The sequence below is a fragment of the Chinchilla lanigera genome, unplaced genomic scaffold, assembly GCF_000276665.1.
Source record: "Chinchilla lanigera isolate Chin_1 unplaced genomic scaffold, ChiLan1.0 scaffold00012, whole genome shotgun sequence".
In the NCBI taxonomy this organism is placed as follows: domain Eukaryota; kingdom Metazoa; phylum Chordata; class Mammalia; order Rodentia; family Chinchillidae; genus Chinchilla; species Chinchilla lanigera.
In genome coordinates, this window is record NW_004955413.1 from 15,512,927 (window position 1) to 15,575,641 (window position 62,715).

Sequence of the window (62,715 nt, forward strand, 5' to 3'; positions counted from 1 at the left end):
TATCTGTTGGGAAGATACAGAAAAAAGATGCTTAAGAAAAGGCAAAAAGGTATAGTATTTAAGATGAGAAATTTTGAATATTTTGATCACTATTAGTATGTAATTTCTTAATAAGTAAAACAATTAATGTAATATTTAGAAAATACCATTTAAAAAAACTTCACTAAACAAACTTTTTGTTGGATAGGGATTAGTTAAAAATTGTTTGATAGAGGCTAACTTGGGCACTGAGCACCCCCCCCCCCCACCGCCATGTTTGCTGATGCACACCTATAATCCTAGCATTTAGGGAAGCTGAGGCAGGAGGATTATAAATTCGGGTCCCACTGGCTCTTTAGTGAGACTCTGTCTCAAAATAATTGTAAGAAAGAAGAGGGCAAATAGCTCAGTGGTTGAGCACCATTGGGTCCAATTCCAAGTTACCCACCCCCCTGCAAGAAAAACTCCCCAAACCTTGGGTGTAGTGCTGCATGCTTGTAATCCCAGCTACTTGAGAGGCTGAGATAGGAAGATCAAATGTTCAAGGCCAGCCCGGTTAATTTAGCAACGTACTGTGACTCGCTCCGCCTCCCTAAAAAAGCTGTGGATGTGTAGTGCTCCCTGGGGTCTAGTCCCAGTACAGTGGGGAAACAGTGAAGGCCAGAAAGTACTTACTTGGGTTTTGGTAAAATCAAAGACTGACTGTACTGGGGTATTGAGCCCCTGGGGCTTTACACATACTAGGTAAACACATTAGTACTGAGTTTGCACTCCCAGTCCCTGGCTTTTTTTTTTTTTTAGAAGGGAAAACAGTGCAAATTTTTTTTTTTTTTTTTTTTTTTTTTCCTGAGATGAAAAGAAATAGAATGAAGTAGCAATTCTCTCTTCAAATTAGTAGAAGAAAAGATTTGAGGTCAACAAGTGATTTGTAGAACTGTGAAGACAATGCTTTGATTCTGAATTCTTTATGGCTGGAAGGTGTTACTTTCTTGTGCGTCTGAGCACTGTGAGATTGGACGTGATCAACGGGGAGATGCTTGTTGGGTTTGCTTTCTGTAGGCCCTACTGTTGGGCCGTGGGCAGTTCTTTTGTGCCAGAAATTGCTTAAATTATCCCATGTCTGGTTTCCAGGTACTGTTGTTTCTGCCTTGGTTTGCACCTTATTGCCAACTAAATAATTTCAAAGTTTTGCAATATTGCTGTTTTCTAAGAGAGTATATGGTTAGTATGCTTTATCCGTATAGGGCAGGATGTCATGGTAATCTTAACTAAGTATTTCTTAGATCATATTCATGTTAGTGAATTTCTAGGAATAACACAGCCTTTTTTCTTCTTTTGTAGCATAAGCAGTACTATAATGGATGTAGACAGCACAATTTCCAGTGGGCGTTCAACTCCAGCCATGATGAATGGACAAGGAAGCACTACTTCTTCAAGCAAAAATATTGCCTATAATTGTTGTTGGGACCAGTGCCAGGCTTGCTTCAACTCTAGCCCAGATCTGGCAGATCACATCCGTTCCATACATGTAGATGGTCAGCGAGGAGGGGTTGGTTTTGTCATTTCTTTTTTTCATTCCCTGTTTTCATTAATTTATTTATAATTGCTAGTTAGGCCTTTTCCCCCTCTGAAAGTAATTTGGAATTATTTTTACATAGGCTTATATAGGTTTCTCAGATGATTTTTTTCCTTTTAATTTATTCTGTACCTATTTGATAGAATTAAGCAAAAATAGGATCTGTTGTGTTCGTTTTTTTGTTTGCTTTTAGATTTGTTATTTTGAAGAAATTACCTCTTTAAAAATATAAGTGAATATAGTATATTCCAAGGTTGTAATGTTTTGAATTAAAAACGTACAGCATAGATGTCCTGGACACACCTTGTCACAGAGTCTTGGATTTTCCCAAATCACTAAAACACTTAAGAGACTGCTGGTACCAGTTTTAGTATGTACAGCACTACTAAATGACAGCCTGAGCTCACTAATTGTGAGAGAGCATTGATCATCTTTCCCAGGTCTTGTCAGAGCTCATATAGATAAAAAGTTCTGACTCGTCAGTATTGACCTGTACCCTTTAATTTTATTAGTTCATGTAATTTCATGTAATGGGTAGTGAATAAAGAGCTCAGCAAATTAGGTGAGTCAAAGTGTAATGGGCCAAGATATTAATTTATAATTATTTTCAACTTCATGTAGGTTTGTCTTGAATAGTTACCACAGTTAGTACAGTTTCCAGCCATTGTTACTGTATGTACAGATAATTTATCAGACTGTGCGCCATCAGCCGGCCATCCGTTAGAGTACACTGATGCTAAAATGGTTAAAATCATCACAGTGTCACTGAGTGGGTAACTGAACTGCTTCCAAGACGGTATTGATATTTTAGATTATAGTATCGATCTTCTGTAAACATACAACTGGGGCTGAGGATATAGCATGCGTGAGGCTCTGGGTTTGAGCCCTAGCAGTGCAAAATAAGGCAAAAACACACAACTGTGTAAGTAAGCATCTTGAACATTTTCATTGGTGGTATCAGCTTTAAAATTTTTTCTTAAATACTCTTGTCTGTCTTGCTTACCCAAACTTGAGACATAAACATTTGTGTTCTTAATGAATTCATTATGTCTGAGTCACCAGTTTTTATTTTTGAGACAAGATCAGGCTGACCTTGAACTCACAGTATAGCCCAGGCTCACCTCAAACTCACAGTGATCCTCTTGCCTCATCCTCCCGAGCCCTGAGATGGCAGGTGTGCAGCACCACGCCTGGCCACACGGTCAGATGTTGTACTTCCATATGGACTGTGCTCATTTTAGTACATTTTCCACCACAACCCCCTGCCCCCGCCCCCGGGCTGTTTCATAGCGACTGTCTCCGCAAGTTGGTTTTCTGGCTGCTGCAGATCTGGCTTTTGTGAGCCAGTGCTCAGCATCTCTTGGTATATAACTTCTGAATCATGACATACGCTTTTTTTCACTTGACTTAGCAACTTTCTTGTCACTTGGCTTAATTACTAAATATAGGATCATGAGTATGTAGAAAGATCATTGGGTGTCTCGAAGTAGGTGTGGGAGAATTTCACATTTCTAAGTCTTGGCTCTTACAAATTGAGTTGGCACACAGCCTGAGGAGAACGTTTTTAGTGTTTGCACATTTATAGGGAAAAATGCAGTTATAGACTGTTTTCTCTCAATTAGACTTACCATGTAATCACTGCAGTTAACGGACCTTAGTGACGTTACAGGGCCAGTCATGAAATCCTGGTATTTTTGTTGTAAGGTTAAGTTGTGTGTGTGTACATGAATGCGTGCACAATTATGTGTTGGGAGTGTATTGGGGATTGAATCCAGGGTACGCTGAGCTATACCTCACTGTTCTAGCTTGAGACAAGGTCCCACGAAGTTGTTCAGGCTGGCCTTAAACCTCTTGTAGAGTAGCTGGGATTACAAGCGTGGGCCACTATGCCTGGCTCCTAAGTCTAATCTTTTTGAAATGAAAATCCATTGTCATTTTTTGAGACCTCATTAAAAAATACTGCCTTACTGTAGATGGTAAGATTCTCTATCTAGCTGGGCATGGTGGTGCACACCTGTAATTCCAGCACTCTGGGAGGCTGAGGCAGGAGGATCACCAAGAGTTTGAGGCTAGTGTAGGCTATATACTGAGTTCAAGGCCAGCCTGGACTGTATACTGAGACCCTGTCTCAAATTTTAAGGACTGATGTTTTTTTGGTCAAAGAAAGGAGTCTTGACCTTTAAAAGATGGTAATTGCTAAACTGCTGTATCAGTATAGTGGCTCAAAGAAATGGAGAAAATGCGCATCAGTTTTTTTCTATGTACCAGTCCCTGGTAGATAGGCTATATTTATTTTTTGCTTTTGTTTTTTTGAGACAGGTCTTTTTATGTGTAGTTCAGCCAGGCTTTGAACTCATATAGCCCCAGCTGGTCTTAAACTCATGATGCACCTGATGCAGCTGCCCTAGTTCTGGGATTATAGGTATGTGTCACCATGCCCTACTTCTTAAAATTTTTAGTTTTTTTTTTTTTTTTTTTTTGCATGGTGCTAGGGATTGAACGTAGGACCTTGCACATAGTAGGCAAGTGATCTACCATTAAGCTACATCCTCAGCCCCCCAAATTTTTACTTTTGAGACAAAGTCTTTCTGAATTGCCCAGACTGAGCTTAAATTTATGACCTTCCTGCTTCAGCGTCCCAGAGTACTGGGATTATAGGTGTGTGCACCACACCTGCCTAGTTCTAAGAACATACACATTGTGCATCCATATTTATTGCCTATCCCCAGAACTTTTTTTTTCCCCCTTTCCCCAGTACCGGGAATCGAACTCACAACCTCGCGCTTGCCAAGCAGGTGCTGTGCCACTGAGCTAAATCCCCAGCTCCCCCAGAACTTTGTAATCACCACCTCAAGCTGGAGTCTGTACCCATTAAACAAATTCATTGTCTTCTCCCACCTGCCCTGCTGACCACTCTTCTACTTTATTTCTCTATGAACCTGATTCTTCTACTAACCTTGTGTAAGTAAAAAACTTCCGAACTTGAAGGTCTAATTATTGTAAGATCTTTTTTCCTCTTTCTATCCTAAGTACTAAAACTGTCAACACAGAACAGAAAGCAGATGAAAAAATTTGTAACCTTAGAAGATCTTATGTTTCTAATTATTAAAAGGTGACCACTCTATTGGAGCAGCAAGTTAGCAAGATCTAAGTACTATATTCCTGTTTATCTCTCCATTGTAATCCTTACCCTGGGAAAAACAAAGCCATCGTTCAGTAGCTTAGGATTCCCTTCCTGGCAGCTGTTTATGTTGCTGTATCCATATGGATTTGTTTTGTATTTTTTTTTGTTTGTTTGTTTGTTTTGTATTTGGAGGCTGAAGTCAAGTGCAGTTTAGAATTTCCTGACCTTGTCTAGGTCAGAGGTGGGTGGATATTAGTGTCTACTTTAAAAATTAATCTTTTAAGCATCAACTTATGAATGCACTTTAAAAATTTTTTTTGAGACCGTTTTCTACAATTAAAAAGCATGAATAACTCGAGGCAGGATGATAACAAGTTTCTGCCCAGCCTAGGCATATTTGTGACTTTCGGACATGCTGTCTCAGAAGGAGGGGGCTGAAGGTGTGGCACAGGATAAAAGCCTTGGGTTCAGCCCCGACACTGTGCTCACCAGTGAGTGAATGCTGAGTGAACGCTTGAGCGCAGCCGGAGTGTGGTAGGGTGGGCCTGTAATCCTGTGTGTAGGGTGGAGGGCACCCTGCTGGGTTGTGCGTTCGCTGCTAGCCTGGCCAACCTAGCAGGAACTAGTCAGTCCCTAGTAACACCAAATAAAACAATGCAAAAATCAGCCTTTGGCGTTAAGTATAATAGAATCTTATTTTTGGTGCTGACCTTCCATGTATTGCTGGGCTCCCAAATCTGGACTCTGAGCTGTGTTAGTAATCAAATATCACATCACAGCATTTTCTTAATATATGTCTAAGCCATGGTATGTAGGGAACTTAATTGTTTTTTTTAACATTTAAACATTTCTTAGTAGTAGTACCTGTTTGCAGTGCACAGTGGTGACATTCATCATGGGGAGTTGGTACAGTGACTTAACACTTCTTACCACGTTCACGTGGGGCTGTGAGCCCTGTCTCAGTGCCAGGTGGCTCTGATGGGAGCGTGTTAACGTTCCCACTGGCTTGAAACGGTGCTGCTCCATGCATGACTGTCCGTCTGGCAGCTTGTACCACTGGTGGTATGAACGGATCTAATCACATTAATTGATCTTTTTGCTAATAATTAATAAAAAGTTGCCTGATGAAACAGTCATGTATGGACCAGTAGTGGTTCAAGCTGGCAGGAAGGAATGCGTCCTTTTTTTTTTTTTAACCTCTCCTCCACCCTTCTGCTCCTCCCTCGCTCCAACTCTTGGTCCCCTTCACTTTTTTTTTTTCCTTTTTTTTGAGGTAGGGTCTCACTGCATAGTTCAGGGCTGGCCTTGAATGCCCATATGTAGCCCAGGCTGACCTCCAAACTGCAGTGCTCCAGCTGCAGCTTCCCATTGCTGGGATTACAGGTGTGCACCTGCATGTCCGGCTGCCTTCACATTTGGAAAAGATCCATTTCCCTCTTCTGTGATCTGATTTCTGTTTTGGTCTTTAAATTACTTAAAAAGAAACCATGGATATTTCAGCCTGTGTATGGGAATTTAAAGGACTCATATGATTCACTGTAAGGCCCATTAATATCTTGTTCCTGTTTTTCTTTTTTCTTTTTTTTTTTTTGGTACCTGAGACAGGGTTTCACCATGGAGTTCAGGCCGGTCTTGAACTCACTTTGTGGCCTTGAACTTGATCCTCCTGCCTCAGCCTTGCCAGTGCTGGGGTTATAGGCTTGTGCCACCACTTCTAGTCATTATATCTTGTTTTTATTTTAATTATTTCTCACATTAAAAACAATTGCGAGGCTAGGTGTGGTGGAGCACACTATAATCCCAGTACTTGGGAGGCTGAGGCAGAAAGAATTTTAGTTGGAAGATCGTATGAACTCTGTAGAAAGACTCTGTCTCAAAAAAAAACAAAGAAACAAGGGGAAGGAGAAATACTACTTTAAAAACCTCCAGAACCAATTCTTTTTTCTTGTGCTATTGAGCTTAAAAAGAATCCTTTACAATGAGCTACATTTTCAGCTTTTTTTTTTTTTTTTTCCTTTTTTTTTGCGGAAACAGCGTCTTACAAATGACACAAATGCCCTGGTGGGCTGAAACTTGTGGTCTTCCTATCTCAACTTGGTTTGGGTTTTTTAAAGACAGGGTCTTGCTATGTAGCTCAGGGTGGTCTTGAACTCACTGTGTAGTCCAGGCTGGCCTCAGCTTGAGTTTTAATTGTACAAAGCAGGCTCATAAATTTTTTAAAAGTACATTTATAGTTTGATGCTTTAACTTTTGTGGGGGAGTGCAGGTTCTCAGTATATAGTGCAGGCTGGCTTTGAACTCACAGTGAGCCTACTCCCTCAGCCTCCGGAGTGCTGGGATTATAGCTGTGCGCCACTATGCCCAGTTTAAATGATTAATTTTTAGTGTGGACTCCAGTATTCACCCACCTTTGATACATGACAAGGTCTAACAAATTATTCTCAAGCTGAATTAAAAACAGTCATTTGATGGCAAGTGTGTGGGAAAGATGTGTGTGCGTTTGTGTTAACGATGGCTGTCAGTGTGCTTTCTGTTTGAAAGCCACTGCAAGTTAGCGTCAATGGATTTAAAATGCTGAGTCTTTTTGTTTTTGTTTTTGTTTTTTTTGAGACAGTTTCACTCTCAGGCTGGCCTTGTACTTACTATGTAGCCCAGACTTGCCTTGAACTTGTGATCCTCCTGTCTCAGCTTCCTAAGTGCTAGGATTACAGATGTGCACCAACCTGCTTGGCATATGCTGAGTTTAAAAACAGACAGGCATGCCTTCCTGAAGGCAGACAGATGACCCCAATAAAAACAAACCCGACAACTACCAGAAAGAAATCAGTTTTCTTGTGGTAGGTTTTGTGTTTGTTAAGTTTACTTTTGTATGTGTTCGTTGATACGGTATTTTTTTGGCTCCTATTGTGTACTTGTGAAGCAAGTGCTCTTTGGCTCTCACCTGCCTCCCTAGCCTGTTCGTTTTGACCTTACATGACCTGCCTGGGATAGCCTAACACAGTAGGAAAGTGTGTGTATCTTTTGTAAGAAATGAGGAATAACTTTATTATAATTAGAATGATTTATTTATTTCTTTGAGGCAGGGCTTCATTGTGGAGCCCAGGCTGGCTTTGAACTCACTGTGTACCCAAGCCAGCCTCCTTCTCACACTCCTGGTACAGCATCCATGCCATCACACTCAGCTCTTACTAAATATTTGTGTTGTGATGTATTGTTTTTGTTGTTGCTGTGCTGGGGATCAAACCCAGGACACTGTGCTTGCTGGCCGGATGCCATGGCCCACCCTGCTGCTGCTTCTCTGCTCTCTGTGCTGGGGGTTGAGCGCATGCTAGCAAGTGCTCTACTAACTGAGTTGCAAGCTAGCCAAGTGTTTCAGCTGGAGAAACTGAAAATGTTAATGGTACCGGGAATCAAACTCAGGACCTTGTGCTTGCCAGGCAGGTGCTTGTGCCGCTGAGCCATATACCCAGCCCCACAGAAATTGAAACTGTGGGGGGAAAAAAACAAACTGAATTGTCTTTCTTCCTTCTTTTTTGGGGGGACAGGGTCTTGCTCCCTATTTCAGGCTGGGTTTAAACTTACTGTGTAATCCAGGCTGGCCTCAAACCCGTGATCCTCCTGTCTCAGCCGCCTGAGTTCTGGGATTACAAGTGTGTGTCACCACACACTGCTGAAAATGTTAATGTTTGAATATTGTATTCAGCAGCGTAGCATTTTGAAAGACCAAACTGTGGCAGTAATTGGATCTAAAAGAAACATTGGAATTTTCTTTTGTATGTTTACATTTTGTAAAACAATGAGCTGGTTGATTTTTCCTTAGGAATAGTAGAGCTTTGAGAATACTATGAAATCCTCCAAATTTGATAGTATTCTCTTTATGTAAAATCCTTTTGTCATTTTATTGCCCAAAGAATCTAATTACTCAGTATAATTAGACCTTTATTTATTTTGGCGTGTAAATTAATAATGCTTATCTGCTCTGCATTTAGAACGGAAGAATTTCATTATAGGTACTTATATTTTTCTCAGATTATGTTGCATTCTTTTGGAGTGCGTTTTTGGTTTATTTACAGAAAAATGGGACGTACGCCTTCATGCATGAGGTCTGCATTTCAGTGAGCAGCAGGCACATTTAGTTGCACCCTCCTGCAGGCTTAGAGGGATCGGCAGACCTACCTTCAAGTCAGTGCTTCGTGCGCTTCGCGTTTCTCCGGGATGCTAGTAGTGAGGCCGTGTAGATCCCGGGTTTGTGAGCAGCCACCTTCTCGTGTGCGTGTTCTGGAGATCTCCCTGCTGGAGATTCCTGCGTGCACAGCTGGCCATCCCTGCAGAATTCGTGAGTCGTTTCTTAGTGTGCTCAGCAGGACGTCAGACCCTGTATCTGCGGCTCAGGTCATTGCAGAGCTGAAGGTTCTTTGATAGTTCAGAAATATTTTCTGGTGGTTGTGTGGCTTTTGTTTTTGTTGTGTTTTTCATGGGTAGTCTGGGAGAAAACTCTGGTGCAGTTTTTTTGAGATGTACTCCAGTGTTTAATGTAAAAGCTCTTTTTATGTTGAGTAGTTTTTCTGGGAGAGCATATTATCTTACATTTCTGTAGTGGTTTTGGAGTTACCAAGTAGGTACTCATAGCATTTTTTTGATGAAAGGGAGATAGAAACTTAGAGTAGTTGGCCTTCCAGGATGAAATATCTGTGAATGAAAGAGCTAATAGAATTGAAGTAATTTTCTTTTTATTTGTTACCCTAATGTAACCTAAATATCTCTGTATCATGAGACACTCGACCATGGACCTTTGTGTCTTAATATTCTAATTAAAATAACCAGACCTTAATTCATTCTAAACGAGTGAAGCATGACAGATTATAGTCCCTGTGTTTTCAGATTATATTCTTTAACCACATTCCTTCCATACATTTGGATTGAACCTGAATCCTATGGTATTTGGTTTTCAGTGTAATATTTTTACTTCAGTTCAAGTTTAACAGTACGAAAGATGAGTGAATGGGGTCTTGCCCTGCTCCTGCTACATCATACATCCAGGTTAATTTTTACTGTGGGAATATTTTTTAAATACAGGATATATAAGTGTTTTTTCTGCATCTGAAAAGTTCTTGGTGATATCTGGGTGTGGTGGTACACTCCTGTAATCCCAGCACATGGGAGGCTGAGGCAGGAAGGCCATGTGTCCCAGGCCAGCCTGGGCTCCATTTCTTAGTGACACTCTGGCCTTGCTCTTCCAGAATCTCAGGTTTGACAAAAGTCCTTTTGTCAGATAATGGTCTTTTTATCAAAGGATCGGAAGGGTTTAGTGAGTCTCGTGGTTTTAATGTTTTTGTGTATCCAGACTATTTCTGTGGACTTAAGACTTAGTAATCTTCTGGAAATGTAGCCCCCCCAAATATTTCACCCAGATTGTAACTAAACACAGTTAAATGTAGTCTCTTTATGCTTACTTTATTTTCCATAAAATGGTTACAGGTTTCCACTTGATGGAAGGTATTGCTTTAATAATGTTTCTAGACATTATTTCATCTGGAGTCTGGGCTGTATCTGCTCACTGGTGAAGTCTGGGGCTGATGGCCTTAGAGGGCCAGCCTTCGCCGCTGTGGTCATCTCTGCTCCTAGGGGGAGTCAGAAGGCGGAGATCGTTGTTCCTTGCCTGTGCAGTGACCGCTCGGGTGTTTGAGATAGAGGTGGTGTCCATCTGGAAGCAGCTGAGTCCCTCCCGCTCCCCGTCTCGTCCTCGTCTTCCCCTGCCTTGCCTGGTCCTCTTCCTCCTCCCCATCTCTCCTCCCTGTCTCCCTTCCCTCCTCTTCCTCTCTTTTGACACTGTCTCACTGTGCTGGCCTCAGGCTCAGCCCTCCTGCCTTAGAGACTAGACTTTCAGAGTCCCCCCTATTTTCTTTTTGGTTTGAGAGAAATGAGAGCAGAGATCACGCAAGTGGTACAATAGTAGAATTCTTCACTATTGTAGAAATCATGTGCAATCCTGTCTCCAAATACGTATTTTAAGGCATTTCTTTTGTTTATGTGGATGACTGGTGAGAGAATTTTAAACCAGCTCCTACTTTGTGTTTATTACTTGAATTGAAAATTTAAAATTAACTGAATCTGTTATTTTTTGAATCAAGAAATAGTTAGGTGTAGTATCATCTACATGTCATTATCAGACTACTGAATTAATCAACACAGCCTGTAATGTTTGTTTCTTTTCCTAGATTTAGTTTTAAATGTAGCAGTAACACAATTAAACAGCGTGTCAGATGTCAGTAGTGGTCTTACCCAGACCTATGATGAAATATTTTTGTTTTCAGGTAAAAATTGACCTTATCCATTCATGCATAGGTTTTTTTTCCCCCCACAGCCTTAAAATTTTTTATTTCAGACTGGAATGTTTTAAAATACATTTTTTTCCCCCCCGCTTTCTGATCATGCTGAGGTTTGAGCTCAGGAACATCAGAATTGATAGGCAAGGGCATGGTGGCGCACCCCTGTAATCCCAGCACTTGGGAGGCTGCAACAGGAGGATCGCCATGAGTTCGAGACCAGCCTGGGCTACAAAGCGAGCTCAAGGCCAGCCTGAACTGCATGGCGAGACCCTGTCTCAAAAAGGCAAAGAAAAAAGAAAAAAAAGAAAAAAATTGATAGGCAGGGACTCTGAACCACATTGCGGCTCTTAATGTCTGTTTCTTCAGTTTGTGTGTATCTTCCTGGGCTCGGTACGTAATACCCTGTAGTACTCCTATCGCAGACAGATGATTCTCTCTGTAGTTGTTCTTAGCATCCGAAAACGCAGCCTACAAGTATTTCTTTCACGGAGGTGGTTGCAGTGGTTAGGAAGCAGTTTTCAGTGTTAAGTTGGAGGGTCATATCACCAGTGAGGAAATTGATGATCTCACCAATAGGAAAATTATAAAGAGTACAGTGTTAGTGTTGGTTCTTTCCAAATTTATAATTTGCCAGGTGTGGTGATGCATGCCTACAATCCCAGCACTAGGGCCGAGGTGGGAAGATCGGTGCGAGTTCGAGGCCAGTCTGAACTACATATAGTAAGACCCTGTTTGAAACAAAACGAATATAGAAAAACAATAATACTCAGTACTCTGATCCTAAGCATGTAGCTCTGTTATAATAGGAGGGCTTGTGCCTTTTGCTTTGCTACTATATTAATTCAATACCTTGTACTAAGAGTTGCTCCATGATTAAAAAATTTGGAAATAATTCTTGTTGGAAGAAGTGGTATAAGAATAGATAATATTAGCTTGAATTATATGAGAAGTCATGAATAGAAAAATCATAATTGATTTAATTTTTACTCATCTCTTTCAAGTTGAAAACAATCAGTGTCTGTTAGTTTAACATTGTTGACCTTCTTTTTTCATTTTGTTAAGAATACCCCACATTGCCAGGTGTGATGGCGCACGTCTGTAATCCCAACACTTGGGAGGCTGAGGCAGGAGGATTGTTGCGAGTTCAAGACCAGCCTGGGTGCAAAGTGAACTCAAGGCCAGTCTGAACTGCATAGTGAGACCCTGTCTCAAAAAGACAAAAAAAAAAGAATACCCCAAATTGTAACATTTCTGCTTGAGAACCACCACAGGTACAGACAATGTGGTAACACGTTGATTTGGGTCACAAAAGCCAATCTACTGGTGATGAAGGGTTACACAAAACATTAGGTCCCAGGGTGTTGGTCTAGACTGTAGGAAAAAAGAACTATTTGTCTTTTCAAACAGCAAAGAGTCCACTGGGCATGATGGTGCAAGCCTGTAATCCCAGCACTCGAGAGGCTGCAGCAGGAGGATCGCCATGAGTTTGAGACCAACCCGGGCTATGTAGTGAGTTCAAAGCCAGCCTGTGTAACATAGCAAGACCCTGCCTCAAAAACAAAACAACAAAAAAAACCCCCAAATAACAAAGAGTAAAAGACGTGTTATCTTTCATATCTACCCTTCACAAGACGGAGAGTAAGGAGTAAAAACACCGTTACTAAACAGATACTTGATGGGGTTCAAATAACGCACAGTAAACCTTTCTCAGGATCTAAGACTTACAAATATATATGAATTTGTTGCTTTCTGCCCCTCCAAAAGAGAAAAAAAAAAAAATCAGAGTGCCAGGTAAGGTAGCTCCGCAGAGTAAACCGGAACTGTGTACCATTAAATCCAAGTCTCCATGTGGCTGTGATCTGCTTGTGTTGTACACAGCAGCGTTGCTACAGTGCACGGGATGGTGTTGACCATTTAAAATTTTCATTGTTTCTTTATGCCTTCCTACTTTATTGAAATTTACTGTTAGTAGATTTCCCTTACGTCATAAATAAAATTGTCCATAATGGCCTGTTGTCCTAGTTCCTAGAGATGCAGTGTTAATGTTGCATGTGTATTTCCTTCCCATTGGCTGGGCCCTTCACGACTGCAGTGCCAGCTGGTGATTCAGAGAGAGGGCAGCAGCCTCAGGGGAGTAGAGTTAAACCTGTTGCTCATTACTGGGTGTGTGGCCCACGCCTGTGATCCTAGCACTGAGCCGAGGCAGGAGGATTGCTGGAGTTTGAGGCCAGGCTGAATTACACAGCAAGACCTGTCCCCCAAAATAAGAAAAACGAAAGAGAAAATGTGCCTCATAGGGGAAAGTTTAGAATGCTGAATGTGTTAAAACATTGATTGGTGCGTACATATATTACATGGCGTTTTATTAGTTGAAGACTTAGAGCATATTTATTTGGACCTAGCAGGAATGGAACTGTGTTGAGATCAGTGATGGAAATGATGGCTCTTCTTTTAACAGGTGTTTGTTTGCTTGTGGAAAGGCTGTAAAGTGTATAACACTCCCTCCACCAGCCAGAGTTGGTTACAGAGGCACATGCTGACGCACAGTGGGGACAAACCTTTCAAGGTAGGTGTTCGGGGGGCTTGTTCTCAAAGCTCCACTTAGGAGAACTTGTTGGTTTTGTCTTTCTAAAGATTTCTAAAAGAACTATTCTGACACTGCTCTGTAGGTGCTTGCACTTCAGAAATAGATGGAGGTGATTTAATCCATTTTTTTTTCAGCTTGGTGAACAGAAACAAGTGTGCTGTTAAGTGAGGGTCTTCAGACCTGGAGGTGGGCAGATTGTGACTTGAAGGCACGGCTGTCCGTTTCCTGCTGAAGCTTGTGGCCTGGTTATGCCTCCTCACTGTCAGGTTTCAGCATTATTAGCTGACATCACAGCATTCTATGAAATGAAGAAATTGTAGAACATTGAGAGATTTGATTTCACTCAGTTTAGGGGTCATGCTGCCGAGCTTGGTTATAAATCATTTTGTGGAATAGATGTGTTCTGGGAATAAAGAGCACGTTTCTGTAAAAATCGTGTTTTCCATCTACATTAAAAATTAAACACAATATTTTGGTTTCTGATTGTGGAAGGCATGCACAGATTAAAAGTTTGTATTTGAAGTTTAATAGTTGCTAAAGCCGTAATACCTACTGGAATGTAAGTGCTGCGCCAGAAGCTTCCCTTGGGTTTCATGGGAGAATGAGGTAATTCTTGTGGAGTTGCTTTTGGAGCTCACTTAATGTTTTTGAAAGGGCAACTGTAGCAAGTTCAGAAAATGACAGCAGTCTGCAGCGCAGGGCGGTGGGGCCGAGGCTGTCTTCGGGTTAGAGCCCTCGCGCTTTCTCCTTCCTGCACCCGGCTTCCCACCCGCACAACTACTGCTGTTGGTTCCTCTGCTTTTTCTCTGCAGTGAGAGGTGCATGCAGTGAACTGTACTCGGTGTTTTTTTTAATAAAATACGTTTTAAGGGACTTTTCCCCCTTTCTTTTTGGAGATGACGTGTTGCCATGTTCCCCAGACTGGGCTTGAACATGTGGTTGTTCTCTACAGTCGGCCAAATGCTGCGTTGCAGACGGCGCCACCGCTCCCTAGAACAGAGTGAAACACGTAGATATCTCACAAAGGTGACAGTGTCTGTGACCCTCTGCCGAGTTTCTCCCATTATGAGCATCTGACATTGTGGGGCTGGGACCTTGGTTTTGCTTTGTTTTGTTCCATTGGTGTTTCTGAGGCAGTCTTGCTATGTGCTCCATGCCAGCCTTGAACTTGCTGTGTCGCCCACACTGGCTTCAAGTCTGTGGTCTTCCTGCCTCAGTCTCTGCCTGGGCTTCCCACTGAGCTGTGTAGAATCTCTCCTCCCTGCTCGCTTTTAAAAATATTTTGAGACAGGGATCTCACTGAGCTGCACAGGCTGGGCTCGAACTACTGATCATCCTGCTTCAGCCTCCCAAATGCTGGGATTACAGGCATTTGCCACCACTCCTGCCTGCAGGCTGGTCTTGAATTTGCCCTGATTCTCTTGTCTCAGCCTTCTGAGTGCTGGGATTCCAGGCGTGCAGGACTGCACCTGGCAGAGGAATTACCTCCTCAGCTTCCTACCTCAGATGGAGCTGCAGGGCCGGGGCTGTAGCTCAGTGGGAGCAGGCTTACGTAGCGCCTGTGAGGGCCTGGACTTGATACGCTGTGCTACACACACAAACAAGGCACCCACACACGGCCGGTAATACTGCCGACCTGGAGAGTTGTCCTGCACTGTGTGTTCAATAAATACACTATTTTTGGTACCATAAAAGAGTAATTTACATTCTGGTGTGTATTTCCATAATTTATAAGGCAGCCTACTATGGCTAGTTCATTATGATGTTTAGACTGACTTCAAACCCTGTTCAAATGGTTTTTTTCCCCAGCCCCTCTTAGAAGCAGAAGATTCCCATGGAGAAGGAAAGAAGGTTTTTTTTTTTTTTTTTGCTGCTGAGCGTTAAACCCAGGGTCTTTGCTCTGAGCTTCAGCCTAAGCCCTTTCTCTTGAGGCAGGGTCTCATTAATTGTCTAGACTGTGTTTGGCTCACACTTGTACTGCTTCCTCATCTCAGCAGTGCTAGGATTACAGGTGTGTGCCACTTTGTCCAGCAGGAATCTTACCTTTAAAGAAAAATATGTGCTGGGGTGGTGACACACGCCTGTAGTCCCAGTACTTGGCAGGCTGAGGCAGGGGGATCACTGGGCGCTCGAGGCCAGCCTGATCTACCTAGCAAGACCTTCTCTCAGAAAAATAAAAGGGTTTTCTTCCTTTTTTTCTTTTACTCTTTTGGTAGTCCTGGGAATTTGACCCAGGTCTTGCCCATGAGTTCTAACCACTGGTCCGTATCTCTAGCCCTTTTAAAATTTATAGTGAGTATCTGATTACAGATGTCTACCACTGCACCTGGCTCCAAAAAAGATTCTAGGGACTGGGGATTTTGCTCAGTGGCACAGCGCCTGCCTGGCAAGCACAGTGTCCTGAGTTCGATTCCTGGTACCGGAAGAAAAACAAAGAAACAAACAATCAAAAACATTCTAAAGCGGGGCATGCTGGTGCGTAATACCTCTAACTCCAGCATTTGGGGAGGCTGAGAAATAAGTATGGGTAGTAACTTAGCAGCCTCGCAGTATCCTATCTCAAAATAAAGAGCACTTTTTTTTTTTTTAAATTTTAAAGAGTAAAAGAGGGATAACACAATAATGGGGGGGGGCTTACCAAATTACAGAGTGGTAGGAAATTATCAGTGGCTATTGTTTTACATATTGTTATCTACAAGACACTTTCTCAGGAAAACAAATAGATAATAGTGAGTTACAAAAGTGGTAAGAGATTATCAATGGTTGTTGTACTATACTTTGGTATCTTCAAAGTGGCTTCTAAAGAAAATAAATAGAGCTATACATGAGTGACCTATTGAATAATCATTAACTATTCTCAATGGTTGTTGTAGGAAACACATAATGATAGACATGCATCCATTTATGAAACAGGATAGGAACAATATAAACATTATAGAGTTATGGGTAGATTTGTAGGAAAATACCAATGGCTGCTGTAATACGTGGTGGTATCTTCAAAGTGGTTTCTCAGGAAGACAGAGATACGCAAGAAGGATCTAACAAGTAGTTACAGCCTAAGGGTTGTCTAAAATAGCATATTACCTCCTCACCAGTGACTCCTGTCACTGAGGTATGATGGTTGGAAGGAAGGCCAGGATTGAAAAGAAGGACCGAGAGACTTGCATCTGTGTCTGGCAACAGGCTGTTTTCTTGTTCCTCCATAGTCATGATTACCCAGGGCCCCTCCATGGAGATGACGGTCTGGCCAGAGGGAGAAGGCACAGTATGCCCCGGGCCCTCTCACTCCTGTTGGACTAACTGGTAGGGTGGGGCTGAGCTCCGCTTCCGAGGGCAGACTGATCTCCAGTGGTCACCAGTAAAGAGCCCTTTTAACAAGTGGCTGGTGGCTTAGCTCAGTGGGAAGGTCCCGAGTGCTTTAGTACTGTTTTTAAAAAAACCAAAAATCAGTAAACAGAAATAACAAGAAAGTTCTAAGGGAAATGTGTTAATGTATTGTTTTGTGAATCACAGAAATTGCTATTAATTTCAGTATTTTAATTGATTAGTATGTTGTGCATATTACTGGGGTTTAGTATTGTCCATATTACTGGGGTTTAGTAAGCAGTAAAGGTGTACACAAGAAGTGATGAGGTGATGTTTGAATTGACCTTTTATTTTGGACACTACGTAAAGTGTCTAAAAAGTACATGTACATGTTTAGGAATTTAATGATTTACTTTATATGAAGATTGAAAGAATATACTGAAAAAATATTTTCACTAAAGCAAGATTTTCTAATATCTCTTTCCTGCCCTCCATACTTTCCCCCCCATCTTACTCTGATTTCTGTCATTTTCCCTTAGTTGTGTGAACTGCGTCAGGCTTTTTTTTACTCGGTAAATTATTAGTTATTAGATGAATCCAGGTAGGTCTGTGCACAGTCTCTTTCTGTGTTGCTATGCAGTGTTCCATAGTGAGGGTAAGCCACAGTTGGTCTTTTTGTTGGTGGTGGTTTGCATTGCTTCCAGGCTTTGGCTGCGATTAATCACAGTGAACGTCCCCCAGTCTGTCCTGGCAGTGCTCCTGTGTGTTTGTCCTTGGCTGTATGACAACACGTCATTGTATTAGCAGCCCTTTTAATTTTGGCCATTGTGGCTGATGAGCAGTGATGTCTCACTGTGGATATGATTTTTATTTCTCCGATGAGTAATATTGAATTCAATTCTGTGATTTTCTTTTTGTGCTTTTTTTGAGGCAAGGTCCTGCTGTGTAGTCCAGGCTGACCTTGAATTCACTATCTAGCCCAGGCTGGTCTTGAACTTGCAGTGATCCTTCTACCTCAGTTGAGTACTTTATTTTTTTTAGTTGAGTACATGTTTATGTGCTATAGTTACCTGAATATTCTTCTTTAAGGAAAAGGCCTATTTAAATCTGGCTTTTTTTTTTTGGTCTTTTTAAGACAGAGTCTCTCTATGCAGTTCAGGCTGACCTTGAGCTCACTTTGTAGCCCAGGCTGGTCTTGAATTTTCAAGGATCCTCCTGCCTCAGCCTCTTGAGTGCTGGGATTACAGGAGTGCGCCACCATGCCTGGCTCTATTCTGGCTGTTTTTTAATTGGATTTTTAAAAAAATTATTGAGTCATAGAAATTCTTCATCTGTTTTAAGTGTAACTCCCTTGTCGGACACTGTCTTTGGTTATCCTTTCTCTCTTTTCTAATAGTGCTTTATCTTGTGGAGTGTTATATGTGTGTACACACACACACACACACACACACACACACACACTTGCAGTGCAATGCACACACAGTGCAATTTAACATTTACACGGTCATGCAATCAGTATTTCTGTCCAACCACAGAAAGTACATGTGCTTTCAAGAGAGAAAAGAAAGCATAAAAAAAGGGAGTACACTATTTAGGGAGTAGAATGTAGTTTCTTATATGTGATACTTTATGGTGGCAATTTTATTTATTTATTTATTTATTTTGGTTATTCTCCGGTACCAGGAACCGAACTCATGACCTTGCGCTTGCCAGGCAGGCGCTTTTGCCGCTGAGCTAAATCCCCAGCCCCTATGGTGGCAATTTTAAATACCTGTCTTTGTGATACTAGGGATTGAACCCAGGACCAGGTGTGCTAGATAAGCACTCTGCCACAGAGCTGCATCCCAGCACTTTGTGTTTTGAGACAGGGTCTTGCTGAGTTGCCTGATGTGGCGTCTAGTTTGAAATCTTTCTGCCTCAGCCTGCCAGGTAGCTCAGACGGAATTGTCTTCCCCCAGGTCCTGCTGAGGTCCAGTATTTCTGACTAGGGAGCTTGAGCCGTCTAGAATTGTGTAGTGAGTCAAGTGATGTGGGGGAAGTACTTCAAAGAATCCACAACTAGAATCTCATCTCACTAAAAAGCTTTTTGCACATCAAAAGAAATAATCAACAGTGAAAACAAAGCCTACAGAATGGGAAGAAATTTTAGCCAACTGTCCCTCAAAGAACTTCTGTCTAGAACATATAAAGAATTTAAAAAAAATCAGGCCCCTGAGATTCAAAGACCCAATCCAAAAATAGGCATCTGAGATGAATACACACTTCTCAGATGAAGAAATATAAATGGTAAATAAATATATGAAAAAATGTTCAGTATCATTGGTCATTTGAGAAATGCCAATTAAAACAATACTGAGATTCCATTTCACCTCAGAAAAAATGGCTATCATCAAAAAAATCAACCAGTAACAAATGCTGGCGGGGCTGTGGGGGAAAAAGGAACCCTTCTCCACTGTTGGTGGGAGTGTAGACTGGTGCAAGTACTGTGGAAATGAATGTGGAGGTTCCTCAAAAAAACTAGGATTGGAGGTCCCATTTGAACCAACTATTCCCCTCCTGGGTATTTTTCCAGAAGAACTGAAAACATCGTACCACAGTGATACATGTTTATAGCAGCTCAGTTTGTCATAGCTAAATCTTAGAAACAATCCAAATGCCCATCAATCGAGGAGTGGATAAAAAAGATGTAGTATTTTTATACAGTGGAATTCTACTCAGCTATAAAGAAAGATAAACTCGAGGATTTTATAGGTCAGTGGATGCAAGCAGAGACCATACTCATAAGTGAAATAAATCAGACTCCTGTGTAAACATTGTATTGTCTTCCTACTATAAGAAACTGAATAAGTAAGATCCAGAGTGCACAGTAGATATTGTGAAAGGGAAAGGAACTATTCAAACGAAAGAACAACTGAGATGAGGGAAGGAAAAAAAAAAAACATAGACAAGATACCTGAGATAACTATAGTACTAATTTCTGTTAGTTCCTTGAAAGGAACAGTTAGTGCTTATGTTCGATCAGTTTTGCATGCCTATATCTTGTAAGCAACTACTTTGAAGATAACAGTATGCAGTATAATAACTATTGTTAATTTCCTAGTAACTTGTTAAAAAAAATTCCTACTGTGTTAATTTTTTTTTTTTTTATGCTGGGAATGGAACTCACGACCTTCTGCTTGCCAGGCAGGCGCTGTGCTGCTGAGCTGTATCTCCGGCCCTATTGTGTTAAATTCTGTATCATTGTTTTTATTGTTTTTTCTTCTTCCTCTTTAAAAAAATGAATTGGGAATAAAGACGATGATGGTCAGTAGTCAGGGCTGGATGGCGTTCCTTGTACCTTGCATGTTACGTTACCTATTCTGACTGAACTAACCCTTACATTCTTCGAGTTAATAATTGTTGCTTTCATTTTGAAGATGTGGAAACTGAGACAGGAAAAGTTCTTGTTATTTTTTTTAATAGTCATTGACAGCCAGTAACAAGTTCAGGCTTTCAGAGGAGTACTGTGTGTGGGTCTGTGTCCTTGACTGCTTACTGTATTGTGCCTCTCAGTAACTTACACTGCAGGACACTTCCAGTGCAGTAAGTGTATTGTGTTTTGTCCTTGATTTACTATCTGTTCTTACGTTGGTTAGGCTCCTACTGTGATTCATCTGAGAACTTTTTCTTGTGTTTCTTTGCTGTTAGGTTTATGATACACCTGGAGCTTTCCTGAAAGCATTGTTTTCCTCCTATCTTAGAAAATTGTATAGTTGCTGCGTTGTTGGGTGCTTTGTGTATGAGATAAATGATAAAGTCTTGCTGAGGAAGTCTGAAAAATGTGCATGGTCTTTACTGAAAACACCTGAGGTTGAAGGAAGGGGGAAGGAAGGTGTTGGGTGGTGTGGCGGGCCTCGTGCCTCGGAGTTGAGCCGGGAGCCTTTTCCTTAACCTCTGGCCGGCTCTTGCTGTTCTTCCTCCACCCTGTCACATAGATGTAGCTGTGTTGTAAAAGTAACACTTACTAAAAATTGATATTAAAATCATAAGAAAAGTAGCTATAATCTGTCTATGGAGAGCTGTTGTTCAGTATTGTATGCCTTAGTTACTGACATGAGTTTATATACCTTAAAGAAATGTGTGGGATCATTTTGCACATATGTGTAGTCTAGTTCATTTCTATCTTGGATGTCATTTCATGTTGTTTATTTACCAATTTATGTTGTTTATTTGCCTGATTTACCACATACAGTTTTCATGGTACCTTGGCTTGCCCCATCTTTCCAGGAGTTAAGGAGAAGTTTCCCGGCTCAGCTCTGAGGCCCGCCGCACCACTAGTTGACGCTAGCACTACTGTTTTTGAAGAGTATATAGCGTTTACTGTGTGTGTATTATGTCCCTCAGCTGAGGCTGCCTTAGTAGCGAGTCAGCTCAGGTTCCAGTTGTGCGTTTTTGTGTCATGTCAAGGCGCCAGTGACAGTTGGTGCCATTGCAGATGAGATCACTTGGCTCGGGTTGGCTGCGTGGCTCGGGTTGGCTGCGTGGCTCGGGTTGGCTGCGTGGCTCGGGTTGGCTGCGGACTCCCTGCTTGAATCTGCTGTCGGTGTGGCCCATGGTGTCCGGCAGTTCGGACTCACGTAGCTGCTGTCCCTATCAGAGCAGTGCTGGTGCCCGCTGCTGGCTCCTGCCTCAGAGTCACGAGCGCCTGCCTAGCATGAGTGGGGCCCTAGCACACAGGAAAAGGCAGAACTATTACTGTTGCTAAGATGATTACAAGTTTTTTGGGGGAGGGGTTTTTGATGACTTTTTTGGCAGTGGGGAGGAGAGAAGCTCTTGCCAAGCAGTCCATCAGGGTTGGCTTTCCATCCATTTCCATGTAGCCCATGCTGGCCTCAAAACTCGCAACAACTCTCCTGCCTCAGCTTCCCGAGTGCTGGGATTACCGGTGTGCACTGCCACGGCTGGCTGTTGCTGTTTGTTGAGACAAGGTCTTGCTTATGTGATGTGCGTTGGCCTTGAACCCACTGTGTACCCAAGATGGACTTGAATTCACAGTCCTCCCCCTGCCTCAGACTCCTGAGTGCCAGGATTCTAGGTGTGCACCACACCAACCAGGCAGACTCTTTTAGATTTAAGAAGTTTGTTTGTCCGTGTAGCTGATTACAGGTGTATGTCGCCATGTCTGGCAGATGTGACTGAGTTTTGGCAAAAGCAGTAAGGGATGGTCTTTTTCAGTGATCTCACAGAGGAACAGGGTCTTCTAAAAGGCCCAGGGCTGGCCTCTAACCTGTGATCTTCTTGCCTCAGTGTCCCAAGTAGCTGGGGTTACAGGTGATTTTGGCTTTTATTAGTTACTTGGGGTTAAGCTTTTTCACACTGACTGGAATTAACCCTTGCAAGGTTAGAAAAATTTTACTTTTGTAATGTGTATAGTATGTTTGGGCTGGCACTGTAACTCAGAGGTAAAGTGCTTGCCTGGATTTAATTACCAGCACAGAACAAACAAAGAATCCAAATAATAATACAAGACTGTGTGAGCCTGTTCCGTAGATGGATGTGTAGCTCAGTGCGCCCTGATTTAATCCCAGTGCTGCAAACAGACTGCAGAAAAAAATCCCAGCCAGTTACTGTCGTGTGGTACATTTTTTGACCTTCCTGCTCTGTTTCATTGACGGACGCCTGTCCTTTGGTGACTGCCGCACTGTCCTCATTACTGTGTCTGTAAGTCAGTACTATGAGTCCCACGGGCCTGGTGTTCTTTGGCATCATGTTGTTATAGGTCTGTTGCAAAATAATGCACTTCAGAATTAAACATTATGTAAGTTTTACTTGAGTAAGTACTGCGACAAATTAAATGAAGTAAAATTTAAAAATTCAGTTTCTCAGTTATCCTGGCCATAAAGTGTTAAACGGCAGTACTTGGGTAGGCTTCTGTAGCAGACAGTATGGTTTTCCCGCAGCATGGTAATCTACAGAAGGCGGCAGCCTTAGAAAGCATTGTTCTAGCCGGCACGGTCGTTCTTGCCCGTGTCCCCAGCACTCTGGCAGACTGAGGCAGGAGGGTTTCAAGTTCAAGTCCAGGCATCTCAGTTTAGCACCTCAGTGAGGCAGTCTCAAAATAAAAGAGAAGGTTGCCAGTGGAGCTCAGTGCGGAGGTCCTGGGTTCAGTCCCCTCTATAGACAAATGGAAATACAGGTTGAACTACATGGGACTAATGTGCCAGGTATGTTGGGTGTTGAATACCACACCTGACGTACTTGGATTTTGGCTTCTAAGTCACAAGCTGAATTACTAATACAAAAGTCAATACCTGTGGATTTTGCTGCTTGGGGATCATTTTGGGAAATGTTTTGATTGTGCAGAGTCATCTATTAGAGATGTACACCACTGACTAGAAATCAGGTATTGGACAGTAGCTGATTTCTGTAGTGTTTTCATGGTACCTGAATGTTCTACATTTGCTGTTGGAATAGTGGGTCATCCAGATTGAGTACTTGACCACACCCCCTTGTGTGCAGTAGTCGGGACTGAACCCAGGCCTCTTGCCTGTCTGAACTATATCTCTAGCCTTTTCATTTTCTTGTTTTGATACAGGGTCTCACTAAAAGTACCCAGGCTGGGCCTGAACTTGTGCTCCTCCTGCCTTGGTCTTCAGAGGAGCCTGGATTCACAGGTGTGCACCACTGGCCTTAGCTAACCGTTTGAGGTCTTCAGCCTTGGAAGTACAAATGGTTAATGAGACAGTGTTTAATGGAATTTATAGCAGGCTGCAGAAAACCAGCGCTGGGGCTGAGCGTGGTGGTGCACACCTGTAACCCTAGCACCCTTGGAGGTTGAAGCAGGACAGGACAATCATAAGTTCAAGTCCCACCTGTGCAGTTTAGCAAGCCCCTGTCTTAAAGCACAAAATAAAAAGTGCTGGGGATACACCTCAGTGTGCAGGGGCCCGGGGCAGTTCAGTCCCCATGCCGCGCACACGGCCAGTACTGAGCACATCTTCTATAGTAGTTTAACAAATTCATGAGAAAATCCTTCCTTCTTACCTATTGAAATAGTGTAGAAGGATGGGGAGGCTGCTAAAGGTTTTGAAATAGCAATATGTATTTCTTAGGGTAAAAATATTTGTAAAATCTAGGAAGCCAAGTGGTAGGATATTTTTTTTTGTGGCGGGGGTTCTGTTTGAGACAGGGTCTTGCTATGCAGTTCAGGCTGGCCTTGAGCTCACTTTGTAGCCCAGGCTACTCTCAAACTTGTAGCAGTTCCCCTGCCTCAGTTTCCCGAGTGCTGGGATTACAGGCGTGTTCCACCATACCCTGCCAAGTAATAGGTTGTCAAAACTGTACTGCTCTGATTACAGGAGTGCTTAATTGAAAACCCAATCTTTCTGGTAAGAAAGTCCCCCTATTTTTGTCCTTGTATATAGTGGAAAAAGTAGTTAACTGGTGAGTAATGAAACTTGAGTTTTATTTTCCAGTTGTACCACTGGCAAACGTGTTACTTTGGACAACTCAATTTATTTATAAAGTGAACTGCTTTTCTGAAAGAAGTCCCTCAACATTTACTGTACAGAATTGGTTCTGTTGCACTACTGATTTTATGTTTGAAAGTACTGAATACTCACCCGAGTCCTGCTTGCGCCTTACCCCTGACGCCCTTTTGCTCTCTCCCTCACTGTCATGTAGTGTGTTGTTGGTGGCTGCAACGCCAGCTTTGCATCTCAGGGAGGGCTAGCCCGCCACGTACCCACGCACTTCAGTCAGCAGAACTCCTCAAAGGTTTCGAGCCAGCCAAAGGCCAAAGAAGAATCTCCTTCGAAAGCTGGGATGAACAAAAGGAGGAAGTTAAAGAACAAAAGACGACGCTCATTACGTAAGTGTTGCATTTGGAAAATCTGAATTAGGTTTTTATGTCTTGGCTTTCAGGCAAATCCAGTTTTTACTGTTCTTCAATTTGGCTTATCTGTTTGCATTCAAAGTCATCAACAGGTACTTGTCACTGTGAACACTCATTGATGTGTTTATAGAAGCTAAGGGAGTTGTATGTGATCTTAAACTCTGTAGAATTAGATTTGAGGGGCTACCAAAGTTCTAAGCCAAGGAAATTTGAAACACAGCAGTGTTGGCGTTTGTCGGAATATTTTGGGAAATCTGAGCATGTTAAAGGGAAATTTCAAGTGAAAGTTAAATAACTGATGGACTAAAGTGTAACATACACGTGTGATAAAGGGTTTTAATGGAGCCTGAGAATCAGTAGCCACAGTCACTTGTAACACATAGTACATGGGTCTGGGCCTGTTTACTAGGTCATGAGGTACAGTCTTGATGTTTAGGACAGAGAATAACTAGACAGTAGAGCTTGCAAATATTGGGAGCAGGAATTAACTTTTTAACCTCATAGCCTAGCATTTACCTGGTTCTCTGTGTCATCCACTAATACTGTATACCCTCAGGAAAGGAACGTGAATGAAGTTAGCAGGAAAGAGTCTTCTCTAAAGGTCAGCTGGAAAGAAATGGATCACACCTGCCTTAGTTACTGTTCTCCTTGCTGAGACGAAATGCCCAACACCAAACTTAAAGGAGGAAAGGCCAATTTATTTGCATTAGATTTGCCAGGCATGGTGGCGCACGCCTGTAATCCCAGCACTCAGGAGGCTGAGGCAGGAGGATTGTTGAGAGTTCGAGACCAGCCTGGGCTACAAAGTGAGCTCAAGGCCAGCCTGAACTGCATAGCGAGACCCTGTCTCAAAAAGACCAAAAACAAAATAAGACATTAGGTTTTATTGGTACATTTTAGATACACATAATGACCACATTCATCATAGAGAATTTGTACTTGTACGTGATTCAACTTGTTTCTGTTTTTTCCCCATTCTCCTACCCTCCCTTCGGCCCTTTCTCCTCTACCCACTTACAAAGCTTTGTTTCCGTGTTTTCCTTCTTTTCCCATTTTGATTTTACTTTTCCCTTCTAAAGGAGGAAAGATTATTGCAGCTCAGTTTGTGGAGGTTTCAGTCTGTAGTTGGCTGCTCCAAGGCAGGGAGGCAGGGCAGAGGGGCCTGGCAAGGAGAAAGAGCTCGTGGCAGGCAGAAGGCAGCAAAGGAGTGAAGTAGCAAAGAAGCCAAGCAGCAAGCTACAGGGAACAAGAAGTGACCCTGTCTTTTTTCATATGTGCAGGCGTCCTAATCTTAGGGCAAGTAGCACTTACACGCAGGGCGGGGCAGCCTTCATCCTAGTATTGCACTGTGATTCAACGCCAGATCACACCTGTTTTTGTTTTTTTGTGTTTGTTTTGAGACAAGGACTTAATACTAAGCTCACTGTATAGCCCAAACTAGCCTCGAACTCATGGCGATCCTCCTGCCTCAGCCTTCTGTGTGCTGGGATTATGGGATTATAGGTGTGCAGCCCCATGCCCAGCTCCACCATCATATATGATCCAGCACCACACACCCTAGATCCAGCCACCCTCCAAAAGCCCCACCTATGACTGCGTGAGGCTTTGGGGGGACGATGTAGATAAACGCCGTAACAGCACCATAACCTCTTCTCTTGGGATTTGATTGGAGTGTAGATGAGAATCCGGATGCTAATCCAGGGTACAAAGCTGGTCTCATTTATGTTTTAGATACCGCAGAGCTAGTGTGGACAAATGAACAAACTGCAAGTGAAAAATAAACTTTCCTGAAATGTCACATTTCTTAGGATGGACAGAAAGACATGTTTCCTTTTCATCCCAGTTGGCTGTTGAGTGAGGTTTAGAATCTATTTCCCTTTTGACCTTGTTTATAAAAGCTAATGTGGGGGCTGGGGATTTAGCTCAGCGGCAAAAGCGCCTGCCTGTCAAGCGCAAGGTGGTGAGTTCGGTTCCTGGTACCAGAGAAAAACCAAAAAAAAAAAGCTAATGTGCTGGTCATTTTACAGGAGTGTCAGTTTGAGTAGCTTGCACTTGTACATAGGAAGGTTGCTCAGTGTGTATTACAGGACTGAAAACCAATGGCAGAGCTCTCACCTCTGTCGTTGAAGCTATTAGAGCTTTGGCTTCAGTGTATGCGCAGTAATTTAGCTTGGCTTATCTGTTCACGTTCACTTGGCAGTGCTGACACGACTCGAGAACATAGGTGCAGGTCAATACCCAGTTCTTACTTAGAAGGGGAGTCTGTGCCTGCTGATGTATGTGTTCCTTCAGCCGCGGTGTCTCTCCGGTGCTCACTGAAGCAGTGACAGGGTGGGGTGTCAGGGCAGAGGGATGTGGGTGAGACCCCATGAGCGTAGCTGTTCCGCTGAGGGGTAGAGTACTCCCTCAGCGTCAGGCAGTCCAAGCCTTCCTGTGGGGAGCCACTGTTGGAGTAGTCTGGTAGCTGCAAACCACATGGCTTCGTATCACTTACCTGTTGCAGGGTACCTGAACATTGCTTGCTGGATATGGTGGCACACTCCTGTAACCCCAGCTGCTTAGGGGACCAGGGCACAAGGACAGCAAGTTTGAGGCCAACTTGGGCGACTTAGTGTGACCTTGTCTCAAAAATAAAGTGGCAAGGGCTGGGGCTGTAGTGTAGCTCAGCACCGCCTGTGTTCTGTTCCCAGTGCTGGGGAAAAAACCGTTTTGCTAGTCCCTTATGTAATTCAAGGTCATTTTTACTGAATTAGGGAAAAGTACATTATAAAGGAACTATCACATAAGTAATGTTGTGTTTGATAGTATTTAAACAATTTATTGTAGTTTTTTTTGATGTAGGGTCCTGCTGTATTGCCCAGGCTGGCCTTGAATTCAGCACCCTCTTACCTCCTCCTGAGTAACTAGGGTTACTGGCATGTGTGAATAGTATAGAATGCTTTTTCCTTATATTCCCAAGAATTTAACCATGAGCTGAAAATACTTAATGCATCTCTTAAGCATATTCTTTTACATAACCACATCACTATTTTTATACATAAAAATAGGAAAGGTGTCTCTTTTGTGATTTTAAGTTTTTGGTTTTGTATTTTATCAGTGGACACACAGCCTTTTTTTTTGGTACTAGGAATTGAACTCAGGACCTTGCACTTTCCAGGCTGGTGCTCTGCCCCTGAGCTATATCCCCAGCCCAACACAACAGACTTAACATAATGTAATATGTACATTGTACACAGGTGATACCAGCACATTATAAAGTAACTCCAGAAAATAGTTTAAAAAGGATGAAATGAAAAACAACCCTCCCCCCCATGCTTTGGAGACAGGGTCTTGCAATGTAGTTCAAGCTAGCCTTAAACTCACTATATAACCCCTACTGTTAGTCCCTACTGGCCTCACAGTGACTTTCTTGCCTCAGCCTCCCGAGTACTGGGATTGGAGGTGTGTGCCACCTCATCTGGCGGCTTTTTTTACCCTTAGGGGGAGCACAGTACATACCTGCTTTGGATAGTACTACTGTCTAATTTTTGTGTACACACTGGGGATTGAATATAGGGCACCGACCCTGTTGAATACGTACTCAGCCACTGAGACACAGAGACGTGTGCGATAGACAGACAGACAGACAGACAGACACACACACACACACACACACACACACACACACACACACGCTCTTCTTACAGTGGAGATTAATTACCCAACTAAGTTTGGATGCATAGACTCCAAGGTTAAATAACTTTTTTGGTGGGTGATACTGGGGATTGAACCCAGGACCTTTGCACAGCTACCTAACCCTGCTCCTCCCACCTTGGTGTCCCCTCCCCAGTACCTGGAATCGAACTCACGACCTTGCACTTGTCAGGCAGGCCCTGTGCCGCTGAACTAAATCCCCAGCCCCCCATCTTAGTGTTTTTTGTTTTGTTTTAAGTTTGAGTCAGGCTCTTGTCGAGTTGCCCTGGCTGGGGTCCAATTTGAGATCTTCGTGCCTCAGCCTCCCAGACGGTGGGGACTACAAGTGTGCGCAGCTTGCAGGCTCTTTTCCTTACTGTGAAATTAAACGACTCCCTGCAGCCACAGAAGAGAAGTTTGTTTCTCAGAACTGGGCAAAAGTATCAGTGTCCCCCTCCAAATTTCAAGTAATTTTTTTTTTTTTTTTGCCTTTTTGACACAGGGTCTCACCATGCAGTTCAGGCTGGCCTTGAGCTCACTTTGTAGCCCAGGCTGCTCTCGAACTCGCAGTCATCCTCCTGGTGCCGGGATTACAGGCATATGCCACCATGCCCGGCTAATTTTTCTTTCTGATTGCCTATTATGATTGCATTCTTAGGTTACAGATCGTGCTGGTTCCTTACTGGATAGTGCTTCGCTTGTTTGTCTTAAGGAAAATCCCAGTGACAAAGAGTTGTTTTGGTGTTTTCTTTTGAACATTAGCAAGTGAAGTTTTCCCTCACAAAAGCTTGGTGTATCAGGTGGGTGTCCTGACAACTCCACAAAGAGCCTTGGTAACATGTATGTAAAGCAGCGTCCATATAATTGGGAATATACTACCAGCACATCAAGCCCCCACCCCTTTGTTGTTGTTGTTAACAAAACTGAATTAGTGCCACAAATGTAAAATAACCCTGTGTTTATATAAAATCAGAAGATTAGACAAAGGTAAGAATAGCAGAATTTATAATAATAATTTAGGGGGATGAAGATAGAAATTAAAAGAAAACGTCATTGCCTATGTGATCACATAGTATTTCCTACTTTTTTTTTTTTTTTGTCTTTTTGAGACAGGGTCTTGCTGTGCAGTTGAGGCTGGCCTTGAGCTCACTTTGTAGCCCAGGCTGCTCTCGAACTCACAACGATCCTCCTGCCTCAGCCTCCTGAGTGCTGGGATTACAGGCGTGCGCCACCATGCCCGGCAGTATTTCCTACAGAATGTGAAAGTTTATTTTAAAACATCTTTCATGCATTTGTTGATGTAAACTGCTTTGAGATTTGCAAGACATTTTCACAAGCAGTTGTTTTAGTTAACTACAGAGCTATTCTATTTCCTTTTACAAATAGAAAAGGCTGCTAACATAGGTTAAACTGGTACACCTGGCCATATAGCTGCTAATTGGTGAAGCTGAATTTTGGTGTCCTAGATGTCCCTCAAGAAAGTACTGACAGGAGCCAAGCCTGGTGGTGCAGGCCTGTAATCCAGCTCCCTGGGAGACTGAGGCAGGAGTTCCAGCCCAGTGGGCAATTTAGTGTCTCAGACCCTGCTCCATTTTTTTTTTTTTTTTCTAGTACCGGGAATGGAACTTACAACTTCGCGCTTGCCAGGCAGGCGCTGTGCTGCTGAGCTAAATCCCCAGCCCCTGACCCTGCTCCAAAAAACCAAACAAAACCGGCTGGGGATGTAGTGCAGTGCAAAGCCGTGGTTTCAGTCCCCAGAACCTGGGGGCAGGGCGGAAGTGTTGATGGCGGGTTTGATCTTGGTGAAATACAGTTAAATGGTGTATTTGAACGGGTGCGGTGGCTGGTGACTGTAGTGCCTGCTGCACGGTAGGCTGAGGCGCCGGAGGTGTCTTGAACCCAGGAGTGTGAGAATGGCCTAGGCAACGCAGAGCCCATCTCAAGGGGAAAGTATTTGCAGTTTTCTTAAATGGTTAGAGTACGTGTTTTTAGTCAGGAAAATACTTGTCAAAAGCCTCAATAATACTACCAGGCTGTCACATTTGAAAACTGCTTGATTCCTTATTAAAAGAGCATGTGCATAGGGTTTTTGGTTGTTTTGTCCTGGGTGAGTTTGACCCCGGTGTCGTGCATAGATGGAGATGTTCACCACTTCGTTGAACGCGCAGAATGGGTGCTGAGGAGAGGTGCAGCAAATGATAAAATTTAAGAGAAAAAAGTAACTGCACTGTGGGATCGTGAGGTGTGAGGCCGAACCTCAGCAGTGAGGGCCAGAGGTAGCCCGTGATCACTCAGTTGGTATTAGGCTTTGGTACATCTGTATCTTCCCGATCAGAGTCCTCGTTTTGACAGCAAAAATGTTTTGCATTTAACTGGATCGGTGCTTGTTACTTACTTGTGTGCAGTTAGAGTTACAGTGTTGCTTGTGGTTTGTGGGAAACAGGGCTATCTGGCTGCTCTTCTAAATATTTCTTACCTTTTCTCTGTTGGCTTTGCAGCACGACCGCACGACTTCTTCGATGCACAAACACTGGACGCGATAAGACATCGAGCCATATGCTTTAACCTCTCGGCGCATATAGAAAGTTTAGGAAAGGGACACAGTGTTGTTTTTCATAGTACTGTGAGTATTCGTTTTTTGTTTAAAGTCATATATACAGATTTGCCAAAATGTATTTTGGTTTTACTGTCATGTTTCTAAATTATTCAAAAATCTTAAAATGTATTTTAAAAGATTTGCAAAATCTTTGCATATTTAAAAAATTACCTGTATTGCTGTTGATAAAGCAGATAGTTCCTATAATTGTGTATGTTTGAGTTTTGTGAGACAAGTCTTGCTTTTTCGCTTAGGCTGGCCTTGAACTCACTGTGTAGCCCAGGCTGGCCTCACATTCGTGGTGATCCCCCTATCTCAGTCTCCCAAGTGGTGGGGTTATAGGCTTGCCTGGTTCCCTATAATTCTTTTTGGGATTAGACTGAATATTTTAGCCCCTAGTTATTGCGGATTATTAGAATGGTAAATCATAGAGTGCTACTCTTGGTCTTTTTTCTTTTAAGTAGAGTAAATATCTTTTCTGAGTTCTGGTTTTATTATTTGTATAATTAGAATATTAGAGATCTTTTAGATTGTTTGTACCCTGTAAGCTGTATGTACCTTATTCGCACACACATCTAGCTCATGTTAAATAAAAAATACCGCTGCCACAGTAAAGCTTCCTGAGGGAGTGGGTTCTAAATCAGCTTTATTCTGCTGGTGTGTCCCAGATGCCTAGATTGGTGGCTGACACACTGTGCACGTATGCAGTGTATTCGCTGAGTGAATTAGCTTTTCAACAACAGAAAGGTAAAAATACCAAATTTGAAAATGCAGTAAGTACAGTTTATGTTTTGGTTAGCTAGCAGCTAGCAGTTGTTTTTCTTTCATGTTCCTTGCCAGCCACTTTGATATCCAGTTTATTTTTATTTATTTTTTTGTTTTTTAGGTAGGTCTCACTGTGTAGTTAAGATTGGCCTGGAATTTACTGTGTAGACCAGGCTGGCCTCCTGCCTCCGCTTGCCAAGTCCTGGGATTACAGGCATGCACCACCATGCCCAGCTATCCAGTCACTTTTACATTGGTGTGGGTAAATCAGTAAAGATAAATTATAGACCAGGCTCTTGGCAATTTGAATTCCTGAAAAAAATAAGTATTTAGTTTTGATTATTGAAATGAAATATACCAAATGTGGGTTACTTTTATATTTTACATTTCAATCAAAATCATAAGAATTTAAATATCATAGTCATTAATGGTATTGATATCTTGTTAAATTTAAACCTCTTGTTAAATTTAAACCTCAGTCTTATAATAATATTGTGTTACGTTTTTACTTCTCATGTATATATACTATTTTCCAATTATTTGGCTTTTCTGTTCTGACTACTTACTTTAATGCACATGCTCATTATGTTGGCTTCTTGCCTGTGTCACAAAATCCCTGACATAAACAACTCAGAGGAGGAGAGACGGGTGTTGGAGGTTTCAGTCCGCAGTCAGCTGGCCTCATTGCCAGGATCTGAGGGGAAGCAGAGCATCATGGGTGAAGGCGTGGTGGAGCAAGGCCCCCAGCTTTATGGCAGCCAGGAAAGAGGGTGAAAGAGCAGATAGGAAGGGACCAGGGACTAGATAACATCCCCAGGGCCACACCTCTGGACCCAGTCTTGTCCAGGTCCCACTTCCGGTTTCCATCCCCTCCCAAGAATACCCCCAGGTTATGTTTTTTTTATATTATTTATTTATTTATTTATTTATTTATTTATTTATTTAATTTTTTTGGTTTTTCTCCGGTACCGGGAACCGAACTCACGACCTTGCACTTGCCAGGCAGGCGCTTTTGCCGCTGAGCTAAATCCCCAGCCCACCCCCAGGTTATGATGAAGTGAGCTTTGTTGCTTGGTAGCCCCTGGAGCTCTGCCTCTGAACACATGAGCCCCGTGTGGACATTTTAGGTCTGTACTGTAATATTCACCTTCAGTGTTCTCCCTGTTACTTCTGAGTTTTCCTCTGTCATGCTTACTTTAGTTGCATGTGTGCCACCTACCTTCTGCCCTTTTTGAAAAAGCTGTGATCCCAGCACACAGGTCACCGAGGGAGAAGGGGTACGGTGAGTTCAAGGCCAGACTGCACTATATTAGTGAGACTCTGTTTCTAAAAACACAAGTAAAAAATAGTTAAGAAGTAAAAAGACCAAAGGACACTAGTAGTGTCTCTGTGGATTATCACTGTAAGAATGAAAATATTACTTAGCTACTTGCTAAAGAAAAGATCTGTTAGTATTTCATGTTTATATGATAGAATCTCAGTCTAGATTAGAGTGGACTCTAGGAAATGTAATTTACTGGGATCTGTTCAGACTGAGGGAGCTGAGAAGGTCACCCACAGTGGATTGTGTTCACGGACTCAGGTAAATGGCAGCAAGCTTGACCTAAGGCAGGATACGCGACATGCGTTGTGTAAAATTCTGGGTGCTTTGTCACCGTACCATGACTGTCGCTCCCTAACTCAAGTTTTTCAGGTGTTGAAACTAGAGACTAGCAACGCTGCGTGCTTTCTAGCGCGATACAGCATGGTTGTGTGTTATCATTGCGTGGGCTGTGGGCTTGTTCCAGCCCGTTCGTGGGTTCCAGAGGGAGAGCCTGTGGTGTTGAGAGTAAACGTGCAGTGCTAGTGGGAGGCAGGAAGCCGAGCCGTGTGGAGCAGCACCGTGAGCTCTGGGCAGGGCTGTAAGTAGAGGCACAGGTGTGGGTGCTGGGAGCCAGGCAAGGCTGTGAGAGCACGAAGGACTGAAGACGTGGAACGACAGGCGAGAAGATGGGGGATGGGGTCCCCAGGAAGGGGTTTGTCTCAGTCTGTAAGACAGGAGGGGAGCGTGTGTGACTTTGAAATTGGTGCACAATGCGTAACGTTCTTCCAGAGAGCATAGAAAGTGCAGTTTGGTGGGTAGGTTGGGAGCGTGGGAGGGGACACACGAGTGCTGGGAGGAAAGAATGAAGGGCTCGGGTTTTGCTGGGCTTGGAGGTGGGGAGCTTGCCTAACAGCGAGAGCTGGCTCCTGCTGGAAGCTCGTGAGCGTAGGTTGGTGACGTGTGGGCCCGAGTCCGTCTTTACCGGTTTTGTTTCCTTGCGGCAGGGATGGAAGGCAAGGCTTTGTGCATTGCTGGCTCATGCTCTACCACTGAGCTGCGTCCCCCGCCCGCAGAAACCTTTCTTTAAAACAAGCCAGTGAAGTGCGGCCACGAAGCCCACAGTGGGACGAGGGGGCTGATTTGTTCATTGGCTTAATTAAGTACTGAGGACTCGTGTGGATCAGGTGCTGTGCTCAGGATACCCATCGGGGAACAGAATAGGTTCGTAAAACACCTCTTGCTCTTTGTACCTCCTCAAAAGAATGAAGCTGCACTCTGGAGGAAGAGGTGTGATGGACATGATAAACAGTGAGATTATAAACAAGTGATGAGTGTTTTAGCCAGAGGGGGAATCAAACAAAATACCTGGGGCTGGAAACAAACGTGCCAGGTCCGTTTAAACAGAGCGGGGAGGAGCTGTGTGTCTCTGGAGAGTGTGAGAGTGGGAGGCGCCGTAGGGAAGCGAGCCTCCCTGGGTGGAGAGCCCAGGCTCTGCCCCGCGTGGCGTGGGAGGCCACTGAGGCAGTACAGTAGGCACCGTCTAGTGCAGGCTTTTGGAGAGTAATTATTGAGGTGCAGTTGATAAGAAACTGCTCCCCTTTAAAGTTACAGCTCTCTGAATTTTGACAGTGGCACTCACCTGTGGAAGCACTTCGAAAGTTAAGATGCTGAAAATTCCCATCACTTGCAGGTTTTCTGGTGCAGCTTTCCAGTTCTTCCCTGCCTCTGCCTCCTGCCCTAGAGAGCCTGCTGGTGTTTTTCCGCTTTCACAGGCATTAATTAATGTGTCACTTTGTTTCTTCCTTGAGAGCGATTGATTGTAGGAGGTCGCGAGTGGGGACAGGGAGAGGCGTCTGCTCAGCCTGCGGGGTGAGAATGCTCGGGGACTGGTCCAGGGCCTGCGGATCTTTCAGAGTTGGTACTGACGAGACTTGCAGGTGCCAGGTGTGAGAATGAGAGGAAGGGAGGACTCCACGGCCCTTCCTTTGGGCCGGGACAAGTAGTGACGGAATTGCTGAGTATAGACTGTGGGATGAGCAGGTTGAAGGTGATGTGGGAGTGAGGTCTCACCTGGACACGTGTCAGGTCTGTAGTCACACAGCGGTGTCAGGCAGACAGCGGATGGACCCACCGGGTTAGAGCTCAGAGGGAAGCACGCAGAGCTACAGATACATGGGAGTTTCAGCATGCCAGGGGTCCTTCTTTACAGATGCTGCCCGACACTAAGTGGAAATAGAGACGAGAAGGGTAAGGACTGAGGAGACGTTAGTGATGCAGGGGACGGTGGGTCTGATGAGATGGTGGTGTAGTCACGAACGCGCACCTCTGCCCTCAGGTGTGAGCCAGGCCCGCCTGCTCAGTTCCGGGGGTGACGGCAGGGTTACGATGGGGAGTGCAGCCTGGCTGGGAGGCCGTGTGCCTGACTTGTGTGACGCCCCGGGTTTCATCCCCAGCGCTGCAAAGGCAAGGACAAAAAAGAGGAAGTAGAAAGAACAATGGTGCCAGCTTGCCTGTGCTTCCACCAAGGCAGTCTTTTCGATAAAGTCCTTAGGTTCCTCGTGGGCGGAATGGAGGTGTCTCCCTGCTGCCCCTTAAAAAATACCAAGAAAATTGAAGGCACTAAAGACAGTGGCAAGGGGGAGATAGCTCAGTGGTAGGGCCCCTGCCTGGCAAGCGCGAGGTCGCGAGTTCGATTGCCAGTACCGCCTCCCTCTGCAAAAAGCGATACTATTAGTAATCTAGGAAGAAAATAAGAAAATTGCTTGGAGCTGGGCGTGGTGGCGTAAGCCTGTAATCCCAGGCTGAGGCAGGAGGATTGTTGTGAGTTTGAGGCCAGCCTGGGCTACATAGTGAGTTTAAGGCCAGCCTGAACTGCATAGCGGGACCCTGTCTCAAAAAGATGCACCCCCCCAAAAAAAAAATTGCTTGGGGTCAAAATAATGCGTGAAGATGGAAAGTTTTCCAGCCGTTGAAAGCGTGGGAGTACTTAGCAGTGTGCTTAGGCTGAGCATGGCCCATGCAAACCCTTAGGTGATCATGAAGAAGCAGAGGTGCCTTGACTGAGGGAGTCACAACGTAGTGTCATCTAGGAAAGAACTTTTTATGTGTACAGAAAAATGAAGAGATGATCCACAGTGAGCTAAAGCCGGAGCAAGTTCTTCTCCCCAGGTTGAAGCTGGGAAGGTTTTGGTAGAAGGTCTATATGTTAAATATATAGCTATATTTTTAAGAGGGATGGCACTGGGTATCAGCCCAGGGAGTACTGAACTGCAGCACAGACCTTTAAAAAGTATGATTCTTTTTTTTTTCTTTTTTGGTTTTTCTCCTGTACCGGGAACCGAACTCACTACCTTGCGCTTGCCAGGCAGGCGCTTTGCCGCTGAGGTAAATCCCCAGCCCCTAAAAAGTATGATTCTTAAAAAGATTTTGAGGTCTGGGGATATAGCTCAGCAGCACAATCGCCTGCCTGGCAAGCACAAGTGCCTGAGTTTGATTCCCGGTACCAAAAAAAAAAAAAAGATTTTGAGGCAAGGTCTCATTAAGTTTCCCACACTGGCTTTAAATGTCTCTCTCTCTCTCTCTCCCTCCCTCTCTCCCTCCCTCCCTCCCTGATCCCAAGTAGATGGGTTTTAGGTGCGTCCCCCACCACGTGGGGACAGGTCACTTCTGTTTGTTGTCGGAAATGTTCACTGCTAGTACTAAAGTTGTTTCCTTGTTACCAAAGTTAATTTTTTTAACCAGTGTTAATTTTTATAGGAAATTACCATAATGATAATGAAAACCCCCCTACTAGATTGCCTTGCCCGATTTTAATTTGTCTTACTTTTAAAATTGAAATATTTCCCTCTAGCCTTCTCCAGAAGAGGTCAGCAGAATCCTAGTTACTAGTTAGTTGACGTACTGTGCTCGAGTTGTTTTTCTGCCCTCTTTCATTGCAGTGGAATTTTGTTTTAGCACCTTCGGATCTGTCCTTAGGATTTTTATTTTAACTTATACTTGGTAAAAAATACTGAGATTGAGGTAACACATAACCTGCAGATTTTGTACTGTGGAAATTTTAACAGTATCACAATCTGGTAATTGATGTTATCTTTTTTGGGGGTGGGTAGGTGTGGGCATCAAACGCAGGGACACACACTTGTTAGACAAGCACTCTACCACTTAACCACATCCACAGCACTGTATTGTTTCTATTATACTCCCCGCCCCTTTTGTTTTGGTCTGTTCGTTTTTTGAGATGGGTCTCACTGTATAGTTAGTTCAGGCTGCCCCTGAACTTACTATGTAGCCCAGGCTGGCCTTGAACTTGTAGCAGTCCTCCTGCCTCAGCCTCCCAGTGCTGAGATTACAGGCATGCACTACCATGCCTGGCATCCCTTGTTTTTTTGAGACAGGGACTTGCTATGTAGTCAAGGCTGGCTTTGAACTCACTGTGTAGTCCAGGTTGGTGTCGAACTCGCTGTAGTAGTCATCCTGCCTCAGCCTCCCAAGTGCTGGGATTACAGGTGTGCACCCCTACGCCTTGCCATTATTATACTTCAGTTGTTTCTGTTCAGTTTTAGTCACCCCTTAAATTAGGTAGATTCCTTAAGATTAACACGTTCTTGCCACGTGACTGTCTCATCAGGCAGTTCCCTCCTGGATCAGACTGTCCCCTGCTGCTACTTTCCTGGGATTTTTTTCCTTTACGGTTTGTTCTCTGAAAATACTCCAGTCAAGGCTAGGGGTGTGGCTCAGTGAAAGGGTGCTTGCCTGTTGTGCATGAACCCCCAAGTTCAATCCCCAGCACTCAAAAAACAACAGCTTGTGCATTCTATGAGGGTGATAGGCACATAAAGCACTGATAGTATGATATACTGGGACGTAGAGTAAGCACGCCGCATTTTGGGGTGCACATGCTAGAGGTCCTTAATCCCTCATTGGGTTAGAAGACAAAGAAGTGGGAATACTTGCAGATATACATATATGTATGTGTATGTGTGTGTATACACACATATTTATATGATTGTGTATGAGTTTAGGTAGACTACACATTTCAGATAGGGTAGTGATGGGCAGGTGGGAGTAAAAATTAGTCAGTTTTATTTGACTTAACCAAACCTACAGTTGTTAAAGCAAGTAATTGAATGCAGCATGAGGCAGTTCTGGTGGTGCATGCCCGGACTCTGGGCTCCTCTGGAGGCTGAGCAGGAGGACCCCTGTGTGTGCCCAAGAATCCCAGGGCAGCTTAGGGAGAACCTGTCTCAGAAGCTAAACCCAAATGTATGTATTTGTGTGCATGTGCGGGTGTGTGATTTAGCAGTTCACTCTATATAGGGCCAGGGTGGTCCACTGGAACACAGATGATTAGTTGGAACCTTTGGTCATCTCTTGAATAAGCTGTACTTACACTGTATCTTCATAATCTAATAGGAAAAACACTGAGACAGCCGGATGTGTGGACGTTTAAGATGATTTTTATTCTGAATCTTTTCCTGCAGTTATACAGCACATTGTTTTTTGTTGTTGTTGTCTGTTTGAGACAGGGTTTCACTCTGCAGTTTAGGCTGGCCTTGAACTCACTTTGGAGCTGAGGCTGGCCTTGAACTCAGAGTGATCCTCCTGCTTCAGCCTCCCAAGTGCTGGCCACATATCCTTATGTTTTAGAAACTTGAGCAGTTCTTTGGAAAGCTGTGAATTTGTTTTCATAAAAGTCACCTCTGGCTTTATTATGGAAGAATTTATTTGATTCACTGTCATGTGCCCAGACCTAGAATGGTGCCTGGTCCGTGGGCGCTGTTTCCTCTGTAAAACTCTGCTGCTGGTGCACAGATAGTTTGTGGAGCGGCTTCTGCTGGTTGAGGAGTCAGTTGAGGTTTCTTTGTCTTGTTGTTTGGGACGCTGTCCTCAGGATGAGGCCGAAGGAGTTCAAGGCCGCGGAGGCAGAGCAGACACCATAAACAGTTGTACATCTAAGAATGGCCTTATCCTGAGTGATCCGGGGTTGAGTGAGACGCTCACCAGGAAAGCAGCACGGTTGAATTTGTGCTTTGGAGCAAGAACTCTGCTGCTGACTAGAGAGCAGCTGTGGGACCTTGAGGACGTCTGAAGATTGGAGACCGGAACTTGGCTTTTGGCAGCTTGGGTGGAAATGATACTAGATAGTGAGAAGTGTGGAACTGCCAGGTCAAGAACGTGCGCACGCACGCACGCACGCACGCATGCACCCAACCCCGGGTTACAAAGGCTCAGGTTTTCACAGTACCATGGAAGACTTGAAAGTACAAGCTTTTCCTGAACTCAGGTTTATTTCTTTAGACTTCCAAAAGTTGAGTGAACTCATTTTTTACTGAGAACTTCTGTGGGTGGTGTCCTATGGAAGATTCCTGTGCACAGTGGGTTTTAGTCTTGTGGGAAGGATAAGAGGGTTACCTGCTACAAAGCAGGAAAAGGTATTACGTTGAGGTAATACTGTGTCCAGGGTATGGATACTTACAAGTATTTAGGAAGGCCAGCGGTCCTTTTTAACAGTACATGAAAGTTGTCAAAATACCCAACACCCAAAGGTAAAGGGGGAAGGCTTTAGTTAGCTCACAGTCTGTGGAGGTTTCCGACCATAACGGGCTGGCTCTAATGCGGGTGGCACACGGCAGAGGGCAGCCGTTCATGGCAGCAGAAGAGAGCGGAAGTCAGGCCTCTTTCCTGCCCTTACACTGTACGCAGGCTGCCAGCCTTAGGAGCGGGTGTAGCACTCATACCCTTAGTCCCAGCAGTGGACCTCAGCCACAAACTCGATTCAGCAACCCCTGAAAAGCCTGCCCCCCTCCCCAAGAGTGATAACTAAAGTGGTAGCTTATGTATTACCTTTCTTTCTTTTCCTTGCTAGGTAATAGCTAAGAGAAAAGAGGATTCTGGAAAGATAAAACTTTTGCTTCATTGGATGCCTGAAGACATGTAAGTATTTGAAGCACTGTGCCTAACTGATACACCTGTGTTTTATTTTTATTAAAGCTTATGCACAAAAATTAATGAACCAAATTTAAAAGACTTAGAGAAAGTATACAGTGCTTTGAGGTTGTCAGGATTAAAGAGCATCTGAAAATAGGAAGAGTATCTGGCTCAAGTTAATAAAAGCTTCAGACCTCTTTATTTTCATCAAAAATAGTTGCAACATTTTTCTCTTTTCCTTTCCTTTTTTTGGCGGGGGGGGGGGGAGGGTACTGGGGATTGAGTGTGTGGCCTTATGTTAGGCAGTTTAATCTACCAGTGAGCTGCACCTCCATCCCTAAGATTTTGAGGCAGAATCTGTCCAAGTGGCCTTGGGTAGCCTGGAATCTGAAATCCTCCTGCCACAAATTGAAGAATAGTTGGGAATACAGGTGGCATGCACCACCCTGTCCAGCTGTGACACTTTTGAACTTATTTTTAGGATGTGATGTTTTTTAGGAATTTGTTTTATTGTAGGGGGGATGTCTTTGAGACAGGATCTTGCTGTGTAGTGAAGGGTAGCGTCAGACTTGCTAGGTAGCCCAGGCTGGGCTCTAGCTTGCAAGACTCCTGCCTCAGCCTCCTGAGTGCAGTATAGGATTTTTAATGACCTCCAAGTAGTAGGTAAGTAGCCTTAGGCATGACTTTTTAGAAAAAAAGTAAGTGTTTCCTAGCATACAGGGAATGGTATTTTAAAGAAAAGCTGTTGCCTGGGTTTCCGGCAGCCATAACATTTCTGTGTTTTAGTATCCTTCTAGAGGATTTTTACCTAAGTCCTCCTCAGTTCAGATATTTCATGCTTAATTTCCCTTTTACCTTTTCACAATTTTGTTAGAAAGGTCATGAAAATGTATCATGAGATATTACACAAAGCTGATAAGCACTGAAAATAAAATGAATATACATGAATGAGATTTTGTGTATACTTCACAAATTAACAGTATGTGGCTAACACTTGCCTCTGCCCCAGTACTGTTTTCCCAACTCGTTTCTGAGGAGCTGTTACTGACTGTGGTATTAATAGTTCTCGTGTGGGTTTGGGAATTCACAGTGCACGTTTGTATGCTGAGGAAGTTGCACCTTTTCAAAACTTGGTTGTGGGGACACATTTTCCACAGCTCTCCACTGCGTTACCATGCTCCACACACGCACGCCTGCAAATCACAGCTCATTCCACAAGCTAGACTGGTTTTGTGTACATGCTAATCTTTATTTATCTGACTTGTTTTTGTTGAAAATTGAAGCCAACCATTTTTCTTTACTATAAAAAGTGATACGAAAATCTCACAATACACACACTGTGCAGTGTTGAGGTGTTTTGATAAATACTGCTCCCTAAAGGTTGGTGCCAGTTTGCAGACCCATCGACTCCATTAGAGAACTTACCTCTCTGGCTCACTGTCAGTATTGGCTTCTGTTTTTGGCATGCTGGGCACTGAACCTGGTATCTTGCGTGTGCGAAGCACACCCCTAACTCTCAGTATTGCCTCTTACTCCAAGTAAGATAATTTTTTAAAAACCGCTCTTCAGTTTTTATGTTTTGAGATAGAATCTCACTATATAGTTTAGTCTGGCTTTGAACTCACTTATGAAGCGTAGGGTGGCCTCAGATTTGTGGCAGTCCTGCCTCAGCCTCCCTAGTGCCAGGGTTACAGGTGTGTACCACCCACCGCCTGGCTGAACTGTTCTTTCTTTGGTGAACAGGTGATTTTTGGGTTTTTTGGCCTTTTCTTTCTTCTGATGAATTTTCATTTGATTCATACTGATATTTAAGATCACTTTATATTAAAATTGTAAACATCAGTTCTTTTAAAAAATGTGAAAACCAAGTGTCTAGTATGTTGGAAATTGAGTAATTTAAATATAAAAATGCTTTTTCAAACTTTTTTTTTTTTTTTGAGATAGGGTCTTGCTAAGTTGTCAGAGAGCCCAAGCTGGGCTCACACTTTCTTCCTGCCTCAGCCTCCTTTACAGTTGTGTCCACCACACACTGCTGCCCTCTCTTCTGTGAGCGTGCACTTGCTGCCCCCGGGTTTGTGGCTGAGCCTCCCTGGCCTCAGAAATCTGTTAGTGGAGGCAGCCAGCCTCAGCTCTGCCGCCCCCCACCCGCCGTTCCGCGCCAGCATGGGGATAGGGAAGGTGGGCGAGGGAGAAATCTGAAATGACTGTTTCTAATCATCGATTTTTTTTTTTTTTTTAAAATTCACAGTCTGCCAGATGTATGGGTGAATGAGAGTGAACGACATCAATTAAAAACTAAAGTAGTTCATTTATCAAAGTTGCCCAAAGATACTGCCTTGCTTTTGGACCCAAACATATACAGGTAATTTATTTTGTGACTTTATTCTTTACTGTTTGAATTCTAGTCTTCAGTCTTTCTAAGTTTTGGATAAGTTAAGGTTTATTTTTGAGTACAGTTTGAATGTCCTTTATAAAGTACTTAGGACTAGACATGTTTCAGGTTTTTTTGTTTTTTTTTTTTTTTAATTTTGGAATGTTTGCGCAGACACTACCCAGTTGAACATCCCTAATGCGAAAATCTGTAATGGTTCCGAAAGCTTAAGATTTCAGAGCATTTTGAACTTGAGCGTCTTCAGTGTGGATAGTCGGCCTCTGCTGGATATTAGCACCACGTGCCTTCCTTTCTCGTGCCTTTATCATGTGGAAATCATGGCACAGAGCTGTAAACGATACAGTCCAGGAAGGTGGTATTTTGGTGCACTTTATATGCCTGGCCAATTCCAGATTTGTCTGAAATTGAGTGGCTTATTTATGTTTAAGTATGAAATTCTTTGTGTCTTATCAGTCTTGAGGACCTGGGAGTTTATCACGTGTCCTAATACCATTAACTGGTTGCCTTTTAAAAAATCTATACCCTCTCCAGACCTTCCCAAAGAGTGGTTAAAAGTACTGTGCGTCCTGAGAGGTGGCTGGTTCTCGGGTTTGCAGTTCTGCTCTGTCCTGCCCTGCCCTCTGTCCTAGTGCCCTGCAGTGAGCGCAGGGAGGAGCAGCAGGTGGCTCTCGGTGCCCCAGCTCTGGCCCTCCCTCCCTCCCTCTGCACCGCCCGCCTACCGCCCTCTTCGTCCTGTCTCGGTCTCCTGTTCTGCAGGCTGGAGGTTGCATGCATCATGTGAAACAGCTTTAAATACCATAAATAAAATTATAATTTAATATGTTTTACATAGGAATAGGTTGAACTGGGAATAAGATGACACATAGTTTGTTTTGTCTTTTTGAGACGGGGTCTTACTATGCCGTTCAGGCTGGCCTTGAGCTCACCAGGCTGGTCTCGAATTTGCAACATCCTCCTGAGTGCTGGGATTACAGGCGTGCGTCATCATGACCTGCGACAAGATGACAGATAATTGAGGGGTTTTTTCGGTTGTCTCACCAGAGCAGCTTATTTTTATTGCTCTTGCACTATGTAGAAAGCAGTTTAGATATTTTAGTGCAAGTGATTTAACAAAGTAGTGTTTAGGGTTAGAACTGATGTTCAGAAGTACATAGGAATGCTAGTGGATGTTCTCAAAATATTTGATTCTACAGCTGCTGATTTCATTCTTGGGAAACGAGGACACTTAAGGGGTTAGGTGCTTCTGTGGGTGTAATTTCCTTACCCGTGCCCCTCCCCCACCTCCCTTTTAGTTTGAATTCTAAACTTTGTGCTTCAACTATTCTGGAGGTCAGAGCCGAAAGGGAGAGTAGCACAGAGTCATAGAAGCCCCTTCACTTGCTATGCTGCAGCATCGTTGCCTGAGTTTCTGGATCTGGACTAGGAAACCTGAGAAATTAAGTAAATGGGGAAAAGTTACTGTAATTTGTGTTTTAGGAGAAATAAATGAATCTTTACATATGTGTGATTAAAACTATGGCAGACTTGCCAAAAATACATTGAACTTCAAAGTGAGGCTAAAAAGAACGTATTTATTTGGGATCTGAACATCAGTTTTCAAGTAGTAGTTGGTAAAAATGTGTTAGACATGAAATTCTTTCTTAGGAACATAGCAGGCTGCATAAAAGAGTCATTACAAAGCTCTTGTTACATAACTAATTACATTCAGATGTTGTGGGAGTAACTTTCTGCCCTTTTTTTTTTTTCCTTCGACCATTTCTTTTTGCCCTTTTAAAATGTTTTTTTTGAGGGAGGGTTTCTCTGTATTGCCCAGGTGGCTTTGAACTCCTGGCTCAAGTGATCCTCCTGCTTCAGCCTCCCAAATAGCTGGGACTGTAGGCAGGCGCCACCATGCGGAAGTTACTTTTACCGATAATCTGTAGTCATCACATTGCCTGTATCTTTGTATTTTTAATGTCTCTTCTGAACTGCTCATTGTGTTTTGATTCAGTTGAATAAAAGAAAATTCCTTTTTCTCTTTTTCTAGAACAATGCCGCAGAAGAGGTTGAAGAGGTAAAAAATAAATAAATACATAAAAAGCAAACAAGCGGGGACACCTGCAGTCTTAGTCACTGACAATGGGCTTAGGAAAAGTTGCACATTAGAGTCAACCCCTTCCTCTTTTTTTTTCTAATCCAGTATTTAGAGTAATATTTATGCTTAGTGTAAACATTCTGTGAATGGAGTAGGCTCTCTGTGGAGTATATTAATATATTACTGTGACCCACACTGTCATGGAACGGTACTGCGGGAGCCTGAGCAGACACTCTGGCAACTTAGGAACAGCTTCTCAAAGGCTTTGCATGCTCGCTGCTTTAAGCTGCTTTTTTTCTTCCCTGTAGTGATTACAGTAGTTTCATTGGAAAGAAAAACAATCACAACGTGTGCCCTTACAAATACCAGAAGCACTGTAAGAATATTTGTCTTGACAGTGTCTATTGATTTGAAGTCATATTAGGCAATATTTAGTGAAAATTCTCGATATAATTAATTTTTCAGCCATGATAAATAGATGTGATTGGTTGCCATTTGTGTTCTTTTGCAGAACTCTGATAAGAAAAGTGTTCAATTTGTATTTAAGCAAACAGTGAACGGCATTTGCAATCAACTAAAAATTCGTCTATCGAATTAGGGCTGAAAGTCTGTTACAGAGTGTTGCAGTGTCTGGTGGCTCCCTTTCAGGACTAGGGCTTTCTCACGGAGTACAGTATGTTGGTATTTACCCGGATAACTCAGTTTGTTAACGGTTTTTGAAAAACCTCTTTCAAATTAGAATAATCTTCGTATTTTCAGTTAACCTATATGACTCTAATTTTTTTCTGAGGAAAGCATTTGGTTTTTGAATTCTTTTTTCTTAATGTAAGAAAAATTGTATTTTTTTTAAAGTATCTTCAAACTGAGTGAGTCTTTTATGCACCAAAGTTGGTTTTGAAAAGGAAAATAAAAATCACTTTCTTGCTTGGTAAGCAAGAAGCCATATGGAATTTTTTTTAACTTACAGAAATGGAAATATGTGTAACTTGTTAGTATTGTATCAAACAAATGTTCCATAGAGTTAATAGAACATTGCTTGTAAATAATTCAGCAGATTTGTAATATATTTTTATATTATGAAATGTACTGTAGATGTTTTTCTAGAGGCATGAAAGTTAAATGTATATATTATGGTAGAAATAATATTGAAGGATATTGTAATTCACTAGTGCTGCCAGAGGAATTGTTAATAAAGCACCTTCTTTAACAATAAATGTCTTTTGCAGACCTAAAGGACTATGTACTACTGTTAATATCTCTAAGAGCAAAACGTATTGAACATCCTTCCAGAAAGTCTTTGAGGGAGGACCTGTACCCGTGATAGAATTATGGCACTCGTTTCTGATGGTGACCATGGAGTCAGTGTTTCCCTTACTGTCGGAAGGACGTATTGTAAAGTCCGTGGTTATATGCAGTCAGACTGCACAGAACACTCCTGATGGAGGAGTCTTCACTTCACTACAGTGATCTAAAACCAGCAGTTTTTACACTAGATTTTTAAAATTAATAATAGACAAAAATATAGAATTAAACCTTTGGTTCCAAAATGGGAAAGAGTTCACGATGCGTAAATCATTTCTCATTTGCTTTAAAAAATGATAAACAAAATGGGAGGCGTTATTTGTTAACAGTGGGGTGAAGAGCTATATCCACGAAATGAGTCACATAAAATTCAATGAAGTGCGAATAAAAGCACTGCTACTATAAGACGTTCTGGAACGGTTGTTTAATAAGGGTGTTCTCCATATGACCTGTAGCAAATGTGATTTTATTTTTTAAATGAAAAGAAAAAGCAGCGTGCTTTTTTGCTATTTTTGTTTTCTTTGCTTAAGCACTTCACCAATTGCTTTATTCTGTATCTGGGAAGTAATCTGCAGTCTCTCCTTTGTTCTTTTTACATTTTGATTTGTTATACAATTGCCAAATAGAAGTGTTTCAGATATATAGTTTGTACCTGTATTTTTATTTTATTGCTTCATGTTCTTGTAAGTCGTTCTTACTTGACCGATGATTGTAGACTTTGCTTGAGTATTTTTTCTAATAAAAACAAAGCAAATCTCATTTAGCTTCAAATTGTAACAGTTCAATTACATTTTAAAATGGCACCTGAATATACACATCCAACATTTTCTTTAGGAGCACAGTAAACACATTAGTTTTTTCATTGTAGCAGTGCTTAGATGTCAAAGTCAAATTTCATGGTCATTGATTAGCCTTGGAATACTCAGTCACTTATAGTCCTTTCTGCTGCTTATCTGACTTTGGTTTGATAGTGTCAGCACACCAAAAAGCATATGGAATTAAAATGAGCTAATTTTATAACGTGTGTATACACACAATTATGACTGGAAAATAAGTGCGAACATTTTCATCTCTGTTGTTCAGTTATTGATACCTGCTCATCTGTAGTGTTCTTGCTACCATCTATGTTCTTTCCGCTCCCAAATACGACGTCTGTGATATGATGCCTGACATGACCTCTCGCTCCGGGTCCACGTGCAGTCTAGCACTGGGCAACCTCCGGCCTACACACGTAGCCCTCGTTTACGCAGTGTCTGTGGCTGCTTCTCCCTGTACCCGGGGAGGCGAGCGGCAGGACCTCCGGGCCTGCAAGCCTGAACGATTTACTCTCTGGTCTTTCAGAAAAGTTGGCTGATCCTTGTGAGGTGATAAACTTTTGGAAGAACAAACTTAAACCTTGGATTTTCCATGTTGGATTTAACTATAATAGTGTTAATTTGGGTAATAGGACAGTGCATTCAATTTCAGTGAAAGCTGTTTAATGTTTTACAGTAAATGTTGCCATATTAGACACCTGCAACAAATGATGTTTTGGGGGAACTTTTATATTGGACTTGTTAATAGTTAATCCATCATTTTACCATTTGTATTTTTGTATTTTGTTTTACAAAATAGAAGCAAATGAGATTTTGTATATCAGACTATGTTTAAACCATAAGGCACATCTGCTTTATTTAAAAGCATTTTGAAGTAGAAAATATTGTAAAATTTAAAGTTGTTTATTTTTCTAATAAACTTTTTCAGTACATAAATTTTCCCTACAGTGGCCACACATTACTTTTGAATTTCAGATGAAACTAAGATGGACAGTAATTAGACATAATTTCAGATTTGTTTTATTCATTGAAGTATTGATACTCTTGTCAGCACACCCTTGGCTATAAGATTTTTTTCTCTTTCACATATTAATAAAATGTTTTAAATACGTATTTACTCTTAAAAATACAGAATTTGCCAGCTGTTTAAAGCATGTTCTGTGGTTTGCTCCTTGATTTTTTTTTTTTATTAATACATGGTGAACAAAAGTGTTAGATTTTTAAATAAAATATAAAAATGGGTAAATAGAGTTGAAGTATTTTATGTATTTCATGGGAAGAGGGTCTTTCCGTTTACTCACAGCTTTATAAAATTGTACCTCTACGTAAGTTTTCCAAAAGCAAACGAATTTTTAGTTTATGTAAATTCTTCACACAAAACCTGATACATTTCTCAGGCCTAACGTGGACCTACAAAGAGATACTTATGAAAAAGTTTTATAAAAAAGAGTTAAGTCATGTATCATTTTTAGACTTCTTCTGAAAGAAATGGTACATTTTGGGGTATCTAATTTAAAAGTTTTCTATTCTAAAAAAGTGCAAGAATATTTCATAAAAGGATAAAAATGTTTTTAGAAAGATTTCCTGCATTCGTATTTTCAATTGTTAAAGACTGTGATCTGGTATATGGCATTTTGAAATTCTAACACGACGGCTTTAATAAAAAAACTTTATAGATTTTAAAAAATTATATTTTGTCATTTTTGAATAGTTATAAACCTCAGTAGCCTTAAACTATAGGAGTGAAGTTTGTATTTATACTTTTTACCGTTAAAGTTTTATGTAAAGTTTTATGCCTGATTTGTTTCCTGAATTAGATTTGCATCTCTCACGTATGGACCTGTTAATCTGAGAAAGGGTTGTGAGCAGATTAGAGCAGGAACTGTGACTCCGATGTTTCCTCTAGGTCAGCGTTCTCCACGTCACGGCAGACCTGGGCCGACACGGGAGAGGAGACCGTGTGTGTCGCAGCGGCACCGGGACACTGTGCTCGGGGCTGCCGCACAGTGCGAAGTACTGTCGTCTCTAAGTACTTGTTGAATTAGCATGAGAGATGAGTGCTCAGCAGGGTAAGATGACTTAGAGAATTGCAGGAATAAAAGGAGGGTAAGGTTGAAGTAATCTGGTTTCAATCACAGTGTGTGATAAATTGTCAGTACCTTTTCATATGGCCCTTACAAAGCCAGTTATCCGTCAGTTTGTGTAAGTATTCTCAACAAAAAGATTGTTTAGGGTTATATTTTTATGTACCCCGTTGTAATTGGTTTGGCTCATTTCATTAAAAATACTTGGCAGTTTTTTTGTGAGGGGAAGGGTCTTCCTATGTAGTCTGTGCTGGCCTTAGATTTACTGGGTAGTCCAGCCTGAGCCCTCAGTGAATCCTCCCGCCTCAACCTCCCAAGTGGCAAAGTTCTTTCTTAAAAACAAACGCCAGTTATACGTATGATATAATGGGCTTACTCAGTGTTGGAGTCTTGACTTGAATATTTTGTCAGGTTTCCAAACAACCTTGCTGCCGCCCCTGTCTTTCCTCTGCAGTGTTTCTGTGCGTCTGCTAAGGAAAACGGGAGAGGTTTTTCTAAATCTTGCCAGCTTATGAAACTGTCATGAGTTTGCATGTTTATTTCATGAATCTATTTTATTTTATTTTACTTTATTTTTTCCGGTACTGGGAATCGAACTCACGACCTTGTCCTTGCCAGGCAGGTGCTGTGCCACTGAGCTAAACCCCCAGCCATGGATTTATTTTATTTATTTGTTTTTTGTGTTTTTGAGACAGGGTCTCACCATGCAGTTCAGGCTGACCTTGAGCTCACTTTGCAGCCCAGGCTGGTCTAGAACTGACAGCAATCCTCCTGCCTCATCCTTCTGCCTCAGCCTCCCAAGTGCTGAGATTACAGGCATGCACCACCACGCTCAGCTTCATGAATTTATTTGTATTTGCATGCCTGTTGCACTTGCTAGGCATAAAGTGATTATATTGGGGGGGGGTCTTTTTGGAAGAATACTCAATTTTTGGTGGCAGGCTGTGTAGTTAGAGGAAAAGAAGAGATTCTAAAACACGAGTTTGCACTCTTGAGGGGGAGGAGCTTGTCCGCGCTAGGCATGTGCTGTGCCCAGTCACACCCCAGGCTCGGGAGTTTACTTTCCATAGCGGAGCCTAGAGCCTAGTGCCGGTCTAGTGTAGACACCCTTCACTGTTGCAGAATTGCCACAAGTTTCTTAGCTTGTGTCAACTTGTATTTGAAGTAGAAGAAAGCCTAGTTTTTTAGAACTTGCATAGTAAATGTCAGTCTCTCAGCTCTTTAAAAATTTTGTTTTGGTCTTTTTGAGACAGGGTCTCCGTATGTAGTTCAGGTGGCCTTGCACTCACTTTGTAGCCTGGGCTGGTCTTGAACTCTCGACGATCCTCCTGAGTTCTGTGATTACACCGTGTGCCACCATGCGCAGCTCTTAGCTTCTCTTTCCATGTATATCCTTCCCTAAATCACCTGAAAGATCAGACTTTCTGGTTTTTTTTGGAGGATTTTTTTGTTTTTGTTTTTTGGAAATAGCATCTCACTATGTAGTTCAGACTGGCTTTGATCTCGTGCCAGTCCTGTCTCAGCCTCCCAAGTGCAGGGATTACAGGCATGCGCCACCATGCACACCTCAGATTTCATTTTAAAATGTAATTCAGGATTGTGAACCAGTCCTTCAAAATCTGTTGTAAACATCAGCAATATTTTTGTTAAAATTACTGTTTTTATTATTACAGTTGTAGTTGCCAAATAAAAGAAAACAACAGTATAGAAAATACAAATAAAGGTAAAAACTGTTACTTTGAACTCACCACATCTGCCTGGTCTCCAGATTAACATTTTGGTTAATTCTTCCAGAACTTGTCCTCATTTAAATTGTTGTATACCCAGTCCTGTGATTTCAGTCCCCTGTACCCCCAATTCAGGGAACTGACAGAAGTCTTTATTCTTTTTCAGTGGCAAGGTATCATAATCTGAGTTATTTAACCATTCTGTGTCTGTTGACGTTAAGGTACCGATCTGTCACGAGGGTAATAGAGCAGCATCCTTGAGCTGCGTGGGATGGTATTTCTAGAGTGTAATTTCTGGAAGAGCTTCCAGCTGGCTTAAGAGTTTGTGAATTGTGTCCCTTGCAAGTTTTAGTATTGCAAAAAACGTTTCCTGAAAATCTCCCATTAATGGGAGTAAATGCTTATTTTCGTACCAGACATGCCCAAACCCATGGGCTAATGCCTGTTACAAGAAACATTTTAAAATAAAAAGTTTTTTGTTTTTTTTTCTGGTACCGGGAACCAAACCCACGACCTTGCGCTTGCCAGGCAGGCGTTTTTGCCACTGAGCTAAATCCCCAGCCCCTGTTTTTTTTTTTAAAATGCAGTAACTGTATATCTTGTATGTGCTCTAGACAGTTCCTTTTCACTTAGTGTGGCGCAGGCAAGCCAGGTGTGTCGGGACCATGGGTGCGGTTTGCACACACCGGAAGGAGTATGCAAACTCTTAAACCAAAGTCTTGTTTTTACTTTGGAGATGAGATCATTGTATGTTGCCCAGCTTGGCCTTGCATTCCTGGGCGCCCAAATGACTTCTGCTTCGGCTTCCTGAGTGCTGGGACCACAGGCACATCCAGTGTGTGTATCTCCGCTTACAGTCCCTTCGTACTCTATGCGAAGCATTTGAAGAATCTTAGGCCGGTCCTTAGTACTGAGGATGAAAAGCCCCCGCAAGCGTGTGCGAGTGCACGTCAATGTGCACGTGGTTGGGGTGGGCATGTGGGGTCAGTGCCACAAGTGGCGAGTGGCCCTTGCCCGTCCCTCAGCTGTGTCCTCCCTCTGCACACATGGGCAACCACTGAGCTGCTTTCAGTCACTACTGGTTGTTCCCGTTGTCTAGGTTTTTATATAAGTGGGATCATATGGCATGTATTAAGTCTAAGCATAAATGATTTTGAAATGGACAATATCAAATACATACAGACATACATACATATAGGCTATTTGTACTTGAAGCTAACTATTAGGGACAGCAAAAAATAATCCAAACTCAGATGCTAAGTTTCATTACATCCGTTTTGAAGGTAACTGTATGGCTTAGGGTGGAGGTCTCATTTTCAGTATGTGAGAAATGTAGTCCAGCCTGGTCTCAAACTCGCTAATCCTCCTCCCTTGGCTTCCTGGGTGCTGGTATTACAGGCAGTGCACCACCATGCGTAGCTCTGCTTGGAGGGTTATTTGTCTGTTTTTTTGGTCTTTTTGAGACAGGGTCTCACTATGCAGTTCAGGCTGGCCTTGAGCTTACTTTGTAGCCCAGGCTGGTCTGCAACTCATGACAGTCCTCCTGCCTCAGCCTCCAGAGTGCTGGGATTACAGGTGTGTGCCACCACACCCAGCATGCTTTGGGTTTTTAACCTAAACAGGTACACATTGAGCCTTCCACAGTTTGTCAGTTGTGTTCAGTTAAGGTTTTCCTGCCTGAGTTCCAGTTCCTGTCCTGTCCTGGAGGTTTCTGTCCTGGCTTTCTGCCTTGGCAAGGTGATTCTCTCCAATTTGGGGGACATTGTTGCTCTGTGACCTGAATTCTCTTAATGGTTCTGGGAAAAGTAGATTCTTTCAAGTTCATTGTTTCACTTGTTAGGAGAACTGGTGCTGCTAGCCTGGAAACTAGAAGTTCAAACCTTTAGAAATAAGTAGTAAACTGTTATCATACATTGCTATAGCTTCATTAGTGTAAATGAGACCCAAGTGTATTCAAGGATGAGTTACGTCTTCAGACTTAGATTATTTCTGATGCAAAATTACAATATTTCTGTTGTCATAAGGATTTTTTTTCCCCCTTTATGCTACCATGTAAAATACAGGGGGGAAAACCTGGGAGATTTGCCAGGTGTGGTGGTACACACCTGGGATCCAAGCACTCGGGAGACTGAGCCCAGCCAGAGGATCCTGAGTTTGAGGCCAGGCTGGGCTATGTAGTGAGTTCAGGGCTGACCTGGACTACTTTGCCAGACTGTCTTTTAAAAAAAGGCTGGGCTGGGGATGTAGCTCAGTAGGTCAGTGGCCTGCCTTGTACTGGTAAGGTCCTGAGTTCGATTCCCAGTACCAAAAAAAAAAAAAAAAAAAAAAAAACAGTAAAAACCAAAACACCCAAAGTGAAGGAACTAAGTGGAAGAGAAACAGTTCAGGCTGTAACAAAGTACGCAGATGAGGTGGCTTACATGTGGCAGAGGTTGGTTTCTCACAGCTGGGGAGGATGAGCTGTGATGTGAGCTCGGCGCATGCGCTGTGGGGCTGTGTGGCGACCTCTCAGGTGCAGACTGCTGGTCTCAGGCCTCACAGGGTGGGACCGGCGCATGCGCGGTCGGCACTCACCGCAGCTTCCCCGCGTGGCGCAGTCAGCCCAGTGCCGAGCTTGTGGGTTAGGGTTTCAACGTGAAGTAGGGGATACAAGCTTCAGTCCGTAACATTCTGCACCTTGCCTCCCAATTCATGTTCCTGTTGTGTGCGAAATCAGTGGCCCTCACGACCCCATCGTACCTCTCTCCAGCATCTACACGAGAGTCTCAAGTGTGGGGTGTCATCTAAATACCTACATCAGATAGGCGTGGGGCTCATCCTGAGGCCCGAGTGTCCCCAGCTACGAGCCTGTGAAGCCCAACAAGCTAGCTCCAAAATTGCAGGGGTGAGTCAGGCACGGGATGGACCTCCCATTCTAAAAGCAGTGGGGCTGGGGGCCAGTGATAGAGCTCAGCGGTGCAGCACCTGCCTGCAAAGCGCAAGGTCCTGAGTTTGATTCCCAGCGCCGCTCCCCCGCAAATAAAAGCAGTGGGGAAGTAGAAGGGGCTGACAGCTCCTGCGGAAGGCCGCAGCCTAAGGGGCCAACTACGCTGGCCTTGAGAAACCCACTGGGCTCAGCACCCTGCCTTCCGGGCACTCCGTGTGGTGGCCGTGGCTTCCGAGCGTGCGGGGCCAGAGGTCTTGCCTTGTGGGCCCGTCGTAGTGGCAGTGTCACGCCCACACTCGCGCCCTGTGGAGGTGCCCCTGTGCCATGACCCCTGCCCTGGAGATCACCCCTTTCAGTTCAGCGCTGGCGCTCAGGGCGTAAGGCGGGCTTGTGTCCACGGTAAACAGAGCACTGTAGGAGAAGAGCGGCTACGCTGACGCACCTGCCGTAGCCTGGCCGCTGCACTGTGGAGTCACCCGCCCCGTCCCGGCCAGCATGCTGGCTGCTCTGGGTTCTGCGCATGTTGCAGGCCCGCAGGAGGTCAGGATTTTGCATTTGCCGGAAGGTTTCCCCTGAAACCACGCACAGTGCGATCTGTAAGTAGAACCGGTATGCGTTAGGTGGGGAGTGTGCATGTAGAATTCGGTGGAGAACAAGCAGCCCGTCACCCCTGAAGATCGGGAAAGTCCGCCCAGCGCTTCCCGCGTCCCAGTTTGTGCAGTGTGCCGGGAAGGCATTGACTAGGACAGAAGGCCCCGTCGCCGCCAACCCTCTCGGGAGCGCAAGGGACAAGACTGGAAACCAATAAACGCGTGGAGGCAGTGCCAGGGCCCTGGTGAGGGCTGGCACCGGGTCAGTCGCAGTCAGGCCCGCCCTTGAGAGGTGTCAGCGGGGCCTGAGTGAGGGGTGCTGCGGCGGGGCCCACGGGGAAGGGCAGGGCGCCGCAGCTTCTGCACCAACAGCACTCGGGGCTCTGTCGCTGCTGCCCCGTTGCACTGGGAAAGCAGCCGCAGGGGTGCAGCCGAGTGGACACAGCAGTGTTGCAAGCGGTGGTGGGCCAGGCTGGCATGTTGGCCTTGACTTCCTGCTGACGTGGGTGTCATAAGCCGTTGGCAAACACGTTGAGTTTTCTTCAACGCGTGATCTGAGGCAGTGCAGGACTCCGAACAGGTGAGTGAAATGCCAGGGTTTCTTTCATCCCCCCCCCCTCCTGGTACCGGGAATCGAACTCACGACCTCACGCTTGCCAGGCAGGCGCTGTGCCGCTGAGCTAAATCCCCAGCCCCTATTTCATTTTTTATTGTATCGCAGTTGTACTCCCTGAGTTTCACTGACATTTTCATATCTGTCTCGATTGACCATACCCTAGCCATGCTTTCACCCTTCCCGGTGCCTTCTTTGCCCCGCTTTCCGGACCCTTGCTCAGTCTCTGACGGTCCCTCTTTTACTTTCAGGTCATTTCTGCCGCTTCTGATTTCCATGTACAACGGAAAACACGTGATGCTTGCCCTTCAGTTTCTGAGTTGGTTTTTTTTTTTTTTTTTGCTTCACATCGTGTCCATCCATTTTCCTGCAAAGGAACGATTCATTTTAGAGAGGACTGTAGGTGATTTTGTGGGGAGCAGAATGCTCTCTCCGCAGTGCATCGGAGGCAGGAGAAGCTCTTGAGGCTTTCACACGGGGGTGGGGATAGGAGAGGGCCGGTGGCTTGGATTGAGGTGGCCGCAACAGAGCGAGCAAGAAAGGTAATAAACAGTCCGCGTGCGACAGGGGACGTGCGTCTCTGTGCCCCGGGCGGCTGAGCGTGACTCGCTCCTGAGACCATCTGAGTGAAAGGTGAAGCATTTCTAGTTCGGGGAAGACCACAAGAGTGAGCTCTGGTGGAGCAGGTGCGTTTGGTGAGGTTTTAGATGCCTGTTAAGTGGCAGAAAGTAAGCAAGCACGGGGATGTATTCCGTCTGCTCTGTGTCAGGGAAAGAGACTTGAAAGATCTTTGTCGGGAAGACTGCCACAAGGAAAGGTAATAGGAATATTTCAGACAGCACTGGAAGAGCACTCGACTCCTTTTGATAAACTTAAAACAAGGGTAGATACCTTTTTTTGTCTTTTTTTGGTATTTTTTGAGACAGGGTCTCGCCATGCAGTTCAGGCTCGCCTTGAGCTCGCTTATGTAGCCTACACTGGTCTCGAACTCCCAGCGATCCTCCTGCCTCAGCCTCCCAAGTGCTGGGATTACAGGCATGGGTTACCACGCCCGGCCTGAGAGTAGATACTATTTTGTACTTCCTTCCCCAGTGACGGTGAGCTACGTGGCGCAGGTGTGTGTCGTGGAGCATTGGATTTCACTGGGGTGGGATTTTATTAGGCAGGCGGGAACTGAGAGAAAGCGGGTAGGAAAATTCGTGGTGTGTGGATCCCAGTTTGGGTAGAGAGGGAAGTGGGGTTGTGGTGCATCAGGGAAGAAGCAAGCCGCTGTGGGGAGCAGCGGGGGCCGGGGGGCGGACGTTGGACTCAGGTTCGGCGAAGAGGCAGCCAGGCAGGAAGGCAGAGGTGCGGCGGGGCTCCTGGAACGAAGGCTTCGCCCGCGATCTGTTTGTGGCTAGCACGGGGATCCAGCTTGTGACCGTGAGAAGGAGCGAGGGAGGCGGCGCTGAGGATGTGGCTGAGAGGCCAGGGTGTGGCTCGGCCCTTGTTATGTGCATTTCAGAGTCACTAAGGGCGCGGGGCGGCTTGCGAGTGGGGGCGGGCTCTGAGGAGCGCACAGCGGGGGGCAGCAGGTGAAGCCGAGAGCTTGGTCACCGCAGGCCCGGCGCCGAGCGCCTGGGTGTCTTCTTCCTGTGTTCACGACCCATTTCCCAACCCCGAGAACCCAGACTGTCCCAGGAGAGGCTTGGGAGGAGCCAAAAGGAGTGCCTTTGAGTAGTACTTACTTCTGTCATTAACTTATTACATTTATCCTTTAGGGACGCAGAGCTATCATCACATTCAGCTTGCCAAAAATCATACTTTCCAGTTGTTTGAACTGACTTTCGTGCGCCATTTTACTTTTGTTTTTATATTTTTTGATCTTTACCGTCATGTTTTTTTTTGTTTTGTTTTGTTTTTGAGACAGGGTCTCCCCATGCGGTTCTGGCTACCCTTTAGCTCACCCATGTGGCCTAGGCTGGTCTCGAACTCACAACAATCCTCCTGCCTCAGCCTCCCGAGTGCTGGGATTACAGGGGTGCGCCACCATGCCCGGCTACCATCATGTGTATTTTATTATTTATTTTTTTATTTTAAAGGAAATGAAAAATAACAACAATAACCTAGACAAAAACCAAACAACACGCCAACAATAAAAATGATACAGGGCTTCAAAACAAAGTGATTGGAATTAACATTGGTTGTTACATTACCTTTTATTATCTTCAACAAAGTTGCTCACATTACCAGATATAAGAATGCAAGATCGATCAAACCATTAAAGAGAATAAAAAATAATAAAAAAATTAGAAATGATACAGAGCTTCACTAAACAAGATGGTAGGAATTCACCAGTGGTGGTTAGATTGCATATTGTTGTCTTGAAATTAATTTTTCAGATAATGCTTATATTTCAGTGGGTTTTCACTAAATTGTTTTTTATATTCCTAAAGAATACTGGGATTATAGGCGTGAGTGTGAATCTATGTGGACGTATGTTTTCATTGCTCTAGGAGAAATGCCTATCTTTGAGACTGCTGGACCATATGGTAAGTATAAGCATGTCTGATTTTATAAGAAACTGCCAAACTTTTCCAAAGTGTTTGCAACGTCTCTTCCATCAATATGAGAGGGTTCCAGTTGTCCCATTTCTTTATCAACACTTAGTATTGTTCAAATTTTTATTTTAATCACTCTAACTGGTATGTTCTGTTATTGCATTCTGACTTTATTTTGCATTTCCCCAGTGACATCTTTTCATGTGCTTATTGGCCATTAGTATGTCTTCTTGAAGATGATGTTCAACTCTTTTGCCAGTTTTAAAATTCACTTTTTAAAAAAATTGTGAGAGTTTACTATATATTCTGTATATCTTTGTTCCAACATACATATTATGGTTTACCTTCTCATTTTCTTTATTATATCTCGGACAGAAATCTTTGATTCTTTTAAAGTCTGATTTACTAGCTTTTTCATAATGGCTTGCAGTTTTTGTGTCCTGTTTAAAAAAATGTGGCCTACCTTACTGTCATAAGATTTTGTTCTACGTTGTCTTTTTTTTGTTTTTGGTTTTTCTCCGGTACTGGGAATCGAACTCATGACCTTGCACTTGCCAGGCAGGCGCTGTGCCGCTGAGCTAATTCCCCAGCCCCTGTTCTACATTGTCTTACAAAGTTTTAGCTTTTACATCGAGGTGTGGGATGAGGTAAGTATTGCAGTTTGTTCTGTTCAACCAGTTCCGTCACCACTTGTTGCAAAGATGTCCCTTGCCCCATGCCACCCCTCCAGTGCCTTTGTAAACAAAATTAGTTTACTGTATAAAAGTAGGTCTTTCTTTTTTCTTTTTCTGGGCAGTGCTCACGATTAAATGCAGGCCTTGCATATCCTAGCTAGGCGTTCTACCACTGAGCTACATCCTCAGCCCTTTCTATTTTACTTCAAGACAGGGTCTCACTAAGTTGCCTAGGCTCAGCTCTAACTTTCGATCCTCCTGCCTCAGCCTCCCTAATAGCCACACCTAATAACGTGTGCACAGCGCTCCCTGGCTTTCTGTGGCTCTGTTTCTGAATTGTCCATCATGTCCCATTAGTCTGCATGCATGTATTTATTTCAGTGCTTCATTGTGCTAATTACGGAAATTTCAAGCCTGAAACCCGATAGTTTAAATTCTCCAACCTTTAGGCTTTGCAAGACTGTTCTTGATTTTTCATATGCTTTTGTTTCCTTACATGTTTTAGAATTGATTTGTCATTTTCTACACATAGATGCTGAGTTGGTTTTTTGTTGTTTTTTTTTTTGTATCAGCAATCAAACTCATAACCTCAGGCTTGCCAGGCAGGCACTTATGCCGCTAAGCTATATCGCCGGCCCGATGCTGAGATTTTTGATTGGGGTTGTCTTGCATCTTTAAATCAATTTGGAAAGCTGGGCGTGGTGGCACATGCCTGTAATCCCAGCACTTGGGAGGCTGAAGCAGGAGGATCTCTGTGAATTTGCAACCAGCCCTGGCTCTATAGGGGGCTTCAAGGCCAGTCTGTACTGACAGCAAGAGCCTGTCTCAAGAAAACCCGAAAAAAACAAATAAAAAAATCAATTTGGAGAAAATTACCAATTAATATTGGCTTCTAATCTGTGCATAAAACATACCTCTGTATTTATTTAGGTGTTTTTAATTTCTGTTGTATTTTATAGATTCATTGGAAAAGGAACATAGTACATGTATTTGCTTTAATTAATCCCTAAGTATTTCATGGATTTTTGTTTTTTGATGCTATTGTGAATGGCATTTAAAAATATTGGGATGCTGGTTGTGGTGGCACATGCTTGTAAAATCCCAGCACTTGGGAGGCTGAGGCAGGAGGATTGTGGTGAGTTTGAAGCCAGCCAACTGGAGCTACATAGCCAGACCTTGTCTCAAAACAAAACAAAACAGACTAGGGGTAGGGATATATCTCAGTGATAAAACATCCACCTATTCAAGGTCTTGGGTTCAGTCCCTAGCTGAGGGGGAAAAAGGGAGAGGGAACCTATGGCTATTTCAGGAATTTTTATTTTACGTATTGTATTATTTTTAGCTTATTTATTGATTTGCCTATCTGTTTGGTGGTCCTTTGCACTGAACTACATCTCCAACCCAGTTTTGAGGCAGGGTCTCACTGAGTCACAAAGTTGTCTGCCTGTGCTTGAACTTGTGATCCTCCTGCCTCAGCCTCTGGAGGAGCCGAAATCACAGATGTGCACCCCTACACTGGCTGATTTTATTATTATTATTAGTTTTTTTTTTTTTTTTTTAGACAAGTTCTTGCTTGTAGTCCAGGCTGGTCTTGAACTCACTATGTAGCCCAGGCTGGCCTCACACTTACAGCAATCCTCCTGCCCCAGCCTCCAAGTGTCGGCATCACAGGCATGCACCACCATGTCTAGTTGATTTTATTATTTTGAAAATATATGTTCAAAAGTCAAAAGTGTATTAAAAAAATTCTTAGCAGTCCCACTCCAACTCATCTTTTTTTAAAAAATTTCATTTCCATCTATTACCTGTATATCATAGACTAATTGTTGTTTTAATCTTTGGAAGTATTACCTTGTAAGTTCAGACTCTCTAGAAAGCTCTTGTCTAGCATGGTTTCCCTTGGTAACAGTCCTGTTGAACTCAATATATGCTTCTTTACAAAACACAGGGAGGATTTCACACCTTTGGCTCTCGAGGTAGAGGTCATGATCCACAGTGGCAGGGGCAGAGAATAGCTCTTATTTTTTAAAAAAATGTATTACATTATATAGTAGGCAAAATTTCTGGATATAGCTCTGAAAATGTTTGCAAGCACTTTATATTTTACAACGTATATATATTTTGGTAACAGTTTACCCTGTAGTTCAGGCTGACCTTGAACACACTATGTAATCCAGGCTGGCCGCAGACTCCCAGTGATCCTCCTGGCTTAGTCTGCTGAGTGCTGGGATCACAGGCGTGCGCCACCTCACCCAGTTTTGCCAACATTTGATGCTTTCATCCTTGCTGCAAACTGCATATGTGGTTAATTCTTCAGAAAAAGTGTTAATGAAAATTGGCAAGAGAACAGAGCAGCCCATTTGTCCTAATGTTAGTCATAGAAAGTGATACCATGAGGTCTTCTTGGCATGGTTTACTGTGCTCTCCTACCAAGTGGCTTCTACTGCTCCAGTCCCTTGAGGGAGGTAGCCCAGGTGATTGCTTTGCTTGGGGCCTGAGGCGGGGAAGTGATGCGTGCTTTCAGGGGAAGCATGTAAGGACTGGTGCAGAGTTTTCCTTCTTAGTCTCTCTCCTTCCTCCTGTTGCTCTGGCCAGCATGGTTCCAAGTGGCGAAGCTCCTCTTCAAGGTTGGGCCTCTGCCTGAGGTAGCATGGAGCAGAGCTCGGAGCAGATCAGGAATGTGAGTAAGAAATAATCCTTTTTTCTCTTGCAGTGCTGGGGACTGAACCCAAGGCCTCAGAGACGCCATGCGTGTTAGTCAGCTTTCTGTTGCTGTGACAACCCACCTGAGGGAAACAATTTAAAAGGAGCAAAGGTTTAGGGCCAGGTGTGATGGGGCACGCCTATAATCCCAGCACTCGAGAGGCTGAGGCAGGAGGACCCCAGTGAGTTTGAGGCCAGCCTGGGTTACATAGAGAATTCAAGGCCAGCATGCACTACTTAGTGAGATCCTGCCCCTGCAAAAGGAAAAGGTATATTTTTGCTCACGATCGCAGAGGGTTCAGTCCATGGTGAATGGCCCCATTGGTTGTATGTGGCAGAACGTCATGGCGGATGTGTATGGCAGAGGACAGCCTCACACCTCATGGCGGCCAGGAAGCAGAAGGAGGAGGGGCTGGGGCCCCATAGTTAAAGACACAGGCCCACTGACCCACTTCCTCCAAGTAGACCCCACCCCTTAAAGTGTCCATCATGTCCCAGCCACGCTATCAGCTGGTGGAAAAGCCTTTGACACATGAGCTTTTAGGGGAACATTTAAGATCCAGACCTTGCCTCTAGCCAGGGCTCACCATACCGAGCTGTGCTAAGCATAGCTTAAAATTTCCTAATACAAGAGAAGTTAATTTCATGATAAATGTTGGAAGCTGGGGCTTTAGATACAAAGAAAAATTAGACAGTGGTCTCTGAACACCGAATGATGTGGAAATCTTGAGTAACATGGGGAGATGTAAGGATCTTGAGCTCAATTTTGAACTGTACCTAGTAGGGAACAACAGTCTCCATCCAAAAAGTGACAAACATATTTATTCAAAATATGAGTTTATTAGTGTAGAGAAGCAAATGAGCCTGCTTTGCTTCTGATTAATTTCCTTGATTAGTTTCAAAACTTCTGATGAGAGGGTGAGTGGAAGGAAAATGGCAAAGATGCAGAAGATAATACCATAATCTGGGAAAGCTCAGATCCTCTAAGCCCAAGCGGCTTAGACTGGAAGAAAGACATTCTATCTGTGACAGCAAGAAGAAAGGAAAATTGGTGGGTACAAGCGTAGACAGATTTAAAGATTTCCTGCAAGAAGGTTGAGGAATAATAAGTAATTACAAGAGCTGTTCAGTGCTTTACCATATGCCATTTGCTGATCTCAGTGCTTATGTATTAAAAATCATTTAATCCTCCGAAGAAATCTACTTTCTAGGTAATATCTCCACAGAGAACGAAAGTGAATCCACTTTTTTCCTTAGAGGTTGCAGCTGAGATCCTCTGCTGAGATCGAAGGTGAAGGTGAAGTGGGATTGGTTTCTTAAAAGTCCATCTGCGTCTTCAAAACCTCTGCAAATAAACAAGTATATGGACAAGAGCAATGGACTTGTTTTTATAAAGTGGTGCTGGGGATGTAAGACATTTTCTGGAAGTACAAATCAAACAAAAATAGTTTCCAGAGGCTTTATTTTAGTTTTACCTGTAACCTATAATCTAAGGAAAAATTGTGTGGTGGTTATGCAAAATAAGCTCCAGATAATTTTTTCAACCTTTCCCCCAATCATAATGCTGCTGCTAAATCCCTCTCCTGAAAACACTTCTGAGCTGTTGGAGGAGGTGTGGAGATTAGAGGAAATGGAAAGTGAGTGGATGAGGTGTGGAGGAGCATTTACCAACCACGCACAAGGCTCTGATTTGATTTCCACGATGTGGCCAGGGATATAGCTCAGTGGCACAAGCAACTGCCTGGCAAGCATGAGGTCATGAGTTTGATTCTTGGTACCAAAAAAAATGATTTCCATGATGCACACACACACATACACACACACGCGCGCGCGCGCGTGCGTGCATGCACACACATACGGAGAAGCACATACACAATTGAAAATAACCAGGAAAACCTGGTGTTCCTCCAGCTAGATGACCCATTTTCTTTCTTTAAAGTTGTCTATCCACAGAAGCTTTAAAAAATTTCCCATATTGCTATGAAAAGATAAACTTGGAAATAATTTTTTATACTTGGTTGGCAAGACTCCCCCTTTGTTGTAGTAAGGATTTGTTATTTCTAAGCGCCTATGTATTTTTTTATTTTTTTGAATATCATATTCTTAATTTTACTTTTTTTTATTATTTTAAAGAGTAAAAGAAGGATAACATAGTAATGGGTGGGCTTACTGAATTACAGACAAAGTGGTAGGAAATTATCAATGGTTGTTGTTTTACATATTGTTATCTACAAGATA

General features: G+C 43.4%; 1 protein-coding gene across 1 annotated transcript; it reads left to right on the top strand.

The window, feature by feature from the left end:
* Positions 1-1,320: 1,320 nt before the first annotated feature.
* Positions 1,321-48,307, top strand: Aebp2 (AE binding protein 2; the record flags this gene model as incomplete). Its single annotated transcript, XM_005379044.2, is given in 8 exon segments — positions 1,321-1,528; positions 13,467-13,574; positions 24,564-24,750; positions 30,945-31,069; positions 39,976-40,043; positions 42,286-42,399; positions 44,456-44,482; positions 45,015-48,307. Coding segments are annotated over 8 exon segments (883 nt in total), but the record flags the coding sequence as incomplete, so codon positions are not given.
* Between the last annotated feature and the right edge of the window lie 14,408 nt (positions 48,308-62,715).